At 36.5% G+C, this 72,089-nt stretch overlaps 2 pseudogenes; both read left to right on the top strand.

The window, feature by feature from the left end:
* Window positions 1–30,428: 30,428 nt before the first annotated feature.
* LOC141520091 (large ribosomal subunit protein eL34-like) lies at window positions 30,429–30,780 on the top strand (annotated as a pseudogene).
* A 32,670-nt stretch (window positions 30,781–63,450) lies between these two features.
* Window positions 63,451–64,482, top strand: LOC141520090 (E3 ubiquitin-protein ligase TM129-like; annotated as a pseudogene).
* Window positions 64,483–72,089: the final 7,607 nt, after the last annotated feature.

The raw sequence follows: 72,089 nt of genomic DNA, 5'->3' as shown, positions 1-72,089 counted from the left end.
TTATACAATGGGGGCAGCTAGATGGCGCAGTGGGTAAGAGCACTGGCCTTGGAATCAGCAGTACCTGAGTTCAAATCCGGCCTCAGACACTTAATAATTACCTAGCCCTGTGGCCTTGGGCAAGCCATTTAATCCCATTGCCTTGAAAAATCTAAAAAAAAAAAAGAATTTATACAATGTAGGAGCAAAGGAGAAAGTATATTCAGTCAAAGAAACAGACCATGAACAAACACAGAAAGATGTTAATACAAATAAATGATAGGCAATGAAGAGTTTTTGAAATCATTGTTTTATTTTAAGTAGGGACTAATGTTTTGTGAAGATTTTTCTGGCATTAGCATATAGAATGGATTAGAGGAGGGAGAGATTGGACAAAGCCAGACAAGTTAGGTTAAATATTGCAGTCTGTCCTGTAGTAACACAAACAATATAATTAAAGTAAAAGAAGTCCTTAATGAAATACAATTCATTGATGAAAAAAAAGCCTTTTATGAAAGACTAGGCATGGAAGAGATCTTCTTTAGGATTATAAGCACATGTATGTATAATGTGTACATATATGTATGCATATGTAATTTATTAGCATATTTGTATGGAGAAGTAGCAGCAGCTTTCCCAGTAAAGTATAGGAATAAAGCAAGAATGCTTCCCTCTGATTTGGTGTGGTTCAAGAAATGCTAACTACAGCAGTAATAAGAAGATAAAAATTGAAGATAAATTGAAAAGGATGAGAGAAAATTGATCCCTATATGCAAACATAAGAATTTACTTAGAAAATTTTTCAGCAAATTGGCAAAGCTAGTTCAATAAAGTAAAATTATACAACATTAGCCCTAGAAAACCATAAAACATCCCTAATATAATGCTAATCAAAATGACCCATAAATATGGCAAGAAAGTAGGATTTTCAAGCAAGTAAATAAGTACATTCAGGGAGGGGGAAATCATTGCATTTTAGATTCAGAGGTGAAAAGAGACTTACCTTGTCTACCCTCCTTGTTTTTACATGGAGCAAATGAGAGTTAGAGGATTTGAGTGACTTGCCAAGGGTCATACAAGTATGACAGAGTCAGAATTCAAACCCAGGTTCTCTAATTCCAAAAGTAACTTTCTACAGAATTACATCACCAAATAGACCATTTTGGCTACATAAAATTAAACCACTTCTGCATGAATAAAATCAATGCAACTAGAAAACTCATTAAATTGGGGGCCAGGGAGAAGGGAGAGGAAAACTTTACATGAAATATCTCTGGTGAAAGTCCAAAATATATAATGAATTGATCAAAAAATGTTAGAACAGGAAGCACTTATGAATATATAAGTGGTCAGAGGACAGTACCAAACAGTCTTGAAAAGAAGAAATAGAAACTATAAATCAGTGAATAAAATAATTTCTGATTTTTTAAAAAAATGAAAAACACATGAATAATATGAAAATATATTTAACATGCTTTTGCATGTATAACATATCAGATAGCTTGCTATCTTGGGAAGGGAAGGAGGGAGAAAATTTTACAATAATGAATGTTTAAAAATATCTCTACATGTAATCAGAAAAAATATTAACATTTTAAAAACGAATCAAATTTCTAATAATGAGAAATGCAAATTAAAATAATTGGAGGATTGATGTCATTTCTATCAATTGATTATGATGACAGAAGACAGCAAATACTGGAGCAATCATGGGAAGTCAGGCACATTAATACTTTGTTGGTAAAGGTATAAATTAGTCCATATGTGTAGGAAAATCATTTGTGAATCATTTAGTGAAGTTTCTGTTTCCTTGTAGTAGTATCATACTAGGAATATATTTATCAAGTTGGTCAAAGATAGACAGAAAGGTGCCATATATTCCAACATAGTACAACTCTCCTGGGAGTAACAAAAAAAACTGTAAACAAAAGGGTAATTTATCTTGTTTTCTCTCAGGTTCTTCCCTCTTCTAATCTGAGCCTTCAATTAAGGAACATATTGTAATGGCTATTATTATTGTACCATAATAAATAATCAATATTAGGAATTCAGAAAATGGAAAGATTTGTATGAACATGCAAAGTAAAATAAGAAGAGCCAGAAGAACAGTATAAGCAATGATTAAAATAATATAAGTGAAAATAAGGCAAAAGGCAGTCAAAATCATAGTCACTACATTGACTGATCTTAAACTCAGAAAAGAATAAATATATCTTTTTCTCCTGGTAGAGAGGCAAGGGAGTAGTTGTTATATATTACTAAGCTTGTCTGGTCCTAATGTGGAATGTGAACATCTTGAGAGGTATCCCTAATGGGGCATGTTCATCTGAGGAAGCTCATGGAGGAATTAAACATTTAAAAAAAAATTAGTCAGTACCCAAATAGCTCATCAAAAAGAGGTATTTTGATTTCTCAAAAAAAAGTGACTTGAACCAGACATGAAAATGTGGAATCTTGTGGAAGCTCAAACAATAAGTATTAAGTACCAACTGTGTGCCAGGCATAGTGTAGACTCTAATGATACAGACACACAGGAAACAAAAGTCCTCAATTTTTCCAGTCTTGTGACCTTTGACAATTTGCTAAATCTGTTTTTCTCAGTCAATGGTAAGATAATAACCCAACTAGTCTGTTTAACACATATGTAGATAGGAGCAAATAGAATGTTAAAAATTCTTTAAAAAGAGCAAAAAAAAGCAATTCAAGTACATAAAGAATTATGCCTGTTAATAACAATGCAGGCTTAATTGAGGTGGATAAAAACCTGGATTGGGTAGAATATTTAGAAAGTAATGGTACTGAAAAGCATTACTTTCAAAGAATCAAAATTTTAGTAACTAGGATTGAAAGACTAGGGAGAGGGAGAAGATAAATATTTTAACAGAAGTCAGTTGCTAGGGGAAAAGATTACATTACCAATGGGAGGGCAGGTTTTGGGGGAGAGGAAAGAAGGCAATGCCACCTCTGGGCCCTTATGAGCTTCATTGAGTGTTATCTGGCACGCTTTGAAGCTCTTAATGGTGCAGGAGAACAGGAGATGGCAGATCACTTCCTTATAAGAAGCCATATAAAGTAGTTAAAAAAAATTTAGCAGATACTAACATCATAGCATTTGAGTTACTGTATTTTTGTGGGGTGGAAGGGGAGGAAGGTAGTTTATAGCTCCTAGGAAGAATCACAGAGCTAAGGGAGAAAATGACAAAAAAAAAAAAGGAGAAAAAAGGGAGAAGCTTTTGACTGTAGGGAAATGATTAGCAAATTATTTTGACCAATTTTGTTTTTATCAGACCTAATTTCCTAATTTGTGGGGAGAACTCCTGGTAAAGAATTTCCCTCATCAACATAGCTTTAGTAGTTGTTTTGTGATTTATGTTCTTTGACAGTTGCCTAGGGACACCCAGAGGCAAGATGTTTTTCCATACAACCAGTATGTGTCAGAGGTGGAATTGGAACCCAGGACTTCTGGGCCCCAAGGGCTAGCTCTTATATGCTATATCTTGTTGCCTTTTAAGGAAATGTGGGATGTACATATATGCATATATATTCATATATTTATGTTACATAAGTAATATGGTATATATATATATATATATATATATATATATAATGTATATTTGTTGTATACACATATGCAGGATTTCCATTGGCATATAAGTACTCAGGTATATAATATGATGTGTTATATATTGTGTATAACGTATTTATATGAATATACAGTTAAATGTTCTTAGACCCATGTCTAACCCACCTTAAAAAAAAAGGTTGCAAAATTTATTTCTTTAATGTCACCTCAACTCACTCTACTCCTTATTTCTCACCTTCTCTCTGGACAAAAATAAGACTTTTCCTGGGAGAAAAGCCAAAGACAATATTGGGGTTAATTATGACATTAATATTTAGATCCTCAGTCACCAGATGCTTGCTCTCCACATCCCCCCATCCCCTGCTGAGCAGAGATCCCAAGGCTTTGTCTAGAGACATAGAGTCTATTATCCATCTTTAGGACAAAGTCTTAATTCCAGAGAATATGTCTGCACAGGTGAGACAGATGTCTCTGATTATAGTTGTCATTTAAGTCAAGTGTAACCGGATTGATGACTCACTCTCTCTCTCTCTCTCTCTCTCTCTCTCTCTCTCTCTCTCTCTCTCTCTCCCCTTGCTCTCACTCTCTTTCTTTCTCTGTGCTATGTAGTTAATCCAGGGTCTGGTCTTGTCCATGCCTTAAGCTGCTCAATACTTTTCCATGGATCACTGAAAGTCTTATTTATTACTGCAGAAGAACTGGCTAATAATATCAACTGAGGTGGTTAGATTTCCTTTGGACCTTCCTAGTCACTTTCTGGATGAAGGCTCATCTTTTGATGCATCATAAATGTTCAGAAAGTGGGCCACAACCCAGATCAAAGGAAAAACATAGTATGCTTTGGTTTTTCTCAATCAGCATAAAATACTTAGTACATTTCTTTCTGGGGAAATTCAGCCCAACTCCAGGGGGCTTCATTTTAGAGCTGAAGTTTTCCTTTCCCATGGAGGACTTGATAAGATTCATATTTTCTCTTTCTTCTGTTTTCTTGTTGCTAGTTAATATTTATCTGAAGAAAATGGAAGGTGTGAACTGGGTGGATCCTTTGCCTGACTTATAAGTGAGATAAATTAATGAATAAAATATTTATTAAGTGCTTTCTTTGTGCAAAGCACTGTGGTTAAACACTGGGAATACAAATAGAAAAGACAGTCTCTACATCATGGAGCTCACATTCTAATGGGGGGTAGAAAATACATGGGAAGGTTTCAACTACAAGTCAGATGGAAAGAACACATAGTCCTCAGGGCAAAGCAGAAGGTGGGTCTGTTGTCATTGCAACTAATAAAATATGATGAATTTCTGATTGAACCAGTGATACTGGACATTTTAAGAAGTCCTCTCTCTGCAGGAAGGGAGGAAGGAAGAAAAATTGTAAAGCTCAAGTCTTGCAAAAAAAATGATTGGTAAAAGCTACCATTGTATGTAGTTGGAAAAATAAATAAAATATTTATTTTTTCTTAAAAGTCTCTCTCTCTCTCTCTCTCTCTCTCTCTCTCTCTCTCTCTCTGCTTCTGTCTCTCTTTCTGTATCTCTGTGTCTCTGTCTCTATCTCTGTCTCCTCCCCATTTTTTTGGACTATATTCTCCCCTTTGTCCATATTAATCCATACATGTCCTATTCTCCCATGATAGATTTTAAGTTACTTGAGGACAAGAGTACTGGTTTTACTGTCATGGATGCTGATTACTAAATTATTGTTGAATTGAAGATATATGAAAATGCCTTTAGATGTCTATTAGGTCAATTTATAAATTCTGGGGATTTCTCTTATCTTGACTTGACTTTTGTCCCTATTAAATGTGTGTGTATATATATATATATATATATGTAATATACACTCTTATTTATCGGAACAAGATACAATTCATATGCTAAATATAAAACTAGTCAAAATGTGTTACCTATGAGAACAATAGAACTCATAGAATGCAAGAGGTTCCTAATCATAGACCTGGTTTGCATTTATGAGGTCTTCCAAAGGTCAGTGAGGTAAGAGAACTAATTGGGATTCAGTCCAATAGTCTTTTCCAAAGAGTCCTACAACACCTGGACTTTTCCTATAGTTATGTAGTTCTATTATCTATTGGACAGGTTGATTGAATTGAACTATAGTTCAATTATTTATTGAAAAGGAATTATCTATTGAAACAATACTTCTTTGTTACATGAGAGACATGTCTCTCACCTTAATTCCTTTTTCTCTTTGTGCTACATAAAGTAAATTTTGTGGCATATAGACTCCTTTATAAAGGCAAATATGACTATATTTTATCCATCAGGTCTTATGCCTAGGGGACTCCTTGCACTGATACACCAATCTTTGCTCCTTTTTCCTCACATGGTACAGGCCCAAATAATCACTTTCATGGGAATCAACCCTGTTTTCCATACATTCTTATATTCCAATTTCCTTGAAGTAGGACCTGGCATGAGAGAAATGAAAAATTCATAACTTCAACAAGATCACTGAAGAACTCTGGGAAAAGAGACAATGAATGAGAGAGTGTTCTAATTGACTTCACCACACAATGTTGTCTGTACAAAATTGGGCCTATTCTACTTGCCTTTGACTTAGACTTGTATTGCTTATATATGAACTAAACATAGATGCTAGCCTTTCTCTACTGTCAGTGGGAAGGGACAGAATGAAGTGTAGTAGAAATGGCAAAAAGGATCAAAGAGAACAATTGGAAAATTGGACCTGCACCCTGAGCCTGTAGTCATTGAGAATAGTTTCTTGGGGCTGTTGTTTTATTGCAAGGTCTACTTTTCCCCCTATACTTTTTCCTTTCTTTTTCTGCACTCCAGTGCTCTATAGTTTGTACCACTTTATAGTCTTATTGGGACAATCTGAAAAGATATAGTAGAATTTCTTTCTCAGAATATGAGATCAATTGAACCAGTTTCCCCCCAGACTTTTATATGTCTAATAGGTCTTTAAGGGTTTAAGAATTTAACCTTCACTATTCTTCAACTATTACTATTGCTATTGACAAAGACATAGAAATAGCTACTTCTTTAAAACTGGATTAAGATAGGGATTTCTAAACAGGTCTGTTAATAGTAGATTATAAACTAATCCAATGTTAGCATGAGCTGTGAAAGATCTTCCAAGATTATTTTATAGAAATACTCCTTTTATTTTCCTATGCAAATTCTCCTGTCAAAAGTATTTCTTGGGGGGCACCTAGGTGACACAATGGATAGATCACTGGCCCTGGAGTGGGGAGGACCTTAGTTCAAAAGTATTTCTTGGGAGACATATTGAAAGCAAGCTTTGCTCAAAAAAACCTTGTTTTCATTGGGGTTTCTTTTTATTCTTCCAAACAAAGATCCAGTCTTGTTTTCTAAAAAACTGGGAGGTTCTTTAGAAATTATGCAGGCCAAGTTCTTCATTTACCATTAGTACATTGAGGCCCAAGATGGTTCTGAGAGTTGCAGAATTAGAAGGTTAGACAGGACCTCAGTGCTATCTCATTCTAATTCATACCTTGAAACTAGAAACTAGAAAGTTTCCAACCTACAAGAAGTCATTTAGACTTTCCTGGATCACCAATGAGGAGATCTCCTTTCTACTACTACCTACTCCTACCCTTCAAAGCAGACCATTCTCTTTGAAATAACTCCTTTTTAGGAAAATTTTACTTGAATCAAATCTAAATAATCCATCTTTACAACAGCTCACCCCATTCTAGGTTTTTCCTCTGGAATCAAACCTTTCAGGTGACCACCATCCAGGATACTTAAAGATAACTATCATGTTCCCTGTAAGAAATGATGTTAGATTAGGACTCTAGTCTTACAACTAAAAATCTTGTCCTATCTCAGAGATTATATCAGGGAAGATTGCCACTATCTAAAACAAAAGCCAGAAAATAATAAGTGGGGCCAGAGAGGGAGATAAGGGAGGCCAGGATTCAGAAAAAGGGGAGGAGGAGAGAGAGAGAGAAACATAGAAAAGAAAAAAAGGAAAAGGTCAGAGGGTAAGGAAGAGGTTATCACAACATAAGTGGAAAGTTTGGAGCAGTAGTAAAAATGGTATCAAATAGTCATCATAGAATCACTACTTCCCCCTTTCCCATCCATCTTTATTGCAATATTGTAATATTAAAATTCTTTATCTCTTTTCTTTCCAAATTAAATATACTTATCATTGTCTACCTTTGATCTATGGGAGGGGTTTATTAGGCTGGGGTGGATGAAGTAGATCTCTCTTAGCCTCTCACATTAAATCCTCTTTTTAAGTACCCCATTTAGAGAATGGGGCCTTATGAAGGTTTCTAGAGCCTTTTCCCCATCTTTAATTTGGTGTCAGTCTTTTCAAGAGTCTGAGGATGTCATGTTTTTCTTGAACTTTTCAGTTGTCTTCATGAACCCTTTGGTGTTTTCTTGACAAAGACACTGGAGTGATTTGCCATTTCTTTCTACAGCTCATTTTACAAATGAGGAAACTGAGGGAGTTAAGGAGCTTGCCCAGGTCACACAACTAGTAAATGTTTGAGGCTGGATTTGAACTAGATGAGTCTTCCAGTCTCCAAGCCCCATAGTATATCCATTAAGCCACCTAGGTGCCCTAAGCTTAGTAAGCTCTCCCAAGAATGAATAGATCAGGGAATTCTATTATCAAGCCTATTTAGAACAACAATACCTAAAGGATGTTGTGAAATTCAGATGAGGTAATGATATAAAATAATTCTGCAAGGGGCAGCTAGGTGGCATAGTGGATAAAGCACCAGCCTTGGAGTCAGGAGTACCTGGGTTCAAATCCAGCCTCAGACTCTTAATAATTACCTAGCTGTGTGGCCTTGGACAAGCCACTTAACCCCATTTGCCTTGCAAAAACCTAAAAAAAATAAAAAATAAAATAAAATACTTCTCCATATATTCTAAAAATGTTTATTATCATAAGTATTATTATTGTTGTTGATAACAATATCATTAGCCCCCAGTGACTAGGTCCCCAGTGTTCTGGACTCATTCCCTGAGTCTTCTACTACAATCTTTCTGAGCCCAAACTGTGTTTATAGAGTAATACAATGTACTAGAAAATATTTAGTAACTGAACGTCAAAAGAAAACCAATCCATATACAGAAACACCTTTAAGTTTAATCTGCATTATTAACATCTTAAGGCTACAGAATTAATAAAACAATAAATCAAACTTGATTTGTACCATTACAGAATCTCTGTGATGTAAATGCTCAGATTGAAAATTTAACATGGGCTCTCAACAAGTCATAGACCCTGTTAGAGCACTCTCTAGCACACCCCCCATGAATAGCTATCAATTACAATATGAGAATTTATATATATATATATATATATATATATCTCTATAAGAACAGTCATGTGGCACAAGTATCACAATTCCAGAATTTCATTTGATATAATATTTAAGATCTCTGAGATCAAGAACCATTTCATTGGCGGGTGGGGGTGTCTCTGAAACCTTAATAATTAACATAGTGCTTAGCAAACAGTAGGAAATTAAAAATGAATGTTAAGTGAAGCAATGAATGAATGATGAACAATAGAATGTAACTATATGAGGCTATGGAATGATTCTGTGCCCTCTGAGTGATCCATGTAAAGCCCTCTCATTGCCTTCACTGTTCAAAATACATATTTGAAATATTTGCTATTTCCCCACATATTCCAAGTCATCAAAATGAATGTCTCCTACAAGAAGATACTAATGTTTGAGTGGTGAGTTAATCTGGGAACTAGGATTGATCCATGACCAAAGAAATCACAGAATAATAAATTGGAAAATTTTGACATCAAACAGTTCTCATAGATTAAATCTTAGTGGACTCTGTGTTTCGGTTCCTCCAATAAACTGAGTTTTCAGAGGTACTTTTGGCAAAATTAATGAAAGGTTGTATCCAAATCTATCTTTCCTCTTATCTCAAAAAAGTAATAGGTTTATCAAATAGACTAAAGGAATAACAATAGATAGCAAAGCAATTAGAGCACTGAACATGGAAGGGTATCCAGAAAATAAAAAGAGAAATTAACAGAAACTGAGTAAACAATAAGAGGATTTAATAAAATGACTATGTTTCTATGATGGAAAGTATTACTGCTAATTTTATGAGATCCTCAGAAATTTCTATATGAGGGAGATAATACATAAGAAAGAACTAGAAAACATGAAGCTTATGGATAGAAGACTAGATTCCTAGAAGAGAAAAACAGGAAGATTGGGGGAAAAATTCTTCTAAGAAAGGGATGCTTTAGGTGGATGTTATTCAAACCAAGAAACTGATTGATAGAGAAGAGAAGATGGAAAGATTCTGTTCTCCACTCTTATCAGGAATGTGAAAGAGAAAATTGCATCAATAGTAAACTCAAATACTTCTAAGCTAGATGGCTGCCTGGATGGAGGACCTATGCACCATACTTCAGCAAAAACTGGAGAAGTTAATATTTAGGAGAAAAAACAAGTGTATCTTTAGAACCATACTATCTCCAAAAGGAGTTAAATAGGAAAAATAGAGGACCTAATGTGGGAGGAGGAGGAGGTGACTTAATAAATTATGTCTTAGGATTTTGGAAGAGGAAAGGAGAAAGAATGGGTGGAACTTGATATTTATCATAATTTGGAATATATCTTTGGAGAAGACTGTAAAACATGGAGGATAGAGGCTGCAAATGAATCTTTTTATTTGAAAAGGAGAAAGCAAGTTTTAACACAAGTTTGAACACAACAGTTTGTTGTAGAAATACCTCCAATGACTAGAAGATAGGAATGAGTTGGGAGTTAAAAGGAAGGTTAATACTGGGGAAGGAATAGCTTCAAGCAAAAAAACTTTCTGATCCTGAAAGGATGGAGTAAAAAAGAAAAAATGAAAAGAACTGGAATCTTAATATAGTTACCTATCAATTGAGAATTGGTTAAATTGTAGTACATGAATGCAATATGACATATTGTTGTATTGTAAGAAATGACCAAGGAAATAATTTCAAAGAATCTATGGCAGAGTTAACTAATATATTGAACAGAACTAATAAAATAGTTTATATGTGAACAAGAACAACAGTTAAAGAATATTTTGTGATACAATCAGTACTCAAAAAGAGCAGACAAGAATGGAGTCTGGCAATGGGTTAAGGAAGAAACCAGAAGGAAATGAGAGAAATGGAATCTAGGAAGAAAACTCTGAGACATTCTAGATTCCCTTGATTATTGAATTAGCATAGCATGAAGAATGATTTAACAAACTAAAAAACTTCATTACAAAGACTTATATACAATTAAGAAATCAAAAAATATATATAAAGAGGGAAGAAGAAAATTACCAGTTATCTGAATGGATTCAAGAAGTTCTGGCACAATCAGGAAACAGAAATTTACATACTAGTGACAAAATATAACAGATATGTCGAGGCAGTGAGTGATTGAACCTCTAATTTCTATGCAAAAATCAGAAATTGGAAGGTCTTTATAAGAACCATACTTATTGTTTCTAAGCTTTTCACATTGGCAAAGCACTTTATTTTACCCTTAACCTTCCAGATTTAACCTTGATCCCATCCCATCTTGATCACATCAAATATCTGCTATCCACACATGAGAACACCAGAAATCTCTTCAAAGATAGAGCAATTGCATGTCTCTGTACTTCATAGCATTCACAGGGTGTGAATCTGTAAACATTTATAAGAAAAGTATAAGAAAATAAAGAACAAAGCAATGTATCAGAAGTTCAAGATGTGAAGAAAATTTTACTGCTTCAGAAATGATTGAATAAACCTTCCCAAATTATAGTAACTATATATTGATTTAATCCAAAATCAAAGGTCTTAACTTGTGACTTGTTCATGTGGGTTTGTATACTTATATGCAGATATACAGTATAGATCCAAATACAGTGAAAATCTTGGACAAAGATGTCAAAGTTTCTGCTTGGATCTCCCTGGAACCCACAAAACACCAGAGTATCAGGGTATGGATTAAATGTAAATGGAAAAGATAAAATAAAAATATAACATGATAATATTAGTGTTTGTCTGCGTCAGTTACTATTTGAGTTTGACACTATTACTCTAGGGTAAACAATTTGTTTTTAAACATGCTACCCGCGGAGCCAAGATGGCGACATGAAGGGATCGAGTCTTAGGAGCTCTCTGATAAAAACTCATAAACTAAGGACTCTAACTAAACTTTCGAGAGACAGAACTCACAAAGGGACCCAGTGAGGCAGTTCTCCTACTCAAGGTAACCGGGAAAAGAGCAGAAAGTCTCTGCTCCCCAGGGCGGAGGGGCAGACCCACCAGAGGGGTGGCCCGCCAGAGCCAAAGAACTTCAGCCTCCCGGAGGCAGCCCCAGGGCACTGGGAGCCTCAGCTCACAGCAGCGGGGGAGTCGCCTGAGCTGCACCCCGGGGAGCACTGGCACAAAGTGGGGGAACAGCGGGGGACCTCTGCCAGAGCAAGCACGTGGAGCCCAGCCCTCAGGGCACACAGCCAGCAGCCTGGTCTTTTGGCAGCCTACACCCAGAAACAGAAGCAGGGGGAGCTGGTAAGCAGTAGGCCCCAGGGCATGAGCCCATTGAGCTGAGGGAGGGGAGTGAAGAGACACTGCAGAGCTCTGTCCTCTGCCCCTGCAACAGGACTCTGGGGCTCTGACCACATTCAGATCCTGATTGAAGTCTAGGCCCCCCATAGAACAACAGGGCCCCCCCACCTCGACCTGTGGCAGAGGGGGGCACTTATGGTCATTCACAGACCAGGAGGGAGGACAGATCCTCACACACTGAGACCCTTGTGGGAGTGTCCCAAAAGCTCAGGAAACACCCCCAAAAAACAGGCTTAGGCTGGGAAAATGAACAAACAAAGAAACAAGAGGAAGACCATTGAGAAATATTTTGCAAATGAGCCCAAGAAGGGTCAAAATACTCAGTCTGAAGATGAGGAAGCACAAGCTCCTGCATCTAAAGACTCCAAGAAAAACAGAAATTGGGCTCAGGCTATGATAGAGCTCAAAAAAGACTTTGAGAATCAAATGAGGGAGTTAGAAGAAAAACTGTGAAAAGAAAGGAGAGAGATGCAGGAAAAACATGAAAATGAAGTCAGCAGCTTAGTCAAGGAAATCCAAACAAATGCTGAAGAAAATAGCATGCTAAAAACAGTTTAGTTCAAATGGATAAAACAGTTCAAAAAGTTATTGAGGAGAAGAATGCTTTAAAAAGCAAAATTGGTTAGATGGAAAAAGAGATAAGAAAACTCTCTGAGGAGAACAAATCCTTCAGACAAAGAATAGAATTCAGGGAGATTGATGAATTTACCAGAAATCAGGATTCAATACTTCAAAACCAAAAAAATGAAAAATTAGAAGAAAATGTGAAATATCTCATTGAAAAAACAACTGATATGGAAAACAGACTTAGGAAAGATAATTTGAAAATTATTGTAATACCTGAAAGTCATGATCAGGAAAAGAGCCTTGACATCATTTTCAAAGAATTACTACAGGAAAATTGCCCTGATATTCTAGAAGCAGAGGGCAAAATAGAAATGGAGAGAATCCACCTATCCCCCCCGAGAAAGAGATCCCAAAAAACCAACCCACAGGAATATTATAGCCAAGTTCCAGAACTCCCAAGTCAAAGAGAAAAATATTACAAGCAGCCAGAAGGACACAGTTCAAATATCATGGAGCTGCAGTCAGGATCACACAGGACTTAGCAGCAGCTACATTGGAAGCTCATAGGGCTTGGAATACAATATACCGAAAGGCAAGAGAGCTTAGAATGCAGCCAAGAATGAACTACCCAGCAAGGCTGAATGTCCTCTTCCAGGGAAAAAGATGGACTTTCAATGACCCAGGGGAATTTCAAAGGTTCCTTTTGGAATGGCCAGAGCTGAACAGGTTTGATCTTCAGATGCGGGACTCAGGTGAAGCATGGAGATTGGAGGAGAGGGGGGATATATGAGGGACTTAATGAGGATGAACTGCATGTATAGAAAAATGATACTGATAATATTCATATGAACCATCTCAGTTAATAGAGCAGGTAGAGGGAGCTTTTATAGTTGAAGCACAGGAGAAACCTGAAGTCAAAGGTAATGGAGTCAATAAGAAAATGGAGTCAATAAGAAAAAAAGGGAAATGGAATGGGAGAAAGAAAAAGGAGAGGGGGAATAGTCCAAGCTATTTCACATAATAAGATTTTTTTTTATTACAATGAGCTATTGCAATGATATGGAAGGGGGGAGGCAAGGGGCAATGAGGGAACCTTTGCTCTCATCAGAGATGACTAGGAGAGGAAACAGCAAATATACTCAATGGGGTATAGACATCTGGAGTAAGAAGGAGGGGAGAGCAGGGGGAAGGGGTGGGGATGTGAATAAAGGAGGAGAGGATGGACCATGGGGGGACAGTGGTCAGATATAACACATTTTCTTTTTTTACTTCTTGCAAGGGGCTGGGATAGGATGGCCTGCCCAGGACCATAGGGCCAGGTGGATTCTGGGCCTAAGAGGTGGTATGGAGCCTCAGGGCTTCTTGGCCCCAGGACCAGGGATCTGTCTGCTGCACTACTCAGCGACCCTACAGCAGAGTCAGAGTGAAAGGAGAGAGAAAATATAGTACATGGTAGTGGAGAAATAAGAAAGGAGGGAGTTGCGATCAGTAATGGCAACGTTGGAAAACTATGGAAGTAACTTTTGTGATGGACTTATCATAAAGAATGTGATCCACTCACGATGGATTTGATGGTGTTGGAACAAAGATTGAAACACATTTTTTGTTATTATTATTATTTGGGCGAGGGTGCAGGGCAAGTGGGGCTGGGTGGCCTGCCTGGTGCCACATAGCAGGGTGATCATTGGGTGTCTGGGGCGGGATTCGGACCCGGGTGCTCCTGGCTCAAGGGCCAATGCTCTGTCTGCCACCCAGCCACCCCTACTATTATTACTATTTTATTTTATTTTGGGTCTTTTTTTTTTTGCTTCTTTTTGGTTTTTGCAGGGCAGTGGGGATCGGGTGGCTTGCATGTCACATGGCTGGGTGATTATTGGGTTTATGAGGCTGGATATGGATTCAGGTGCTCGTGGCTCCAGGGCTGGTGCTTCATCCATTGCACCACCTGGCCATACCTACAATTATTACTATTATTTTTTTAATTTTAATTTTTTTCTCCCCCCTTTACTTTTTTGCCCAAGCAAGTCTATCTATATTCATGGGGGGGAGGGGTATTTTGTTTACTTGTAAACAAGTATATTTTATTAATGTAAAGAAAAACATTTGTACAAAATGAGAATAAAAAATAAATTAAAAAAAAAGAAAAAAGAAAAAAAAGAAAAACAGGAAGAGACTTACACAAAATAATGAAGAACAAAATAAACAGAACCAAGAGAAAAAAAAATAAACACACTACCCACACAATAATAAGAATTCACACGAAATGTGACTCAGGCAACCAGTTTTGGCCATCATGGGCTAGCCATAAATTCATTGTCTGGATAGAACGAACTATAGAAACTACTGTAGAACTAAATCCCTTGGTGTATATGGAGGACATCAAGCTACGTATCTTCTCCAAGTAATTTACACTAATCAATTCCTTTATTACTTGAAATCTCTCCAACAATACCAACAGGACATTCAAACTTAATAAATGGAACATTTTTACTGTTCACTAGTAATAAAAATGGGGGTGGTGATAGCAGTTACATAGTATTTGAAGGTTTGTTAATCATTATAGATAAGTTATATCTTCTAAAAAGAGATAAGAGATGATAAGTCTTGAATTTAAATCTGGAGTTTCAGTTGAACAGCTGGTTGAATACCTACAAGTATCTTTGCCCACTTCATGCAAGATACAAACTTAAAGCTATCTAGGAAGAAGTTTTGGCTGTATATATTAAGGAGTCATATTAGCTTTAATGGAATATCTTAAAGCACCTATGGGCTACTAGTCTTGAAGTATGATTTCAGAACTGTCAAATAGACCCTTGGAAAATATCCTAATAAAAACTCATACAATATTAACAACCCAGAGATCACTTTAACAAAATTAGCATTCTCATGCTAAAAAAGAAGGGAATTGATACAATTTCCTAGAGCATAGGGTCAAAAACCTATCAAAATAATTTTAAAATAAGGAGACATAATCAAGAAATAAAAAATGTGACACTGTATTTGTATAATGAAGTGTCAATTGTGGCCCACTGGTCTACAACTCTACAAAAGGGAGACCTGAGGAAGATTAAAATGTAATTTGGAAATATTGAACAAAATATATAATAAAACAGAGATAATACTACATTTTGAACCTGTCAATATGTGGCCCCCAGGAATTCTTATTAGTGTTCCCTAGTTTCTCTTTTCATTTGATACCACCAGTCTAAAGTAACTCAAAATGACTTACCTCCAGCTACTTACAATCCACGCATGGAATCAAAAAGTCTTCCAAGGCTGATATACAAGTGAAGCAAGTTATCAACCCAGAAATATTGAAAAAATGACTTGGTTATGTGGCTTTGCTGCTGAAAACAGAAGGGTTTCTGATGGCAACTAAGGGCCAGATGGTCATTACCAGAAAATTCAGAAGGATAATCATTAAGGAGTTCTTATTTATCAATCGAGATTATATAAAGAAAGGGTAGAAACTCTGTAATACATCATATCTTGCTGTAAAAATTTACTGCCTACTGAAAATTTAGCAAGATGTGATTGTTGGGTAGAACCTTAGTAAAGCAAGCAACAGACATTGTCATGCTAAAAGTATAGAATTCAAAATGCTCTTGAAAACTCTGTATTTAATTGGAAGTAGAGAATCAGCACAGACCAAAATGGTATTTACTACCATCCCTACATAATAAACAATGTTTTAGGTACATGATTTTCATGGAAAAACTATGTCATAGAAGGGAAAGCCTCATGGGTGCATGTGCCAGGGGATATAATCTCAGTGCATTAGAATAACCTGCCCTAAATATAAGACCATACTATCCTAAAGATAGAAAAATGGGACATGGCATGGCATGGCATGGGGGAGGTACAAATGAGTCTCACTGATCAAAATCCAGAGTGCTTCCCAATCTACCCCCACCACCCCTTTCAGGAGTTGGTCGAGGATCTTCATTAGGAAGAAGACCTTTTAGAAAACAAAAAAACCCAATAAAGTAAGCAAAAACAGAGGAAATGAGAACTTTGATTTTGCTTAAAGATGAAAGAAATGAGATAGATTTTCACAATCTCTATTTGGTATGGGGAACATAGGAGTCCATGAATAGGACACCTGATTTCAGAATAGAATAAAAGCGAAAACAAATAAGGGGCAGTAAAGTCAATCAGCACTTGTCTGCCTCTGAACAAAAACACTGAAGATGTTGAGTCACAGCAACAAGTATTCATTAAGCACTTACTATGTGCCTAGCACCATCCTCATAACAAATGGGTGTTGTTGAGAATCAGGGACTAGATAAGGGGAATGGAGGACAAGAAGCTGGATGACTCCATGCTGTCTTTGGGGGAGATCTTTGGGAAGTCGAAAGGCTAGGGTGAGATGTGAATGGCATCAGAAAAACTTGTTACAGAAGACTAAGATCAAATCAATATGGGCAAAATTTATGATCTGAAAATTTCAGGTACTAAATAAAAGAAAAAAAATTTCCCCTTTTTTTCAGTCAAGTATTGAGGGAAAATACAAACCTAATGTAAAAATTACTATCACATGTACATTGTACCTCTGATGACAACTCCCCACACAGGAAATGGTCATCGCCCTTTGGGATAAAGACCAAAGAAAATCTGCCTGGTCCTCTAAAGAAATATTTAGGCGAACTAAAGAAATTTTGGTGTGCACTGTATAGAAAGTAACACTTAAAAACGTATGCCAAAATGATGCTGAATGGTCATTTGCCCTAAGAGATATAACTGGTTTTTAACATAAGAGTTTTAGTAAACTCCATGTCCTAGAGCCCTTTCAAGGAGAGTAACACATGGTCTGGGATTCTCTGGAGGGATCAAGTTTTTTTTTGGTTTTTTCTTTATTGCTTTTGAGTTAGAGAAGAACCTTGAAAGAGCCAAGTCACACACTTGTTGAGTAATAATCAAGCAATAACCTCTAGTAAACTTTGGGAAACATTCTTTGTTGAATGTTCATAAATGTGCTTTGGAAGACAAAGGCAGTTTTTGCTTGCAGGGACTATTCTAAGCCACATTGACTGTTTGGAGACTTTTCTGTAAAGCACTGGGAAAAGTGAGTAAAAAGGACAATGGTTTTGTTTCCCTGAGATTCCAGATGACTGTTCTAGATTGAGGACATGGACAATTTGTTCAAAAATACAACCCTGCTGACTTGGCTTAACACCATATTTTTCAAATGGGGGCTAGGGGTAGGGGGGTATGAGTGGGAGTGGGAGTGGGAGTGGAGATGACAGCCCATGCTCAGCAAGCATTTTCCCATATGGAGGAACTTCTGCTTATGGCACTGTCGTATATCATGTGATGAAAGTGCCTCGAAAAAACTTGTGTGTCATTCAACTTAGATCAATGTATACCATGGAAACAATGTAAAGACTAACAAATTGCCTTCTGTGGGGGAGTGGGGGGAGGGAAGCATGATTAGGGAAAAATTGTAAAACTCAAAATAAAAAAAAGCTTTCTTTAAAAAAAGCAGGTTGTGTGTGTGTGTGTGTGTGTGTGTGTGTGTGTGTGTGTGTGTGTGTGTGTGTGTGTAGAAATTGTGAAACTAATTCCAGTCTGTTAGTCTCATGGTTAGGAGACAATGATCATTGTCTGAGTAGCCAGAACTTTAGGTGCTTTCAAAAGATGCTAGCAAGCAGAGCCTCAGTGATTATTACTCTTAAGGGGCTGCTCACTCTTGGTTTGAGTCCTTTGCTTATGGCATCTGGTAAGAGACAGTGCTCTGAGGGGAGAGAACCTGGGGCATTCGATACAATGAGGCCTCATGAAAATGGGTGAAAACTTCAACATTCATTCTTTTCTGTTTGGGGTGAAGGGATTCAAGGCGCTGATTATGTGAATTTCAGGTCAGGAGAGCAAGGGTACCAATAATCCCAAGATTCTTGAATTTCTGAAGCCAGATCAGCATCTGTTTCCCAGGGAGCATGGAATGACCTTTGTCAGTGCCATTTAGGATACTCTCTATTGGTTCCTGAGATGAAGACTGGTATCCTGAAGTCATAATGTATCTGGCAAGAACTTGATGGAAAAAATATTGTGCAAAGAATGAGCCTACTCTCCCTAGAGGTCAAAATAGTAGAAGAGCATCCCCCCAAAAGAACTATTGGAGGGAAATATTAATGCATTTTTATTACTTATCTTCACAATATAAGTTCTTTGTCAAAGCTAATTGTGGTTAAGTAGTTACTGGCAGCTGACAGTGGTAGGAAACACAACAGGTGCATGCTTAAAGTGATTAGAGATAAGGTACTCCTAGAACCCCAAGAGGGAGATATAATTGCCAGAGTACATTTGATATGTTAAAAATTATAATATTAAGTATGAATGGATTAAACTAATAAAAATGAAAGAAAATTACAGAATGCATAAAATGAAGCAATTTGGCTGTATCTAATAAATGCATTAAAAATGAAAGTGTACAGATTGACATGATGGACTAGAGCAAAATTTACTGTGCATCAAAAAGCAATGCACAACTCCAAAAAATAGAAACTGTAATCATGATCTCAGACTCAACGTGTTGTCTCTTTTATAATTTTTATAATCATTATATAAATCATTATATAAATATAATCATTATATAAAAATACCATAAATAATGAAAATGTGATCGTTAAATATGCAGGCATTTGATGGCATAAAATCTAAATATATAAAGGAAAAACTAATGAAATTACAAAAAAGTCATTTTAGAGTTTATAAATTCTAATTTCAGAGCTGGATAACACTTATAGAGATAAACAAAATGGTAGGAAATCTAAAACTTGAACAGAAGTCTATAAAACCCATTAATTTTCAAAGACTTAAGGCATCTTCTCACTGTGGCATTAAATTCTGGGTGTGGATACACATATGTATCCTCTATCATACCTTTACAAAAATGGATCATATGTCAGACACAAAAAAATAAACAAATGATAAAAGACAGACACATTGTTTACAGTCCACTATGTAATAAACATGATAAAAAAATAAGCAAAAGATAAAGATCTAAATGGAGACTAAGGAACAAATTATAGAGGCAGCAAATAAATATAGGGTATTCTAAAATTCTTATTACAGTTTGATATTATAAGCTTAAAACTATACCAAGTCTTTTGGGACTACTAAAGGTATAAAAGAAAGATAACAATGAATTGATAGACCCAAATTGTAGGTATACAGGTGAAGTGATCGTAAGTGTCTGAGACCAGATTTAAATTCACAAAGAGTCATCCTGATTTCTGGCCTGGCACTACAAACACTGCACCACTTAGCTGCTCATGCCTAGGTATTCTCATCCATAAAATAAAACTAATGATAATTGAATTATTGCTCTTGTTGTCTTTGTTGTAAGGCTCAAATAAGACAAAATAAAGTGAATTATAAACTTTTGAAAACATTATCAGTTGTCATCTACAAATACATGTGATTTTTCTACTTTTGCTGTATATTATTTCATAGAAAAGTTTTCCATAGTTAATTGTATTCTTTATTCTGCTATATTTTAATAGCATTAATAGTATTCTGTTACATTCATATGGCATAATTTTTTAGCCATAACTCCATGATTAGGGCTGGAATTTTAGATTGTATTTGTATGTTTTCAATTACACATGTCATTATGCTAATCTAGAAAATCAGTAACTTTTTTGTTGCTATTGGATCCTTTCCCAATAATAGGAAAATATTGGTCAAAAAAAGGTAGTATTATTTTTGTGATTTTTATTGTTTATTTGATGATTGCTACCCAGAAAGATTTCACATACAATGAAGAATGAGTGTACAAATGTCTCTAAAACTTTACCAATAGTGATTTTTAAATTAAATTTACAATTTTGACAAGTATGAAATGATACCTCTAAAGTTTGTTTTTCTCTTTAATTATTAGTAAGTGAGAATTTTCAAGTTACTATTAACAATTTGTGTTTCTTCTTTTGAAAATTGTTCACTTCCTCTGTTTATACTTCCTCTGTTTTATCACTTCCTCTGTTTATCATTGTTAATTGAAATTTATCACTATGGGTTTTGACAATTATATGTTTTAGGCAGCAAACTTTATCTGCCATATTGATAAAAATAGTCTTTTACTTTTTTGTGTATAAGTTTAAAATTAATGTAATTTATCATGTCCTCAATTGTTTTTCTTTGTAGAAAAAAATTTAGCCTTCTCCAAATTGAGAGTTTAAATGTTATTCTCCTTTCTTTTATCTCTTTTTGAGTGCATGAATTTGGTTGTTTAATTAGATTGAAATTTCTTTGTCCAGTTGTCTTGTATGAAAACCCATTTAGGGTTTTCTTGGCAAAATATTGGAGTGGTTTACCATTTCCTTCTCCAACTTACTTTATAGATGAGGAAACTGAGGCAAACAAGAGTTAAGTGACTTGTCCAAAGTCACATAACTAATAAGTAATTTTTGAGACCAAATTTGAACTCAGAAATATGAGTCTTCCTGACTCTAAACCTTGATATTCTTTGGGGGGTTTTTTGTTTGTTTCTTTGTTTTTGCTTTTTTCAAGGCAATGAAATTAAGTGATTTGTCCAAGGTCACACAGCTAGGTAATTATTGTCTGCAGTCAAATTTGAACTTGGGTCCTCTTAACTCCTGGACAATGCTCTATCCACTGCACCACCCAGCTGGCCCTAGGCCTGTCACTCTTAACCATTGTGCCACCCAGCTGCACTTAAATTTCTTGCCCAGTTAGTATTCATGGCATACATGTTACTAAGATTCCAAATCCTTTTTCTACCAGAGCAATAAATATTTTTGATTTATATTTATGAGGTAATGAATCCAAATTTTTAATATTCTAAAAGTTTGTCATTTAACAAAACTCATATACATTTGGTTGAATGTCTGGCATATCCCATTATACTGTTCTACCCTATTTCCTTATTTTTTGTCCAGTCATTTATAGTTTGTATGGATGGCAACCACTTTGTCATATGCTTTGATGTCTGGTAATACAAAATCCCCTTTATCAAGTCAAACCAACGAAACTTTATTAAATGCCAACTGTGTTCAAGGCATATATACTAAGTATGGGATACAAATAAAGACAATTTCTTCCCTCAAAAAGCTCATTCTAATGGACAAGACAACATGCAAACAATTGTATGTGTATAATACATAGCTATAATATGTAGATATCTATATTATCTATATCTATTATAAAGGTATTGTAAAAGGAAAGGAATTAGCTTTGAAGAGTATACTGGAAAAAAACTTTTTTAAAATTGAGATCTGAAGGAAGCTATGAAATCCAAGAGATAGATGAGAAGAGGAACAATATTCCAGACGTGGGAGACAATCAACTAAAAATCATGGACTTGGAGTCTGAAGTATTGTAGTGTCACAAGCTAGGAGTTAGTAAGGAGGTCAGTGTCATTGAATCATACAGAGCATGGAGGAGAATTAACTCTCAGGACGCATTTTCATTTTTAATATTATGTCTAAGAAGGGGAGGCTAGGTGGCGCAGCGGATAAAGCACCTGCCCTGGAGTCAGGAGTACCTGGGTTTAAATCCAGTCTCAGACACTTAATAATTACCTAGCCATGTGGCCTTGGGCAAGCCACTTAACCCCATTGCCTTGCAAAAACCTTAAAAAAAAAAACAAAAAAAATTATATCTAAGAATAATGAAGATTGGAAAGATCAGGTTGTGAAGGGCTTTAAAAGTCAAAAAAGAGGTTTTATATTTGATCCTGAAGGTCATACATGGACCTCTAGATTTTACTGAATTTTAGGTTAGTGACATTGTCAGATATGCTTTAGGAAGATCAATATGATAGCTGAGGGTGGACTAGAGTAGGGAAGAGACAAAACAAGATGACCAATCAGTAAGCTATTGCATTAGAACAGCGAGGGGGTGAGGGTTTGTATCCTCCTGTGGCATCCGAGCCAAGGAGTATAGAAGACATGTTACAAAGGTAGAAATGAGAGGACTTTACAACTGATTGGAAATAAGGAGTGAGAGTGAGAAGTGAAGAATATATGCTTTTGTGGGTGCCTGGGAGGATCTTGGTACCCTCAACAGTAATAGGAAAGTTGGGGAAAAAAAGGTAGAGTTGGGGTTGGTGGTGAAGATGAGCTCGGTTTGGGGCATTTTGAGCTTAAGATGCCCAGGGATCATCAAATTCAAGATGTCCAATAGGCAACTGGAGATACTAAAACTGGAGGTCAGGAGGGGGGACAGAAAAAGAGAAACATATTCATAGAGAAAATTGGACCCATGATAATTGAAGTTAGCCAAGCTAAATAGATTAAAGGGAGAAGAGAGACAAGGACAGAATTCTGAGCATTATAAGGTATCATAACTTGGATGAGGAGCCAACAAAATCTGAGCTATAGGTAGGTAAAATAAGCAAGAGAGAAGAGTAATCATAAAATAGAGAAGGGACTACTAGGATCAAACAGGGATATCAAGAAGAATACAGACAGAACATCCAATAGATCTGGCATTTAAGAGATAATTTGGAGATAGCCATTTAATTTGAAGAAATTGAAAGTTAGACTTCATACAGTTTAGAAAAAAATGAGAGAGCAGGAGGTAAAGATAAATTATAGGTTTCTCAAGATTATCCATGAAAGGAGAGAGACAATAGCATGCAAGAGCTGACAGAAGAAGGGATGTTAAAAACTGTGGAAACAATGTATAAGCAGTAGAGGAAGCCAGGAGTTAGAAACTGAAAATTAATGAGAGTGGAAATAATAGATGATGAAATATCAAGGTGAAGGAGATCAGGGAAAGAGATCTGACTGAAACAAGACGGAAGGGAGAATAGGGAACACTTCCAGTCTAGCTTTAATTTCTTCAAATGGAGGATGAACAAATGGAATATGAAGCAAGATTGTTGATTGAGTGGGTGGGAAGTAGGTAAGGATATCATGAGAGATTTTAGAGGAATAGAAAGATTTGGGAAAGCTTTGTGGTTAAGTGAGATAGTTAATCAATTAAGGAAATCTTGCCTTATTGTAAGGCATGACTTTAACTGACTAGCTATGGCCAGATAAAAAGCAATCCATTTTGCACATTGCTAAAAGACACCCCTCCCCAAAGGAAAAAAAAACTCATATAAAACATTAATAAAAACGAGTTTCATTTCAGTGTTTTGCTTACAATTTTTCTGACAGTTCCTCTCCATCTCTAAATTTAAAGTCTTGTGGGGGTCTGAGCCTGGAATTTCCCTACTCTACTGTGGTATCATTAAATATTTCATAGACCAGACCTTGGACCCAATTGAGATAATGTAACAAATTTTAATGAATCCAATCAACACACTTTGAAGATTTTCTGTAATTCCTTCAGCAATGTGTGAAGAGGAGTCAAAGCAGAAGATATTTAGAATTATCCCAGATTGATATTAAGTCTTGGCTAGGCATGAGTAGCAATAGTATAAGGAGATGGTGGACTCTTAGGTTAGAGTGAGGAGTTGAACTTATTCACCAAGAGATCAAGAGAAGGGAAGAGAATGTAGCCAGTGAAATTCATTTGTTTTTCTCTTCAGTGAGTGTCAATATTCTTGTTTTACCATATAAATTTCATTAAGATTTTGTCTGTAAAGAAATGCTTTTGGAGATAGAGGGGTGGAGCCAAGATGTTGGTATGAAAGTCTAGGCTTTTGTGTTCCTGGAAACTCATTCACTCCAGAACTCCAAAAGCCATCAAATCCAGGACAGCTTAGAAGATCTCCAGGACAGGTCTGTTCCACTGGGACCGGGGGTTGGAAAAAAGCCACAGCACAGCTGCAGGACAGCCTCAGCTGCAGTACAGCACAGCCTGGCTAGACACCTGGGTTTGTGGAAAATGGAGTGGTTTAATCATCAAGAACAACCGGAAGGGCTGGTGAGAGAACTCTGTCATACCAGAGTGAGTGCCTCTTCAGCCTCAGGGCAGCCTTATGGTAAGAACCTGCGGTGGGAGTTGGCAGCACCACACAGCACATCAGAGCTCTCAGCACATAGACAGTAAGGGGGTTGGGGGAGACTGCAGAAATCTCTCTGCTCTCCCTGGGGTAGGAGGTAGCTGTATGCCAACACTCAGATCCAGGTTGCAGCTTGGTCTTCACACTACCATAGCTGAGCAAGGACCATCCTCACAGCTCAGAGGCAAACAGGAGGGCCCGAAGCCTCTTATAAGACCTTAGAGGAATTAAGATCACTGTGGCTTGCCCCCCACAACCCCCAAAACCTTGGAAGTGCAGTAAATCAGTCATAGGCTGTGGAACAACAGAAAAAGAAGACTCTGACCATAGAAAATGATTTGGTCCCATGGAGGACCACAATACATACTCAGATGATAACAAAATTGAAACTTCTGCACCCCAAACCTCCAAGAGAAATAGAAAAGGGGCTCAGACTATGGATGAGCTCAATAAAGACTTTGAAAAGCAATTAAGGGAGGTAGAGGAAAAATAGGGAGGAGAAATGAGAGTGATGCAGAGAAATCATGAATACCAAGTCAGCAACTTGGTGAAAGAAATACAAAAAAATACTGAAGAAAATAATATATTAAAACAAGTTTAGGCCAAATGGAAAAAAGCAACACAAAAGGCAAATGAGAAGAATGCCTTAAAAAACAGAATTGGCCAACTGGAAAAGGAGATTAAAAAAGCCCTCTGAAGAAAATAACTCCTTCAAATGCAGAATGGAACTAAAGGAAGCAGATGACTTTGCAAGAACCCAGGAAGAAATAAAACTGAATCACAAAAAAAACAAAAATTAGAAGAAAATGTGAAATATCTCAATGGAAAAACAGCTGACCTCAAAAACAGATTCAGGAGGAAATAATTTAAAAATTATTGGACTACCTGAAAGTCCCAACCAGGAAAAGAGCCTAGACTTCATTTTTCATGGAATAAATCAGCAAAATTGCCCTGAAATCTTAGAAGCAGAAGGTAAAATAGAAATTGAGGGAATTCACCAATCACCTCCTGAAAGAGATCCCAAAAGAAAAACTTCCAAGAATATTAAAGCCAAACTCCAGAACTCCCAAGTCAAAGAGAAAATACTAAAAGCTGCCAGAAACAAGCAATTCAACTACTATGGCTCTATAGTCAAGATTATAGAGGATCTGGCAGCATCTACACTGAGGGCTCATAGAGCTTAGAATATGATATTCTGGAAGGCAAAATATCTTGGTTTACAACCAAGAATCAAGAATCAAGCAAAACTGAACATCCTTTTTTAGGGAAAAGATGGACTTTCAATGAAATGGGGTACTTTCAAACTTTTCTATTGAAACAACCAGAACTGAAGAGAAAGTTTGATCTCCAAGTACAGGACTCAGGTGAACCATAAAGGGGATGGATGAGAAGAACTAACTATGAGGAACTTAAAGATGTTGAACTGTTTGTATTTCTGCATGGGAAGAAGATACTGCTAACTCTTATGAACTTTCTTATTCATAAAAGCAGTTAGAATGAGTATATACATATATATATGGACAAGGGACAGGAAGGAGCCAAATATTATGGTATAATATAGTAAAAAGATGGAGTCAATGGGTGATAAAGAAAAATCCTGGGAGGAATAGTAAGGAGAAGAAAAAGAGGTTAAAATAATTCATATAAGAGTCAAGAGGAAGCTTTTACAATGGAGTAGAATAGGGAAGGCGAAGGGAAATGAGTGAACCTTCATTCTCACCAGAAATGGCTCAGAGAGGAAATAACATACAAACTTCATAGGGTATAGAAATCTATCTTATTCTAGAAAAAAATGAGAAGAAAGGTATGGGATAAAGGGTAACAGACGAAGGGAAGGAGGGGAATAGGTGATAGAAGAGAGGAAAATCATGGGAAATGGTACTCAGATATGACACACTTCTGAGCAGGCACAGGCTAAAAGGAGAGAGAGAGAGAGAGAGAGAGAGAGAGAGAGAGAGAGAGAGAGAGAGAGAGAGAATAGAAAAAGTGAGAGTGGAAAATAACAGGGTGGAGGGAAATATAGCTAGTGATAGCAACTGTGGGGAAAATATTGAAACATCTTTGGTGGACTTATGATAAAGAAGGCAACTCAACCCAGAGAAAGAGCCACTGGATTCCGAACACAGGCTGCAGTATATGTTTTCTCTCTCACTATTCTTGAGGTTTCTCTTCCTTTTGGGGGGGAGGGGCTTATGATTACTCTCACAACAATAACAATAGAAAATAACTAAATAGAAAAAAATTTTAAAAACAGATAAAAAGGAAATCCTTTCATATTGCTTTAAATATACAAATAAGTTTTGAAAGTATTTTCACATTTATTATATTAATCATAACTCTTTCATAAATAATAATTCTCTTCTGTTTAGGGCTTCCCTTATTATGATTTTAGAGTTCTTATAACTATGTATAATTCTTCTGTTTTCCTAAGTAAATCCCAAATATTTGATGGTTTCATTATAAATGATGTTTATTTTTTCATTATATATTCATAGTCTTCAATACTTGTAAATAAAAATGCAATTGATTTTTATTGTTTAATCTTGTATCTTTCAAATTTAATGAACTAATATATTAATATAGTAAGAAAAAATAAGAATAAAAATGTTTTTAAAAGGAAGCATACTAAGTTTTTCTCTGCATTCAGAATCCATCCTTTTTTTCCTCTTGATGTGGATGGCATTTTCCTTAACAGGTCTCTCAAGATTGTCCTTGATCACTAAACTGCTAAGAGAAGTTGTCTTGATCATAATTGATCATCTCATAGTGTTGCTGTTCATGTGTACAATGTTTTCCTGGTTCTTCTCACTTCACTTAGCATCAGTTCCTACAAGCCTTCCCAGGCTTTTCTGAAATTCTGCCCCCTCATGATTTCTTATAGAACAATAATGCTTCATCATATAAATATATACCATAGCTTGTTCAGCCTTTCCCCAATTGAGGAGGAACTCCTCACACCAATCTAAGAATCCATCATTTCTTTTTGCTATTGCTACCCATGTCTAGCCAAGGCCCAACTTTGGATCATTCCAAGTATCTTCTGTTTTGACACCTCTTTCACACACTGCTAAAGGAATTACAGAAAATCATCAAAGTGTATTGATTGGGTTCATTAAAATTTATTACATTATCTCAACTCCAGTTTTTTGTCAATACAAAGAGAGCCACTGTAGATTTTTTTGCACAGGGGTGTCCTTTCCCCTTTTTCATGATCTCTTTGGGATGCGGACAAAAGGGGAAACAAAAGGTATGCACAGTTTTACCATCCTTTGAGCATAGTGTCAAATTGCTCTCAAGAATGGTTGGCTCACAACATTTCTGAAGAGCAGTTTGGAATTACACTCAAAGGGCAATAAAAATGTGCATACCCTTTGATCCAGCAATACCTCTACTGGATCTATACCCTGAAGAGATCATGAAAAAGGGTAAAAATATCACTTGTACAAAAATAATCATGATAGCTCTGTTTGTGATGGCAAAAAATTGGAAATTGAGTGAATGTCCATCAATTGGGGAATGGCTGAACAAACTGTAGTATAGGTATGTTATGGAACGCTAGGAACACTATTGTTCTATTAGAAACCAGGAAGGATGTGATTTCAAAGAAGCCTGGAAAGACTTGCTTCAACAGATGCTGAACAAGATGAGCAGAACCTGAAGAACATTGTACACCCTAAAAGCAACATGGGAGTGGTGATCATCTTTAAAGGACTTACTCATTCCATCAGTGCAATAATCAGGGACAATTTTAGGGTATCTGCAATGGAGACTACTATCTGTATCCAGAGAAAGAACTGTGAAGTTTAAACAAAGACCAAAGACTATTACTTTAAATTTCTTTTAAAACAAAAGTTGTGTTATATACTACATAATTTTGCTATCTCTAATATTTAATTTTTTACCTCAAGGATATGATTTTTCTCTCAACATATTCAATTTTCATCAATGTATAGCATGGAAACAATGTAAAGATTATCAGACTGCCTTCTGGGGGGGTATGAGGAAGGAAGGGTGGGGGGAAAATTATAAAATTCAAAACATTACAAAAATGATAGTTAGAAACTATTATTGTATATAATTGGAAAACAAAATATATTTAAAAAAAGAATGCTTGGATAAGTTCACAACTCCACCAACAATGCATTAGTGTCCCAGTTTTCCCACATCCTCTCCAACATTGATCATTTTCCTTTTAGTCAATCTGCTAATTTTGTATTTGTGCTCATATGGTTTCTGGATTTATCTTAGAAGGTAGATTCCCAAGTAATTCCTGTTGTCTACAGTTTCTTTACATGAATGTCTCTTGCTGCTGAGCTTTGTTGGTAATATATGGAAATGCTGAAGATGTTTGTGGGTTTATTTTATATCAAGCAATTTTAGTAAAGTTGCTAATTGTTTCAATTAGTTTTTTTGGTTGATTTTCTAGGGTTTAAGTATAACGTATCATTTACAAAGAATGAGGTTTTTTTCCTTATTACCTATTACAATTGCTTCAATTTCTTTTTCTTTTCTTATTGCTGAAGCTAACATTTCTAATACAATATTATGTAGTACTGGTGATAATGAAAGGCATTCTTGTTTTAACCCTGATCTCATTGGGAAAGCATCTTGTCTCTATTACATATGTTTGCTGATGGTTTTAGATAAATAATATCCATCATTTTTTAAGAAAAACTTCATTTAATTCTACTTCTTTATAGTGTTTTTAATAGGAAGTCAAAGGCGTTTTCAACATCTATTGAAATAATCTTATGATTTGTTCATTTTTATTGATATAGTCAATTATGCTAATTGCTTTCCTAAAAGTGAACCATCTCTGTATACCTGGTATAAATACTACCTGATCATAATGTGTTATCCTAGTGATAACTTGCTGTAATCTCTTTGCTCAAATTTATTTAAAATTATTGCATCAATATTTATTAAGGAGATTGTTCTATAATTTTCTTTGTCTCTTTTATCTCTTCCTTGTTTAGGTATTCTATTGATGTCATAAAAGGAATTTGGCAGCACTCCTTCTACATCTGTCTTTTCAAATACTTTATATAGAATTAGAGTTAATTATTCTTTAAATGTTGGGTAGAATTCACTTGCAAATCCACATGACTCTGAAGATATTTTCCTTAGGTAGTATATTGATGGTTTAATCAATTTTTTTTCTGAAATGGGATTATTATTTTATTTCCTCTTCTGTCAGTCTAGGCAATTTATATTTTTGTGAATATTCATCTATTTCACTTAAATTGTCAAATTTGTTGGCATATTTTTGAGCAAAATAGCTTTGAATTATTCTTTAATTTCTTCTTCATTGGTAGTGATTTTATCTTTTTCATTTTTGATACTGGTAATTTAGTTTTCTTATTTCTTTTATAATTAGATTAATCAAAGGTTTATCTGTTTTATTGTATTTTTCATAAAATCATTATTAGTGTTATTAGTTCAATAGTTTTCAATTTTATTAATTTCTCCTTTGATATTTCAGAATTTCTATTTTGGTGTTTATATGGTTGATTTTTGTTTGTTCTTTTTCCTGCATTTTTAGTTGCATGCACAATTCATGGATCTCTTTTTCTAATTTATTCATTTGAGCATTTAGAGATATTTAATGTCTCCTAATAATTCCTTTGACTGCATTTCATAAATCTGGGTACAATGTCTCATTGTTGTCATTGCCTTGGATGAAGTTATTATTTCTAGATGTGTTGTTTGATTCACTCCTTCTTAGGGCAGTTTTCCATGATAATTTCCTATAAGATATTTCCCAAGCTTCCGGCAGTGAACCTGACAAGAAATTAAAAATGGTTCAGCACCTGACATATCGGTGTAGGTTGTCCTACAATACAGCTTCCAACACAACTCAACTGTCATGAACTCCAGGTAACAGGATTGTTTACCTTTACACCAAGAAAGTTGGAAAAGCACCAAAATCTGCCTGTGGTGTGTGCCCAGGAAGACTTCGAGGAGTTCGAGCAGTAAAACCTAAAATTCTTATGAGGCTATCAAAGACAAAAAAAGCATGTCAGGGATCATGGTGGCTCCATGTGTGCTAAATGTGTCCGTGACAGGATCAAGCATGTTTTCCTGGTTGAGGAGCAGAAAATTGTTGCGAAGATGTTGAAGGCACAAGCATAGAGTCAAAAGAGTAAATAAAAAGGATGGTTTTTGAATAATAAAGAAAATTAAAATGTGGGAAAAAAGATATTTCCCAAGCTCCTGAATCTATTTTCCAGGTCATTTGTTTTTCCTAAGAGGTACTTTACATTTTCTTTTTTTTTCAGGCTTTTGGTTTTGTTGATGGAATATTACTATGGAAAATTTGTGTTTTTAGGGTTTTAATTTCTTCATTTAGCTTTTTTTTAATTTTCTTTTCCAATTGGTTAATTTTACTTTTAGAAGATTTTCTTCCATTTTCTAGTTGGTCAAATTTATTTTCTAGCTGGTCAACTTACTTTTAATATTATTTTTTCTTCAGTCAGTTTTTCAAAATTCTCCTGGAAAATTCTTCATTTCTTCTCTCCGCTTTTTCTTCTTTCTCTCTTCTTTCTCTCTTTAAAATTTTTTTTGAGGTCTTCTAAGATGTCTTTTTGGTTTTGAGACCAGTTCTCCAACCCTTTTGAGGCTTCCCATGTAGACATTTTGTCATTATTTTCCTCTTCTGAGGTCTTTTTTTGTCCCTATCAGAATAGTGGCTGTCAATGGTTAGCGCTTTTTAAAATTATTTTTGCTTATTCTGAAAGTTGTACTGTGATCCTATGGTATAGAGTGTATAGTCTCAAGTTTTTGTTTTTGTTTTTGTTTTTGTTTTTTGCTGGGGGCCTGGAGATCTGGTTCCTGACTTTCTTCTCTGATACTTCCGATGTTCACAGTTTGCTCTAGGACAGCCTGCTCTGAGACAGTTCAACACTGCACCAATATTGGTCCAGTGCTTGAAACCTTGCTCTCTGAGTTGGGGTTGTGACCCTCTTTGCTGGTCTGCTACACTGGGATCCAAGCTGGATTATAAAAGTCTCACACTGTCTCCCCAGAACTCCCCCATACTCTCTTTTTTACCTAGGAGACACAACTTTTCCTGAAGTTCCTCCAAGATATCTTGCTGAAAAGTTGTTTCACAGTTTGTTTGTTTGTTTTTTACCAAAGACTCTGTGGCACCAAGGTGAGTTGGGGGCGGGAGGAGTGTTCCCTAGGGTAGTAGCTGCAGTTTTAAACTTCCTCAGTTCTTAAATTATATTTTGCAAAGTCTCTTCACCTACCCAGTCTCCCTCTTCCCTCTTTTTTTTTTTGAGAATTGGGCACAGTTTGGGTTTTGGTTTAGGTCTTTTTTTGTCTTGCTTTTCAAGATTGACTTAATCTTTTTATAGTCATTTATATAGTGTTCTCTTTTCCTTCACTTTATTTCACTTCATGCAAATATTCCCATGTTTCTCTTATTTTTTCATTCATTCTCATACCTTATACTATATTAATATTTCATTCATCAATACCTTTTATTCAATCACTCCACAATTACTGTATTTCCAATGGTTTATTACAAATAATTCTGCAATGAAATTTCCAGAAAGAATCAAATCTGTCCTAATTCCCTTACTAAGGAAAAAAAGGGCAGGAAATACTAGGTAAAATGCAATAGAAAATATGGGTACTATTCTAACAAGTTAATTGAATGTTAATTTTTAATTTTTTGAATTATATTAAATGTTTTTAGCATTAATTTTTGTAAATTTTCTCCCTTTCACCCTCCCCCACCCTAGATAGTAATTAATCTGATAAATATATTAACAATCATAAGTAAAAAAGTGATATGTATGCTCTATAAATTTGAAATCACAAAGTAATATGTATTCTCTATAAGGCTGAAATAACTTTAGATGTTTTTGTAGAAAAATTTTTGGTTAATGTTATATGAGGTTTGTTGGGAATGTGGTATATAAAAATAAAATATATAAATAATTTAGTGAACTTAAATAAGGAAAGGAAGAGGAAAAAGCTTCCTACTCTCCCTCCAATTTTAGCCCTATACAGTAGAGCAGAGCAAGATCAAGGCTCAGAATTAAGGTATCAATAAACAAGTATTTATTAGAACTTTATGTTATGCCAGGCACTGCTAAATCCTGGAGACACAGAAAAAGGCAAAAATAATTCCTCCCTTCAGGGAGCTTGCAGTCCAATGGGGAAGAAAATATGAAACTAAATAGGTACAGCCATAATTTCTACTTGAGTAGATGAGAGTAGATAGAAGGTCATCTTAGAAGGTTCTAGCAGCAAGAGGTCCAGGAAAGACCTTCAGAAGGTGGCATTTGAATTGAGTCTTGAAGGAATACAAGAAATCATAAAGAGTTAAAGGTGAGGGGCAGCGAGGTGGTACAGTGGATAGAACACCAGCCCTGGAAGCAGGAGGACCTAAGTTCAAATCTTATCTCAGACACTCAGACACACCTAGCTGTATGACCTTGGGCAAGTCACTTAATCCCATTGCCTTAAATAAACATTTTTTTTAAAAAAAGGTAAAGGTGAGAAGAGAAAGTATACAGGTGGCATAGTTAATAGCCAATGCAAAGACACCAAGACCAGAGGTAGAGTTCTATGTACAAAGACAGTCATATAACTGAATCCTTGAGTCCATGGAAGCAAGTCAAGTGTAGGAAGACTAGAGAGGTAGGAGTAAGAAGTTTTTAAATCATGTTAACAAGGCCCCTAGAAGCCATTGAAAATCTCACCTTTTGTTCTTCAATCAGAGCAATCCAGACATTTTGCCCTGGAACAACCTGATAGTAAACCAAAAATCTTATTTTGGGTCCCTAGGACCTTAAGAGGGATCTCTAAGCATCTCTGCATGTATTAGCAGATAATTATTAGTATTTTGAATCCAAGAAGGAAGGAGGGGAAGGAGTTGCTCACCATTCTTGACCAGTGTCACACACTCCTGATTCTTTTGTGCCTGTTGTTTATGTGTGTGTACAATCATTTATATTATGGAAGTTGCATTAGGGCTGATGGAAATGTTTACTGTGCAAAGATATAAGAAGAGTTAAAATGTAATTGGTATTTAATGACAGAATAAATAACCTGAAATGCCTGGCTCAGTTGTTCTTTCTCTTTCCTGAACTAAAATGCAAACACTACAAAATTAGCTATTTTCTTTATATAGAATGAACAGAGAGAAGAGATATCATTAGTTGCAAAGTACTATTACACTGAACTATCCACTGGGACCAAGAAAATAGCATTACTATATACTACTCTAGGAATAGAATTTTATCTATCAGTGAAAATAGGATTTTCTAAGCAATTTGATACCCTTAACACTAGAAATGTTAGCCTTCAATAGCAACATTTGCATTCAAAGTAAGAAACTGATCTTTACAAATAAGCTTTATTTGTTGGATGAGGGGCTTCTTAGATTCCCTGTCAAGGTGTAGTTTTTCTTCCTTCTCTGCTTGACATTGTTGGGGGAGGGGGTACTTTAGAGTAATAAAGCTGACTTACCTGAAATATTCTTACTGAAACTGTAATTCAGATGACCTTCTTGAGTAGAACAAATCAGTAAAATCTGTCTGAAAATACTGATATCAGAAATGGAACCCAGGAAGATAAGGCAACCCTCTGCTGAAGCAGATCCCAAATGCTCAGTACTTAACGGAATTCCCCCTTGAATTTTCCAGCTCTTAGTCATCAAAAGATCCTTATCACAGGATGTACTACAACAGGAAGCTAAAAGGGCTTGAGTCTGATCAAATTCTGGAGCTGTTTTTCAAAAGGTCATCTGCCTCAAACTTGATCTTAATCTCCTCTCTCTCTCTCTCTCTCTCTCTCTCTCTCTCTCTCTCTCTCTCTCTCTCTCTCTCTCTCTCTCTCTCTCTCTCCCCACCCCCTCTCCCTCCCTCCCTGCTTTCCAAACAAAGGTTTCCCTAAGACCAGTCTCCCAAGGGTCTGAACCCCCTGAATGGAAGTAGTCAAAAGGGAAGTTGACTGCCTCAGAAAATAGTGGATTCCCCCTCACTTGAGAACTTGAAGCAAAGACTGGATTACAGTACATTAGGCATGTTAAAAGTATTATTTGAACGAACTAATCTCAGAGAGATCTTTGAATTCTGTAATTTTGTATCTTCACAGAAATCACTTATGGGTCAAGATCAAACTATAGAGGTTTTCTTGTTTTTAAAACATAAAGCTCTTTACTGGTTGAGAAAATGTATCTCTCAAAGCTCTTTCCAAAGAAGGTGTTCTCATGCATAAGTTAATATCATACAAGATTTTATCATACATGTACCCCAGTGGTAAACTTAATTCAACATTACTGGTTTGTCAGCATCAAGTGATGTATAAAACAGGAAAATATGTATTTGCCAAATGAATTCACCATTATGGAGGGTATTGCCATCATGAAGAAGAATGGCAGTGTGATATAGTGGCTAGTGAACAGATCCCTAAGTCAAGAAATTTGGGGTCAAATGCCACCTCTCACAATGCTAACTATGATTCCCAATAAAACACTCAACTGCTTGGTGTCCAAGGCAAATCTCCAAGTCTATAAATTGCAGAATACTTCCTCTTCAGGAGGTCTTAGAACAATGAAATCGCATGTATACATATAGCATAGCTATTTAAATAGTAGATATATAGATAATACCTAAAAGCTTATGAGGTACGTAACTAAATCTTAAACTCATATATATATATATATATGTATATATACATATATATATATATATATATATATATATATATATATATAATTAGATCAGACATTTTTGATGGATAGTGAGCTGGGTCCAGGGTTGAGTAGGAATAATAGATAAGTCTGAAAATAATCTGCTTTCAATGATCTTAAATTATTATTTTACCAATGTTCTCCAAGCAATGTTATGTGAGAACATGAAATGCCATGTTCTCAAAGATAAAAAATTTTCAGTAATCTAAAGGATGATAGAAACACTGATGATGATAGAATTTTTATAGTGTCTTTAAAGTTTGCAGAGTGGTTTATCTATGTCATCTCACTTAATCAGAATAGTAGATATAAACAGTCAAGACATATTAACAGTGATGACTTTCATTTGAGAGGAGGTGTGGAAGACTTCATCAAGAATTCATATAATCAGAAAAGGAGATAAGTTGTTCATGTATTAGGAAAGAAATCCAAACACCAAACTGGTACTCTCTGAAAACTACAATACCAAAACAAGTTGTCCAGTGCATTAGTTCCCCTATGAAAGCTTTAAGAAAGATGATAGCTGAGAAAGACAGGGTAAGCATCCTCTTGTTCCTATAAATCAATTGTTAAGTACATTATTTAGAAACTAAGACATGTTTTCCACTAGAATGGTGCAGTTAAGTTCATAGACGAGCCCACAAAATTTTAATCTAATTTGTATTGTACATAAAACATAATATAATTATTGTAATGTTAGTAATTAAAACAAAAACTATAAAATTCATTTTCAAGTAGGCTTGAATACTGATGTTTTGAGAAAAAGCATGTTCTGTTAGAGAATGAACTGAGAGATAGAGACTTGGAGAACTCTGTAACATACTTCTGGGAACATTCAAAAGTGGTAGTGGCTGATAGCATTGGTTTTTCATCATGGCTAATTTCACTTCAAAAAGTTATGGGTTTTTTTCTCTTTGATACTGATTATCACTTGTACAATTCTTAAATGGTCATCCATGATTAATGTTTATTTTATTTGCCTCCCTGTAAGAAAAAGTCTCCAGAAGTAATCAGTTAAGAGTTGAAATTTAAAAGGAAGAGGGGTTAAAGAGGACATGGGTCTGAATGACAAAGATTGTCTGGGGAGAAATTAATTGAGCTGGGAGTGGTTAAAGAAAAAAATGAGGGGCGGCTAGGTGGTGCAGTGGGTAAAGCACTGGCCCTAAAGTCAGGAGTACCTGGGTTCAAATCCGGTCTCAGACACTTAATAATTACCTAGCTGTGTGGCCTTAGGCAAGCCACTTAACCCCCTTTGCCTTATTAAAAAAAAAAGTGAATGGAAAGCATACAGGAATCATCATACATTCTGTACTCACATATACTTTAAGCAATTTGTAGAACTTGTGGAATTAAAGAGATCATGATTTCAATTCAGTTTTCCTTCATTTCAGTTCAGATTTTTTAAATAGAATTTTCAGTCTCTAGTGGAAAGAGTCTTGTCTCCGAGCTGTAGCTGCCTGATCTATAAAATGAAAGGGCTAGTCTAGATAATTTCAAAGGTCATTTCCAGCTCAAGTCCAATTATTTAGGATAGATGATAGTTAAGCATCATGTGCTAATTGATCATCTGGAAGGACTGAGTCATATGGCAATCCAAAAATATATGTTTTGTCATCAGTGTTAGTAAATGAACAATTGTTTGCTTGTTTTTTTTCCCTTTAACATTTATAGTGTTTCCTGGGATCATGTTTTCTTCCCCTCCTTTTTTTCTTTGCCCCTCATCTTCCTGAGGAAAAAAATGTTCTTTGAAATCTCTGGAGTCCTTCACTGGAGAAAAAAAATATTATTGTAAATTACCTGGACTTCAATCATCCTTTTTTAAGCCTCTGATCTCTGTTTTCCCGAAGATCTTAAGTCTTAAGAAGTTTGAGCAAAGAAGGGAAGGAAATTAAACAGAAAATTAAAAAAAAAAAAGGAAAAACACACACAGTCATCACCAAAGTTCCACATGAGTCACTGTGAACCAAAACAGTTATGAGAGTGATGAACCTAGTCATCTGATTCCATATTCCCTGAAAAGAGTTATTCTAATCAAAATAAGTGCTTGTATATCTATTAAGGTACCCTACTTGGTTTCCTAAATTCAAGAAATGAAACCTAGTTAACCATCTACCTATAAAGATAAGGAAGGCACTGCCACCTACAGTTTTGAAAAAAGGAGCAAGATGATAAATTAGTGCTTACTTGGGGGAGAGTGTCCTATTGACATTTTGTCACTGACTTTAAAAGTTCAAAGTTTGTTTAGTTTATCCCCTTTCAAACAGCTATGTGCCTAAACTTGTCAAGGTCTTTGACTCAAAGGATAAAAACTTCAGATGTGAACAAATTGAACCAGTCAGATTAATGTAATTAGTCAAGCACTAGCATGCATTATTTTGGTGATGGATGACATAAGAGAAACTTGTATGTATGATCATCTGATAGTCTTCCCTTATCCAGTTAAAATAATGAAAATAGCTGGCATTTTTAAAAATCAGTTTACCCAAATTATTTCCTATAATCCTCCTAACAACCTAAAAGGATGGTACAATACACCATTAAATTTTTGCTTTCAAATTAAAAAAAAAATCTGATTCTTAGAAAAAAATCAAGAAATTCACCAGGGGTTACAGAGATACTAAGTATTAGAAAAAGGGCTCAAATCCTAATCTATACTGATTCCAAGCCCTGCACTGTTTTCAAAATACTACAATGCTTTTCACATAGTTTGGGATTTAGTGATCCACTTCTTGTCCCATTCTCTACTCCACTCACAAAATTAGAATTATAGGATATGAAGTTAGAAGAGACATTTAAGGTCATATAATCCATGGGTTTTTAACCTGGGGTCTCTAGATTTTGAGAGTCCATGAATTTGGAACTTTAAATATTTTGATGCCTATATTTCAATATAATTGTTTCCTTTTGAAATCCTATGCATTCTATTATATGCATATTATATTCATATTATATGCATTATATGCACATTCTGAGAAGAAATCCAAACAGGGGGAAAAAATTAAAGATGTAAAGAACCCCTGATCCAGTCCAATCTCATTTTACAGCTTAAAAACTGGGACCCAGAAGAACAATTTTGTCCAAAGTCACATAATTCAAATCGGATTTGATATTTCAAGACTCTGGAGCAACTGAAGTTTCTTCAAAGACTTCTCTAATAAATGCCAAACAAAATCTGTATCTCCTTCCTATTGAGGGCCAGCTTCGATAGGAGTAAGGATGTCCCTGTACCTAAAGTAAGCAAGGATAACCTTGTATTCTTGCTCATTAGCAGTTTGGTTGGCTGACCAATGAATCCTGAACTAAATGTCTGTGGAGCTAGAGGTGTGTGGGAAACTTTCTGATAAGGAAGTCTACAGACTTCAAGGATAAATATCGTAAATTTAATCAAGGAAGTTATGCAACTTGGTTTCACCTGACTTGTCATGTCTAAGATAAGTTTTGTTATAAAAGTCTGGGCATTCAACAATAAAAGTCAAGATATTGTTTTCATGACATTAAGTGTTGGTGTTTACTTGACATGTAAATGTTTGTGAGATATCTCTTCAACCTGGCTCTCAAGTCAATGTTCAGACACACACCTGAGTTGCTGCAGGTGCTACCTGGTACCCAAATAGGGGATGACCTGGAGGGGAAATTAGTCTTGAAAGGAAAGACATGTCTGGACATCCTGCAGGTCACAGAGCATGCTAGAAGGCAGCAGGTATTAGGGATATTTACACATATTTTCACCAGATTTAAAACAGAGAGCATTAATATGGGATGGGGACAGTCCAATGATGGAGGACATTATTTGAGAGAGTTAAAGCAGATAGTTAAAGAAAGGTTTGTTAATAACAATAAAGTAACTGGAAGAATTTATTGAATGTATACAAAACTGTTGTCCTTGGTTTCTAAAATAAGGAATACTGAATACTGAAAAATGGGAGACTGTGGGAAGACAGATGAGTGTACATTTTAGATGGGAAGGTCAGGAAGCATTTCCTATAGGAGTCTTTTCATTGTGGAATATTTTAAAAATCTGTATGACTCTACCTGGAGATGTTCCTTTGGCTCAGAGAATATTAAAAGTTGATGTAGATGTTCAAACTATTCAGCAGGAAGATAAGAGTAAAAAATGAAAGGAGGAAGAATGGAGGCCTTTACCTCCAACACCACCTCCTCCTAACTTTAATAACCCACCTTCTGCTCCTTTATGGTCTAAAGAAGAAAATGTTAACAGAGGTAAGGGGCATGCAAATGTTGTCCAAAATGCTGCTCAAAAAGCAGTGGATAAAGGAGAGGAGATAACTTGGGACATGACAGAATTATTGTTTTTCTTTCCTGTATTTGAGAGACCTGATCCAAAGAATCCAGGGAATGTTTTGAGATATTATGATAATCTAAATTTTAAAAATCTAAGGAATTAAAATCAGCAACAAGCATGTATGGCAATATTAGCCCATATGTTTTAAGTATGATATAAATATTAGCCAGACAAATATTAGCTTCAGAAGATTGGACCATGATAGCAAAAACTGCTCTTACACCAGGAGATTACTTAATATGAAAAACTGAATTTTTTGGGAATTGTACTAGTCAAGCTAAAAGAAATGAAGCAGCAGGGTTAAGAATAACATTTGAAATGCTCACTGGCACTGGTCCATGGGCAGGAGTAAATAAACAAACTGGATATAGCTTACAAGCAGGTCAACAAATATCCATTGTCTCAAAACAGGAATGACTGAAATTGGCTGAAAAGGAAGGAGGCAATACTTCATTTACAAAAATAAAATATAGAGCTAATGAAGATTTTGCACAAATTCTTGCTAGGCTGCAACAGGCATATCAAAGGGGTGTGAGAGATCAGACAACTTGCTTTCCTGTGCCTCATTTAGCTTGACCTTGAAGTTAGCAGAAAGGAATTAAGAAAAAGGACTAGCTAAGAGATCTCTCTTTTGTTTCATGAAGACTTGATAAAATAAAATAAAATAAAATGTTAAAAATGTTTAAAAGGGAATTTATTTGAAGTTATAAAAACAGGGAAAGTGGCAGTGAGTATTCACAGATGTGATAGGTATCTGTTAAATAAACAATCACAAAACAAATGCTATTTGACATAGAGAAAGCTTTGAGGAAGTAAATTCCAGAAAGACAAGAAAATCAGGTCCATTCTAAAGTACATAATTTGATTATTACAGAAAATAATGGGACAATTGATGTTTTAAAAACAGAAGATTCCCCTCCCAGAAAAGATTTAGGGCTGTCCCCTTAAAAAGAAGTTATTTGGTTTACTCTAAGCTAAAAGGGGGCAAGGGATATTCCAGTTAGACAGAGATTTTTGAGTGACTGTTTGCCTTCTGAAAATTTATAGTAGTTATTTATAGATAAAATCAAGAAGTGTTAAATATTAAAACCTTTGGCTTTTTTGGCAAGGCAATAGGGTTAAGTGACTTACCCAAGGTCACACAGCTAGGTAATTATGAAGTGTCTGAGGCTGGATTTAAACTCAGGTCCTCCTGATTCCAGGGCAGGTGCTCTATCTACTGTGCCACCTAACTGCCCACATTAAAATCCTTGAATGGAAAAATGTATTGTGACAAATGGAATGTTCTCTGGATTTTTTCTCTGGTTTCTTGGAGATTTGTCACCTTTGGTGGTATTTGGATTTGTTTTCCAGCTGGAGTAGATAGAGGAATGATAAACAGTAAAGGTAAAGAATTAGTGCATACTACCTTGATATCTCAAAATGTGGGGAATCTCCAATTCTCAGGACAACATTTTGTCAGTGAGGATAGAAAGCTCTTATAAATTAGAGCATTAAGAAGTTATAATAGCACTGAAACAGATAAGAAGAATTTGCAAACTTTTATATTTTGATAAGGAAAACCATTTAAGGTAATTTTGAATATTTTTGGATTTTATAAGATTAAGAAAACTATAAAGAAAATCTTGTAATAATGAAAAGGGATTTTTAGAAACATCTGGTCTAAAGAATCTTTATGTATTGCAAAGTTTTAGAAAGTAAAGGGAATATGCATTAAATTAAAATGTGTTATGTATAATTAGTGAACTTTGTAAAAGAACAGATTCAGAAATTTATTTTGAAAATTTTAAATTGTGTTACAATAACAAACAATGAATGAATTGAAGTGTCCTCCATCACCTTTGCAAAAATCTGTCATAAGAAAATTAGAGAATACTTTGCCAACAGGTTATATCTCTCAAGGTCTTTTTGGCCCAGAGAGTTTATGAAAAGCTGTGTTCTTCCACCTAGTGTTTATTAAAGAGAATATTTATTTGTAAGATCAAAGTAGCTTATTTAATATCTGTTATTTAAGAAGAAATTATATGTGTATCCTATAACACTGGCATTGGCAAAAGGTTTACATTGGATTTTTGACATTATTTATATATACATATATATATAATATACATATATACATATAAAACTAAATTCATAGAAAAACTTTTTTTCTTTTTGAAAATAGGAATGTATTTGAACAAGTGGAAAATAAGCTTATAAAACAGAGATGTGAAAGAAATTTGTGTGTAAGAGATATTTAGTTACAAGGTTAACTTTAAATGAATGAGATGTCAGCATGGAAACCTTATGTTTTATGTAGTTAAGAATTTAATGTTCAGTTTTACAAAAGCAAAATGGTAAACTCAGAAGAAGGGTAGATAAGAGTTTGGGAAGTATATCTTAACTGCAATTATTTCCAATAATATTGAATAAATGTGAAGGCTTTGAAAAATGATTGGGAAATTGAAAATTATGTAACCCATATTTAGGTAACTTACTGATGAGCAAGATGTTTGAAAAGTTATGTGATCTAGTTTTGTCAATATAAGCTATTTTACTGTGATGATGTCAAAGCCTGGAATTAGGGATTGATTGCTTTGTAGAGGTAATGAGGGAAAATATCTGAAGTTATGAACCTCTGGGTTCCCTGAAATTTTTAAACAATGTGATGGAACTTATTCTAGACCTGCAGATCCAAGTACAAATGCAATAATAGAAAAAAAATGACAAACTCTTTATATCAACACAAAAGAATGAATTATATGTCCAATTAATGGTATTAAAAGAACCCCTTAACATTTTTACAGATAATAAATATAATTATCATGTGGTCAGACAAATAGAAACAACCCTTATTAAACATATCACTGATGAAGAATTATATCAACTCTTTAAAGAATTACAGGAAGTTGTAAAAAATAGATACAATCCCTTTTTTATTGAATATATAAATTCCCACACTGAATTGCCTGGGACTATATATGAAGGTAATCATAGGACTGATCGATTAACCCTTCCATTTCTAATAAGTTTAGTAGAAGAGCAAGCTAGGCTATCCGGCAAAAAAAAATTCATCAAAATGCCTCTTTACTAAGGAAAGAATTTAAAATCGCCAGAGAACAAGCTAGGATTATAGTAAAGTTTGGTCAACAATCTGTTCCATATTTACCTACCCCTTCAAATTATCCTAAGAATCCTAGAGGCCAGGCTCCTAATGAGTTGTGGCAGATGGATGTGACTCATTATGCACCTTTTGGAAAAATGAAATTTATTCATGTTACTGTAGATATATTTAGTTCATATACAATGGCAACAGCACAAAGTTCAGAGACTACAAGAGGTGTGGCTGATCATTTATTCCATTGTTTTGATATTGCAGGGATACTAAAATCCATAAAAACAGATAATGGCCCTGGATATACTTCTATGCCATTTAAACAATTCTGCCTATATTACAATATAAAGCATATTACAGGCATTCCCTGTAACCCACTCGTCAAGCTTTAGTAGAAAGGAAACAATGATCTTAAGAGATTTCTGGAAGTACAAAAGAAGGGGGGATTATATAGGGACAAAAGAGGAGAATAAATCTTGCAGTATATGCCATGAATGCTTTAACACTGAATGATAAAAATTAACACCTGCAGAAAGATTTTTTAATAAGGATAAGCAACAGAAGAGAATGGCATGGTTATGTGGAAGGACCCTAAGAATGGACAATGAAAAGGACTTGATTGATTACTAATCTGGGGTCAAGAGTATGCTTCTGTTTTGTCCACAGATGGAGAAACTATCTGGATACCAGAAAGGAACATCAGACTGTGCAGACCAGAAGAATCAAGTAACACAAAAAATCAATAACTTACACTTAAGAAATCAAAAAAGAAAAGATAGGAGAAGGAAGGACAAATCATGAAAAAGGAGAGCACAACATGGACTTACAGGAAAATTTGTGATGCTTACATTAATCATGAACAATTTGGAGACTGTAAAAGGAACCAAACATTCGACTTATGTTCAAAATCCTCCATGAATAACTTACTCTACAATGGGGAGAGAGTATGGCTGAAGTCATAAAAATAGGGGAAGCTGCAAATTATTTGAGATATAACAAAGTTACTACTGGAAATATCAAAGAAGAAATGCCAAGAAAAGAAGTTAGGTATAATTTTTCTGTCTTAAATAGTATGACACCTATATGTTTTTGTAAAAAAGTTTACTGTTGAACCATGTATTAAATTAAGTAAGACTAATCATTCAACTCATCCAAATATTTATAGCATGGGAGTATTTAGGACCTTAGAAATGTTAGGAGTTCCATTTGTAGAAAGTGTTGAAGGTAGTAAAAGATTTCCTACAGAACCTCCTTGTTTAAATTTACCAATTATATACCCAGAAATAGGATTAGCTAATTCAGATATATTGAAGATTATGGCAGCAATAGATGAGATAAGATTTGTACAATGGAATATGACATTGGGCAAAATATCTTATGAAGAAAAGAAATTGTCAATGACTCCATGCACAAGACCAAATATTATTTTCATGATAGGATCTTCCAAAAATCTCAGTATTACTAGAGAAAAAGAGGGGTAAAATGGTAACTGTTGCAATTGCATTATTTGAGCATGTGTAGGTAAAGAAGTGATGAATAAAGATGTTGTTTTTATGATAGACAACCAAAATCTGCTATAATACCCACTAAGATAGAAGGCTAGTATATGTCTTCTGCTAATGAGTTTTTGTTTTTGTTTTTAGGCTATTTCCAAGGCAAATGGGGTTAAATGGCTTGCCCAAGGCCACACAGCTAGTTAATTATTAAGTGTCTGAGACCGGATTTGAACCCAGATACTCCTGGCTCCAGGGCCGGTGCTTTATCCACTACACCACCTAGCTGCCCTTTGCTGATGAGTTTTTAGAAAAGGTTTTTAAAAGAATTAGGCAAAAGAGATATGTCATGTTCTATTAGAAACCAAGAGGGATGGGAATTCAGGGAAGCCTGGAGGGATTTGCATTAACTAATGCTGAGGGAGATGAGCAGAACCAGAGGAGCACTGTACACCCTAACAGCAACATGGGGGCAATGATCAACCTTGATGGACTTGCTCATTCCATCAGTGCAGCAATCAGGAACAATTTGGGACTCTGCAATGGAGGATACCATCTGTATCCAGAGAAAGAACTGTGAAGTTTGAACAAAGTCCAAGGACTATTTCCTTTAATTTAGGAAAAAAAACCTGCTATCTTGTCTGATCTTGCTATCTCTTATATTTTATGTTTCTTCCTGAAGAATATGATTTCTCTCTCATCACACTCAATTTGGATCAATGTACAACATGGAAACAATGTAGAGACTGACAAATCACTTTCTGTGGGGGGGGAAAGTAAGATTGGGGGGAAAATTGTAAAACTCAAAATAAATAAAATCTTTAATAAAAAAAGAGATATGTGAGTTGCATTGTGTTTAGACTATTAAGTGTTATAGCAGCTATTGCACTGCTACATCCACAACTATATCCATATGAGTGATGAATAAAGAAAAAATAGAAACAAAATATATTCAAGAATTGTTAGAAAATGTTTCTAAATGGAGTGGCTAGGTTGTACAGTGGATACAGCACCAGCCCTGGAGTCAGAAAGACCTGAGTTCAAATTCAGCCTGAGACACATAATAATTACCTAGCTGTGTGACCTTGGGCAAGTCACTTAACTCCACTGCCTTGCAAAATAAATAAGTGGATTTTTAGAAAAAAGAAAATGTTACTAGAGCATTAAAGGCTCAGCACAGAATTAATGAAGATCTTTATCATTTGGTTAATGCATTACAAACCCCTGTAATGAACATAGGGGATCATGTGGATGCCAGAGAGATGACACTACAATTGCAATGTAATTATAGATTTTCTGCTATTTGTGTTACTACTTTAATATTTCACTTATTCCTTGGGATAATATAAAAATTATTTGAATGGAATATGGTATAATGATTCTATAACTATGGAAATGAATCAATTTAATAAAATTGTTAATGATATTGCATTGGCACCTAGAATGGAAATGGACTCACATTTTAATAATTTGTTTAATTGTGTTAATAGGTTTCATTCTTTTGATTTTATGAACCTATTAGTGAGCAGGCTTCCTGGTATTTTTGCATTGTTATTGGTATTATGTTTTATTCCCATTTGTCTCAAATGTCTTTTTTTTCTGGGACAATACTTGGGTATCCAACTAAACCTCTTGAAGCTTCAGCATAAGTCTGAGAAGGGGGAATTGTTAAGGGCCAACTTCCATAGGAGTGAGGACACAGATGTCCCTGGACCTAAAGTAACCAAGGATAAGCATGTGTTCTTGCCCATTAACAGTTTGGTTGGCTCATCAATGAACCCTGACCTAAACATCTGTGAAACTAGAGGTGTGTGTGAAACTTTCTGATAAGGAAGTCTACAGACTTCAAGGATAAATATCATAAATTTAATCAGGGAAGTTATGCAGCTGGATTTCATCTAAGTTGTCATGTCCGAGATAAGTTTTGTTATAAAAATCTGGGTATTCAACAATAAAGTCAAGAGATTGTTTCCATGACATTAAGTGTTGGTGCTTTCATGACATCTAACTGTACATGGGATATCTCTTCAACCTGGCTCTCAAATCAGATGCACACCTGAGCTGTTGTAGGGAATACCCTCCCTTCTAAGCATTGGCCTATTCTGACTTTCTCTATGGCCAAGCAGAAAAAGTTGAATCCCCCTCCTACATGACAGCCCTTGAAATACTTGAAAATAGCTTTTATGTCCTTTCCAGACTAAATTTCCCAAGGTCTTTCAATTTTATCCATAGTTTTCTAGATGCTTTCTAGCTGATCAGATTAAAATATATGATTTCAATATGGCACCCTAAACAGAGCTCCTAATGTGGTTTGAGCAAGGAATGAAATAGAAGATTTCTTCTTTCTCCCGGCATGTTATCTATTTTGTTTTCCAGGGTGGTCTAAGGTTACATTAGCTTTCTTACCTGCTTTATCATATTGTTGGTTCATATTAATTTTAAAACTAGATACTCTTCAAAAATTTCAGATCTTCAGATAGAATATGGTCTAGTCTATTCTTCCCCCCATCTCCTCTTTATGGAGCCTTCCCAAACTGGAAACAGGAATTTCATATTGATATTTTGGTTATCTGAACCTCTGTAGCACTTTTAGCCTGAACTAGATAATTTACTTAAAAATGCAAAAAATAAATGACTAATGGATCTGTTGATTTACTAAGGTGATATAGGGGGACTATGAAAAGATTTAAGTTGAAAAGATGGTGATCTTGCTATTCAGGAGTTCCCATGAAAGCAAACACCACATGACCAGGGTGAAAATCACCAAAAGGATAGCACAAACTCTAAAACAAAAGCTGATGAGGGGGACAAAATTGGGGTGCCTAAATTTAAAAAAAAAATCATTAAATCTGATGTCATGCTAAGAAAACCAATCTTCTCATTAAAAAACCTAATAAAATGACTGTGGTTTTTTTTCTGAAATTTAATTCAGGGTATTATGAGAGGATTTGCTTAATTCATTAAAGAAAAAAGAAAATAATAAATTTAAATCCTCCATTTGCTTTATTCCCCTAAATGTGACCATCTAAAACATACCCCTTATTCCTCTATATTGCAACATATGAAAAATCCAAGAGACATAATTTATGAGAAATTAACAATAATTCTATTAATCATGGTTAGTAAATAATAAAAGAATGATTATTTCACTTTTCTCTGATAAACCAAAGATGAATCATGGAGGTCATTCGTGTTTTTTATTCTCTTGGAGAGTGGGTGTTCCCACATATAGCAAGCAATTCTGATTGGTTAATAATTAATGAGAGAATGAATATTATGAGAGGTGGGCCTATTTTAATGAGAGACTAGGAGATGTAACTTAGAATATGTCACTCTTACTCATTTCTACCCAGACCACCCCCAAACTAGATACTCTAGATAAAGGGATGTATTTCCACCTAAGTTTGCCAGAATGGAACAGAATGAACCAGAATTCACCTAGACTGGATTCTTTTTGTAAGATTTTCTAGTTGGGTGTGGTCTCAATTGAGATGGAAAAACATGTTTCCAAGGATTTGGACAATCTCATCTATAAGCAATGCCCTTCAGAGAATAACCTTGCAGAAGTATATTTCTGAATGAGGAAATAGGGAAAACTTTAATCTTAAGCAATAATTGATTATTAATATGAGAGAAACAATATTTTTTCTCAATACTATGGCAGTTGTCAAGCTCCACCCAATCCACTTCAATCACTTGGAATTCAAGGTAAAAGTTTCCAGAGAAAGTTTTAAAGCAGGACAGGGAATTTCCAGCCTCTAATTTTCCAGACTCTATTGATTTGACATTGCTAGGACAACAGCAGGGCTTGAAATTCAATAAATCTGGCAGCTTTTTAGGTGTGAATTAATTAAATGTTTGACTAAATATAACTGAAGAATGATGTTATAAATATCCAAATGACCCTTGGCAGAAAAAAAAAAAGGTTCCTCATCCCTGTTTTAAAGTATTAGAGGCAGATAATACAGTCAATTTAGTGCTAGGTTTGGAGTCAAGAAGACCTGAGTTCAAAATCCAGATTTAGATCCTTACTAGTTGCATGACCTTGGGCAAGTCACCTAACATTGGTCTGTCTCAGTTTCCTCATCTGTAAAATTGGGATAATAATGGCATCAACTTCTCAGGTTTTCTGTGAGATTAAGATGACATGTTTGTAAAACACTTTGCAAACCTTATTGTGATATATAAATGCAAATTATTAATGTTGGAGTTGGAGAAATAGAAAAGAATGTGTTTAGGATCATTCCCAATTCACTTTCCCTTTAATCATGGTTTTAACACTGCCCATCTGCTCCCCTTTCACTTCACCTCACCTCACTTCCCAGTTCCCAACCCCAGCCAGGACCTGGCCCTACTCTGTTGCACAATTATTTAGATTGAGCTTTCAAAAGCTTCATCTGCTGTTCCTTCTATATGAAGATATATAATTGATAGGGAATTCAGAATTTCTCACTTAATTGCACATCAATGTCAAGCCATAATCTTGCTTATTAGATATTTTTCAATTCCTCATGAGTAGCTAGAAGGTAGATTACTCATCTTTTTTTTTATAAAAGTGCTATTTCTCTGTAACTTTAGATACATGATCTCAAAATTCTCATAGCTTTTTGTATTATATATAGCCTAGAATCATGTAGATTAGCATTTTTCACTTTATTTTGTTTTTTCCACAGCAGCAAGCATCAGTCCTGCAGCAGTACAGTGAAGGTGGTGACATTTCTATGTGAAATAACTTTCCTTGTCATTTAACTTGTAGAAAAGGTTTTCCAGTGGGTTGTGTGAGTTGGGGTTTTTTAAGATAAAAGGCACAGTTTGTACATAATGAGTTCTATTCATCTTCATGGTTGGAATATGTACAGTAAAAACAGAGACAAGACCTTTCACTTTCATTGGAGTTAGTTCTTCCTTTTGTGTTTCAAGAGATCACTATGGGGGGGGGGTAAGCTAGGTGGTGCAGTAGATAGAGAGCACTGATGCTGGAGTCAGTAGGACCTGAGTTCAAATCTGATCTCAAATGCTTATTAATTTTTAAGCTGTGAGACTTTGGGCAAGTCACTTAACCCCATTGCCTTGCAAAAATAAAGAAAATTAAAAAAGAGATCACTATAGTCATGCCCTCTAAGACAGAGAGGAAAGAGAGCCCTAGCATTAACCTTTTCCATAATGCTTCTCCTCAAGTCTTACTCATGCAGAAAGGAAGAATTGTCTGTCCCATTGTCAGCAGTGTATGCACCCACCAAGAAGAGGATTCTCAAGATTTTGCAAGAGATCTTACAGTATGCATAGAAATAGAACTTCAACCCAGCTCTTCCTGACTCAGAGACTAGCTCTTTTTTGCCATACCAAAACAGTCTCATGTGAATACACACCCAGCTATAATGGCTAAAGTAACTTTACCCAGTCATAGAGATAATAAAGATATAGTTCCCTGGCAAATAACAATTAGTTTCACCTCCTACCTTTGGGAAAGATTAATATGTAGTTTCTCCTGTTCTGTGTGTTTATCCCAACATATATCCCAAGAACATCATAATGTTCTTAAATGGCCTCATGCCCCCTTGTAGATGATGGGCTTAACCCAGTACAAATATAGGTGGGGAAAAGTCTTCCATTAATTTGAAAAAACAAACAACTGAATGTCTATTGTACATTTGTAGTGGGCAGTGATAGATGATTATGAGATGACCCCTGATATTAAGGTTGGTTAGAGAATGGGGAGTGAGGTAGAGGAAGGGATAATTTTCTTAACAGGTTGTACAGATCAGTTATCACAAAGAAAGCTAAAATCCTTTTCCTCCTCTGAATTCCTATGCTATCATTTGTACTTCCCTAGGGTATTCATCACATATTGGTCTGCCCTATATAGTAGCTATTTGTATACAAATTTCATCACCCTTATCAGATTATCAAGCTCTTTGGGAGCAGGTACCATACACAAGGTGTCCCCAAGGTGTTATATAGCTTAACCTTTAATAGTTCAGTAGGTGAGAAAAAGCATTATTATGCAAAATCTCCAATGTCTCTTTCCTATCAAAATGCATAAATCAGCATTTCTGTTTTATTAAAAATTATTAAACATGAATGTTTTTATCAAAGATAGAACCAGTTGAAAAATCAAGTGACTTCAGTTAATAATTATACTTCTGAGCTGAGTCTCTAAAAATCCTAAATGTATTCAACACACTTAAGTTTTGTCTGTATTAATTTTTCTCTATTATATTTTTAATGTCTCAAAATTAACAAAACAGTAAATTAAGTCCTGATTTGTAGCATTTGTCCATTTCTAGGGTATAGATGCTCAATCTGAAAATTTAACAATCAACTCTCTTCTCTTACTATGGACTTCCTAAAGTAGTCAATTTCACTGAAGCAAACCTGGAATAATGGATATACTGAAGCCCAAAAATATAACTCCCATTCCTACCATTTTCTTCTTCAAGACCCCTCTAGAACAAGAAATAGAATGTTCTGAACCATCTTTTTAAATACAGGCATATCTCAGAGATGCTATAATTTGGTTCCACACCAAACAAATACAGTAATTAAGTGAGTCACATGAATTCTTTGGTTTCCTAATGCATATAAAAATTGTTTACACTATATTATGATCTATTTAGTGTGCAATAGTATTATGTCTAAAAAATGCAAATCTCTTAATTAAAAATAGACTATGCTAAAAAATGCTATCCTCTGAGCCTTCAGTGAATTATAATCTTTTTGTTGGCTACAATGATGATGGTGGCTGATTGATCAGGGTGGTGGTAGGTGAAGGTTAGGGTCGCTGAGGCAATTTTTTAAAACAAGCAACTATGAAGTTTGCCACACGAATAAACTCTTCTTTTCACTTGAAAACTTAGAGGCCATTTTAGGGTTATTAATTGCCCTGATTTCAAAATTCTTATGTCTCAGGGAATAGGGAAGCAGGAGGAGAGAAAGAGAGAGCAAAACATTGCTCTGTGAAACAGTCAGAACACACATTTATTAATTAATTTCACTTTTTATATGAGTCTGGTTTGTGGAGCCCCAAACAATTTCTATAGTAACATCAAAGGTCACTGATCACAGATCACCATAACATATAATAATAATGAAAAAAGTGAGAATTGTGAGAATTACCAAATTGTGACACATTGACATTATATTAGCACCTTATAAGAAAAAGAAAATCAGTAGACTTGCTTGATGCAGGGATACTACAAACCTTCACTTTGTTAAAAAAAAAAATTAACATGTATGAAGTATAATAAAGCAAAGGACAATAAAACAAGATATGCCTGTAAAAATATAAAGCATGATCACCCCCAGCCTTGCCTCCAGTCTGTCAAGATCAGTTAGTAGTACCTTTTCTGATAGAGAAGGAAAGTACTATTATTCTGCCAAGAAGAATTAAATGTTCTGAAGCCTTTGCACATCAGCCCCAGCACCACACACAGACATGAATGGGACTGATTCAGCACATTAAATTAACATAGTGACATACTAGGCTTAATCCTTGAAAATATAGCCATGATTCATGACAACTGGTGCTTTTATTTGTTGACTTCCAAAATCCTGTAAGTAAGAAAAAGTGATTCTAGGGGGGAAAGGGAGGAAGGGAGAGAAGGGAGAGAGAAACAGCTAGGTGGTTCCATTGGTAGATCACTAAGAAGACCTGAAAGTTCAAATTCAGTCTCCTATACCAACCCTGCAACTTTGGGCAAATTACTTAACCTTCATCAGTCTAAGTTTCTCCATCTGAAAATGGGGATTAATAATAGCACCAACCTCCTAGTACTGTGAGAGGATGAAAGCAATATTTGTCAAAGTGCTTATTCAGTGGGACTTGAGTAGATCTTCACCTTAAGGTTCAGAGCAAATGGTTACAGAGGAGAGAATAGGTACAGATTTGGTCAGAGATTCACTATTTCCAACAATAATTTTCCCAAGAACCTATATGGTACAAAGAAAGAACACTGGTTCTAGGGTTCAAGAAACTTACTTGAGACCCTGTCTCTAATGCATCATCATCATCATCATCATCTTCAATCATCACTACTATTTTTATAGCACTTATTATTTGTTAGTGCTGTGATAAGTGATTTAGAATTAGGAGACTGTCTAAATCCCTGAACCTCAATTTTATCATTAAAATGAGGGAGTTGGAGAGGAGAATCTAAATCTATGATATCTTGAAACAGGGTAGTCCTGCTGTTCTCTCCATCTTTACACTAGTTATTGGAGAAGTGGAAAAGGAGCAAGCACAAAAGAAACAGAAGGAGAAAAAAAAAACCTAACTAAACAAACTGAAAGCTTACGGCTATTTGAGATAACTTTGTCTTAGTCAATTATCCCACAAGTGATAAAGACATAATCATACTTGAATAAAAGATAGAGATACCAGACTTGCTTCCTTGAATTGTGTTTTTAAATTTATTATAAAAAAATGATAGTCTGCACATTATGAGCATAAATTCCCTATGAGGAGGGAGACTTGAAAGTATGGTGTTGGGGAGGAAACTAAACAAGCCAGAAGTACTATGCAGTTTGAATTGCTGTGCTAATCAACACTAAATTAATGATATAGTCACAATCATAAGAGTGAAGGACAAAGTTGGCTTCCCTCAATAGGAAAAAAAATAGCAAAAAGGAAGTGAATGATGGTCTCTAGACCTTATAAATATAATTTTCCTCACTTAGAAAAATAGATCAGATGACTTCTTGGGAAAGAAAGGGAGGGAGGAAAGCATGCACCCCATATACATGTGATTTAAAGGACTATTGACCTTCATAAAAGTCACTCCCTAGATTATATTAGCCCCACTCTTGAAACACTGACCAGAGGGACAGCCATTTCTTCCTTGTGGTTTAATTAGTTATCCAAAGGGGTGGCTGGCTGAGAGCCCACACTCTATGCAGATTCCTTCTCTGCTTCGTGGATTCAGTCTGTTAATACCTGGTGTGTTTTTCTACCTTATCCCTGCCCTTGCTCAGGAAGGGTAGATTAAGCCTGGGGCAAGCTGGGGAGGCTCCATTCCCTAGCACGTGCTCTACCTAAAGGTCACAGCCCCTCTTCCAAGCTTGGGGCCCATTCTTGACCTTGCCACTCTCTGCTCTTCACTTAACTCATTCCCAGCATCTTTCCACTCAAGTTAATGAGGTCAGAGCAAGGCAGCCAAGCAACATTCTTGGGGTGGGGGGGAGGAAGGGGAGAGAGGGTGAAGTTAATGAGCCAAGGCCACATATTCTCCACTGGCTAGGTCAAGGCTAGGTTCTTTGTGTTTCCTTGTCTTTTTTCTTTTAAAGTTTTAGTCATTCCATTTGATTTTATAGCAGTTTATATACAGTCATGACATCACCTCCCTATGTCATGATCTTGAAGAAACAAAGGACAAGCAACAATATGAACTAATCTCAGCATTCCCTTGAAACAGCAAAAAGTCATATCTTCTTGGTTCTTAAGCATCAAGACCCTAAACTAGTAATGGGAGACTTAAAGAACTTCAGAGGGAAAAATGGTGTCCTAAGAGTCTAATGATTAAGACCTGTGTAATCTAGGAAAAGTCACTTAATATCTCTGGGCCTCAGTTCATTCAAACTATAAATCTATAATGCTTCTAAAAGTGACAAGAGTCAACAAAGAGGTAATTTCCCCACTCGGAGTTGCTCCTACCAAAGAAATCAGAGGCCTAGCTCTACAACTAAAAAAAAAAAAAAAAAAAGTAAAAGCAGTGTTATTAGTCATGAAGTTATTTGTTCTATAACAAACCATCTTGATCTGAATAAATTTGCTAATTTAGATACAGTGAAATAAATGGTTATGAGCATTATGTGTTTCTACCTTAGCATAGTACAATGAAAATAATAACAATAATCATAATAATTATACTTACTATGTTCCAGGCATTACATTTTACAAATTATTGTCTCATTTGATCCTCACAACAACCCTGGAAGGTAGGTGCTCTTATTATCCCAATTTTACAGATGAAGAAACTGAGGCAAACAAGTTTAAGTAACTTGTCCTAGATTGCACAGTCATTAAGTATCTGAGGTGAGTTTTGAACTCAGATCCCCCTGACTCTAGAACCAGCACTCTATCTACCATAACCTAGATGCTCCTGAATTGGACCCAGAGTTAGGAAATCTGAATTATAGTCCTTGTTTCTTTCTTCATTCATAAAATGGAAATCTATCCTAATAATTTTCCCAGAACGGTGAAAACCAAACAAAATGTTATCTGGGATTTCAACAACCAAGGAATTTGTGAAAGACTGACTCTATCTAAAGTTAAATGACTTGGGCAGCTAGGTGGCACAGTGGATAGAGCACAGGCCCTGGAGTCAGGAGGACCCGAGTTCAAATCTGATCTCAGACATGTAATAATTACCTACCTGTGTGACCTTAGACAAGTCACTTAACCCCTCTGCCTTATTTAAAAAAAAAAAACTAAAGTTAAATGACTTGTCCAGACACATCTAGTTAGAAAATGTCAAAAATAGTTTTTGCTTTCAGATTTTCATGACTGTGAGACCACAGCACTCTATCCACTATACCATAATCAGAATATTAAAGAAATTATGCTCAAAGTCAATGTGTAAAGCTCTTGGAGGGCAGAGGTCCTGATTCTTCTTTCCCCTTGGCAAGTCCCCCTTGATAACTGGTATTTCTCTGTACCATATAGTGGGGGGGGGGCACGGTAATTCTGCTTTCTATAAAGGGGAAAAGGAAATATACCCATTGAGAGTTTGAAAGGAATTAGAAAACTAGAAGTATTGCCTTTTCCCGTGGGTAGTATGTGGTTACTGTTTAATTAAAGAAGACTTCCAGGGGGAAAAAACAATCAATTTACAAATCAAACTGGGCAGAAGGAATCACAATTAAGGTGGTTGATGCATGCTAAATGAGAGGAAAGTGTAACTTCCCAGCAAATGCCTGCCTTCCAAATGCCTCTCCAGTTCTCATTGTTATGTACGGCCTTGAAAGTTCAATGGAGTTGTCAGCCCCTGAGAATTTTGATGAATTGGTATATCTTTTAGGTCATGGGGCAAAGCCACTTGCAAAGGCAATGTCCTTTTATCAACAGGAGAAATGATCAATCTGAAAAAGAATATATAATTCATGACCAGATAAAGCAAGATATTAAATCAAGAGCTGACACCAGTCCTATTTATGACATTGAGTCTCTTAAGTATATTCCCCCACCCCCACCTCCATGTACCCCTTCAAAGGTGTCATCTCTGATCTGAAAATACAAGCTCTGGAGAGTGAGCCTCCATTCCCATCTGGGGAGAAAGTAAAATTGCCTTTTCTTAGGATGGAAAACCAATGGCCCTAAGCCAGCAGTGGGCAAAAAAAGTGAATAAAAATGGAAGTGAAGATGGAAAGAAACACTTTCTTGCTATGAAGAATGCCTGTTCTCATGCACTTAGACATCTATTATCTACTGTATGCTAATATAAATGCTAAGCTGACCTTGGCACTGAAGAGTACACTCTCAGATAACTTTGTCTTCCCTCCTAGAATCAGTATTGAACTTAGGCAGTATACAAAGGATGAAAAGAATTGGGCCATTTCAGCCCTCCTTACCAACTCCTAAGAGCAGCAGTCCTGCAGAGTGAAGAATGGGCAAAGTTCCTTTCTAAGATGTTAGGTTGTTCAATGGGGAGAGCACTGAACCTGGAAGACCCAAAGATAAATTGGACATCAGACTCTTTCTTAGCTATGCAATCCTGAGCAAGTTGCTTAATCACAAATCTCAGTCTCTCCATTTGTAAAATGGGGAATATAATAGTACCTACCTTCCAGGATGGTGGTGTGAAAATAAAAAGAGACAATATTTGTAAAGTGCCATATACATGTTATCAATTAATAGCAATGATAGGGGTGGCTAGGTGGCCCAGTGGATAGAGAACCAGCCCTGGAGTCAGGAGTACCTGAGTTCAAATCCGGCCCAGACACTTAACAATTACCTAGCTGTGTGACCTTGGGCAAGCCACTTAACCCCATTGCCTTGCAAAAAACCTAAAAAAAAATAAAAATAATAATGTTGATGATGATAAGAAGGAGAGGGAGAGAGAAGGAAGAAAGGAGAGAGGAGGGAAGAGAAAAGAAAAGTAGAAAGGGAAGAGAGGAGTAGAGAAGGAGAGAAGAAAGAAGGGAGGAAAGATGAAAGGAAGGGGGAAAACAGATGAAGAGGTTGGGGAGGAGGAGGAAAGAATAATAAAGAGTTATATAAATGCAAGCTATTATTAATAATGATTTATAATAATAACTAACATTTATCAATTTAAGGTTTGCAAAATTCTTTATATATGCATTATCTCACTTTATTATTTTTGCTTCTGCCTTCCATAATCTGGTAAAATCCTGGAGAGTCATATTTTTACCCCTAAAAAAGCATCCTATTGAAATATGTACTTTCCCAATAATTTACCCAAATGAAATAAAAATTAATACCAATAATTGACATGTGATAGATAGAAAACTGACCTCAAGGGTCAGAAAGACTTGGGTTGAAGTTCAACCTTTGGCACTTCTTGGATTTATGATCCCTGGTAAGCCACCTCACTGTTCCCAGGCATATCTAGAAAACTAAATTCTAAGACTGAGGATTGATTGAAGTTTCTTGATTTGACAAATCACAGGAGTATAAAATAAGTTAAAAATGATGCATGCAGAGAGGTCAACTTCTGGTCAAGATGACAGAGAGAAGACAGGCACAGTTCTAAAGTCTCCTGATCTTTCCCCATCTATCATATGAAACAAACCTCTTAAAAGAAATCCACCCACAAAACCCAGAAAGAAAAGCCAGGAGAAAGAACATCTACCTCAGGATTTATCTGCCCCAGCAGCACTGGACAAATTCGGGCAGGTGAGTCTGGGTTCAGAGGGAGGATCAGCCCCGTATCAACCAGATTAACAGCTAAATTGGAGATGGGAGTCTGAGGGCCCTAGAGCGGGACCTGCTGGATCAGAGGTGGGGCTAGACAGCAGTGCTTGAGTCAACTAGAGAGCCCCATTACAGCTCAGACCTCTTCCCTAACAAAAAAAATGCAAACTACTTCTACCTAAGGCCCAGGTGTGTGAGCAGAAGAACCAGCCCAGCTGAGGAATGACCTCAGGCCAGGGTAAAGATCACCACTGGGGAGTGGAGCCAAGATGGCAACAAGAAGGGATCTAGTCTTAGGAGCTCTCTGATAAAACTCATAAGCTAAGGACTCTAACTAAACTTTCGAGAGACAGAACCCACAAAGGGACCCAGCAAGGCAGTTCAACTACTCAAGGTAACCTGGAAAAGAGCAGAAAGGCTCTGCTCCCTGGGGTCAGAGGGGTGGCCCACCAGAGCAAAAGAACTTCAGCCTCCTGGAGGCAGACCCCGTGCGCTGGGAGCCATGGCTCAAAGCAGTGGGGGAGTCTCCTGAGCTGCACCCCGGGAAGCACTGAGCACAAAGTGAGGGAACAGCAGAGGACCTCTGCCAGAGTGAGCACATGGAGCCCAGCCCTCAGGGCACACAGCCAGCAGCTTGGTCTTTCAGCAGCCCAGACCCAGAAACAGAAGCAGGTGGAACCGATAAGCAGGAGCCTCCAGGGCATGAGCCCATTGAGCTGAGGGAGGGGAGTGAAGAGAGACTGCTGAGCTCTGTCCTCTGCCTCTGGAACAGGACTCTGGGGCTCTGACCACATTCAGATCCTGATCGCAGTCTAGGCCCCCCCATAGAACAACAGGGCCCCCCCACCTCGACCTGTGGCAGAGGGGGGCACTTATGGTCATTCACAGACCAGGAGGAAGAACAAAGCCTCACACACTGAGACCCTTGTGGACGTGTCCCAAAAGCTTAGGAAGCACCCCAAAACCAGGCCCAGGCTGGGGAAAATGAGCAAGCAGAGAAATAAGAGGAAGACTATTGAGAAATATTTTGCAAATGAGCCCAAGAAGGATCAAAATACTCAGTCTGAAGATGAGGAAGCACAAGCTCCTGCATCTAAAGACTCAAATAAAAAAAAAAAATTAGGCTCAGGCTATGACAGAGCTCAAAAAAGACTTTGAAAATCAAATGAAGGAGTTGGAAGAAAAACTGGGAAAAGAAAGGAGAGAGATGCAGGAAAAACATAAAAATGAAGTCAGCAGCTTCATCAAGGAAATCCAAAAAAAATGCTGAAGAAATTAGCATGCTAAAAACCAGCTTAGGTCAAATGGATAAAACATTTCAAAAAGTTATTGAGGAGAAGAATGCTTTAAAAAGCAAAATTGGCCAGATGGAAAAAGAGATAAGAAAACTCTCTGAGGAGAACAAATCCTTCAGACAAAGAATAGAATTCAGGGAGATTGATGAATTTACCAGAAATCAGGAATCAATACTTCAAAACCAAAAAAATGAAAAATTAGAAGAAAACGTGAAATATCTCAGTGAAAAAACAACTGATATGGAAAACAGACTTAGGAAAGATAATTTAAAAATTATTGGAATACCTGAAAGTCATGATCAGGAAAAGAGCCTTGACATCATTTTCAAAGAATTACTACAGGAAAATTGCCCTGGTATTCTATAAGCAGAGGGCAAAATAAAAATGGAGAGAATCCACCGATCCCCCCAAGAAAGAGATCCCAAAAAACCAACCCCTAGGAAGATTATAGCCAAGTTCCAGAACTCCCAAGTCAAAGAGAAAATATTACAAGCATCCAGAAGGACATAGTTCAAATATCGTGGAGCTGCAGTGGCTGGGATTGGAAGGCCTGCCCAGGACCATAGGGCCAGGTGGATTCTGGGCCTAAGGGGTGGTATGGGGGCTCAGGGCTTCTTGGCCCCAGGACCAGGGATCTGTCTGCTGTGCCACTCAAAGACCCTACAGCAGAGTCAGAGTGAAAGGAGAGAGAAAATATAGTACATGGTAGTGGAGAAATAAGAAAGGAGGGAGTTGCGATCAGCAATGGCAACATTGGAAAAATATCTAAGTAACTTTTGTGATGGACTTACCATAAAGAATGTGATCCACTCGTGACAGAGTTGTTGGTGTTGGAACAAAGACTGAAGCACATTTTTTGTTATTATTATTTGGGGGAGGGTGCAGGGCAAGTGGGGCTGGGTGGCCTGCCTGGGACCAGATAACAGGGAGATCTTTGGGTGTCTTGGGCCAGATTTGGACCCAGGTGCTCCTGGCTCAAAGGCCAATGCTCTGTCTGCCACCCAGCCACCCCTACTATTTTACATTTTATTTTGGGTCTTTTTTTTTCTTCTTTTTGGTTTTTGCAGGGCAGTGGGGAATCAGGTGGCTTGCATGTCACACAGCTGGGTGATTGTTGGGTTTACGAGGCTGGATATAGGCTCTGGTGCTAGTGGCTCCAGGGCTGGTGCTTCATCCATTGTGCCAACTGGTCGTACCTACAATTATTACTATTATTTTTTTTAATTTTAATTTTTTTCTCTCCCCTTTACTTTTTTTGCCCAAGCAAGTCTATCTATATTCATGGGGGAGGGGTATTTTGTTTATTTGTAAACAAGAATATTTTATTAATGTAAAAAAAATTTGTACAAAATGAGAATAAAAAAATAAATTTAAAAAAAAGATCACCACTGATTGAAGGCAAAAGAATTCAATAGCTCCAGATCCTCCCCTCAAGCAAAGGGAAAAGGCCTCAATCAAGGTCACAGACACTCTAGAGAAAGCAACCAACACCTCCTACTGGCCAGCCAGAGAAACTGCACTCAGTGAGTAAAGCCTTTAGAGATCCCAAGTCCCTGTGAACCAGCCCCTGCCCAACTCAAGGTCTTAGCAAAATGAAGAAGGGTCAGTGGAAAGATGGATCCATAGAAAAATTCTTGGAAGGGAAAGACCCTAACTCAGAAAGACGTAGAACCTCTGAGGAGAATATGATCTGGTTTTCAGCACAGACAGATTTCCTTGAAGAAATAAGGAAGGAGCTTAAAAATTTGGGAGAGACAATTAATACCTTGCAACAAGAAAACAAATCCTTAGATAGTACAATTGGACAAATACAAAAGAAGAATAAATCTCTCAGATCATCAATTGGACAATTACAAAATGAGAATAATTCTCTCAGATCCTCAAATGGGCAAATGCAAAAAAGAAAATAATTCTATCCAAACCTAAATTGGTCAAATGGAAAGCTCTTTCAAAAGTAGAATTGAGCAATTGGAAAAGGAATTACAAAAGGTTAATGAAGAAAACTCCCCCCCCAAAAAAAAAGAATGAAGTCTACAGAAACTAATGACTCCATGAGACAGCAAGAGTCAGTTAAACAAAATCAAAAACTAGAAAAAATAGAAGAAACTGTAAAATACCTAATCAACAAAGCCACTGACCTCGAGAATAGATCAAGGAGGGGCAACCTGAAAATTATAGGACTTCCTGAAAACATTGAAGAGAAAAAAAGCATGGACTTAATATTACAGAATCTAGTGATGGAAAACTGCCCTGATATCATGGAATTGGAGGGCAAAGAAGTTATTGAAAGAGTACATCTATCCCCACCAGTAAAAGATCCTAAAATGAAAACACCAAGGAATGTTATGGCCAAATTCCAGAACTATCAGATAAAAGCAGCCAGAAAGAAACAATTTAAATATCAAGGATCCATAGTAAGGATCATGCAGGACCTGGCTGCATCAACATTAAGGGATGGAAGGGCCTGGAATGAGATATTTCAAAGAGCAAGGGGCCTTGGAATGCAGCCAAGAATCTACTTTCCCACAAAGTTGAGCCTTCTCTTCCAAGGAGAAAGGTGAACATTTAACGAAGTGGAAGAATTCCAAAAATTTCTCATGAAAAGACTAGAGCTAAACAGAAAATCTGGACATCAAACAGGAAGTTCCAGAGACACGTGAAAAGGTTAAAAGGGGGGGGGCAGTAAAAGAAAAAAAATCCTATCCAGTAAGTTGAAACTGACTACATCCCAGCATGGGGGGAAAAGATTCTCATAAATCTTGAGAATTGTAACTCTAATAGAGAAAATATACCTAGCCAGAAATGATGGACATTCATGACCTATCCATGAGATTGCTATCTAATGGGATGTAACTGGCTTTGACCACACTTGGGAGAAATAGTAATAACTCTCAGGAATTTTTGACTCTATTCGATAGAATATACTGAACTAGAAGGGACAGACACTCAGAATTTTCTATGACTTAGATAGAATGATCTAAAAAACATTACCTCCTTAAAAAGGGGGACAGGAAAGAGACGGGAGGAGGGAGGGGATTGAATGGAGTAAATCTCATTACACTAAGAGGTACCAAAAAACTATGGTAATAGAGGGGAAGAAGGAAGCAGATGAGAAACTCCTGAATCTTCTTCTCATCAGACTTGGCTTAAAGTCAACCTACACATACTCAGTTAAGTTATAAAACATCTAACCTTTCAAGTATTAAAAGGGGAAAAGGGGAGGGGGGATGGAGAAAGGGAAGGGGAGTGGGGGAAAAGGGGGAAATAACAAAAGGAAGGGAAGGGAAAAGGGAAAAAGGGAAAGGGGAAAGAAAGGGGAGGGTGTGATATAGGAGGACAAACATATGGAAGGGGGTGGTATTCAGAAACAAAATACTGGGGAATATGGATAAAGGGGGGAAGGGGGAAAAATACAAACAGAGGGAAGATAGCACGGAGGGCAATAAAGGATAGTAATCATAACTTTGAATGTGAATGGGATGAACTGTCCCTTAAAATGTAAGCAAGGGGTGGCTAGGTTGCACAATAGAAACAGCACCATCCCTGGAGTCAGGAGTAGCTGAGTTCAAATCTGGCCTCAGACACTTAATAATTACCTAGCTATGTGGCCTTGGACAAGCCACTTAACCCCATTGCCTTACAAAAACTTAAAAAACACATAAGCAAATAGCAGAGTGGATTAAAAACCAGAATCCTACAACATGTTGCTTAAAAGAAACTCATTTGAAGCAGAGAGATACATATAGAGTAAAGGTAAAAGGTTGGAGCAAAATATATTTTGCTTCAGCTGAAGTAAAAAAAGCAGGGATAGCAATCCTTATCTCAGACAAAGCAGCAGCAAAAATAGCTTTAAAAGAGATAAGGAAGGAAACTTTATCCCCCTAAAAGGTACCACAGACGATAATGTCATTTCAATACTGAATATATATGCACCCAGTGGGACAGCACCCAAATTCTTAGAGGAGAAGCTGAAAGAACTACAGGAAGACATAGAGAGCAAAACTCTACTAGTGGGAGACCTCAACCTCCCACTATCAGATCTAGATAAATCAAATCATAAAATAAACAAGAAAGAAGTTAAGGAGGTAAATAGATTGTTAGAAAAATTAGATATGGTAGACTTATGGAGGAAACTGAACATGGATAGAAAGGAATATACCTTTTTCTCTGCAGTACATGGAACTTATACAAAAATTGACCATGTACTAGGACATAAAACCTAATGATCAACTTCAGAAAGGCAGAAATAGTGAATACATCTTTCTCAGATCACAATGCAATAAAAGTCATATGCAATATTGGGCCAAGGAGATATAGACCCAGAACAAATTGTTTAACTGAATAACCTCATTTTAAAAAATGAGTGGACCAAAAAACAAATTATAGAAAGAATTAACCATTTTATCCTAGAGAATGATAATAATGAAACAACATACCAAAACCTATGGGATTCATTCAAAGCAATTCTCAGGGGATATATTATAGCTCTAAATGCTTACATGAATAAATTGGAGAAAGAGGAAATTAATGAACTAAACATGCAACTAAAAAAAATTAGAGGAAGAACAAATAAGTATTCCTAAATTAAATACCAAAGTAGAAATTCTAAAATTTAAAGGAGAAATCAATAAAATTGAAAGTAAAAAAACTATTGGTATTATAAAAAAAACAATAAAATTGATAAACATCTGGTCAATTTGATTAAAAAAAAGAAAGAAGAAAACCAAATTGCTAGTATCATAAATGAAAAAGTGAACTCACCATCAATGAAGAGGAAATTAAAGTAATAATTCAGAATTATTTTGCCCAACTCTATGCCAATAAATTTGATAATCTACATGAAATGGATGAATATTTACAAAAATATAAGTTGCCCAGGTTAAATGAAGAAGAGATTAAATACCTAAACAGCCCTATCTCAGCAAAAGAAATTAAACAAGCCATCATTGAACTCCCGAAAAAAAGTCTCAAGGGGCCAGCCGCCACTCCTGACTCCCTCGGGCGCCCCGCCGGGCTGGACTGCCTCCTCGAGCTGCCGGACGGCCCCCGGTGGGCCGGCATGGACAGCCCCGAGGTGACCTTCACCCTAGCCTACATCGTGTTCTCCGTCTGCTTCGTCTTCACGCCCAACGAGTTCCACTCAGCGGGGCTGACGGTGCAGAGCCTGCTGTCTGGCTGGCTGGGCATCGAGGACGTGGCCTTCATGCAGTAGCACCTGAGCAGGACCATGGTCACCATGCTGGTCCACTCGCTGCTTCTGCTGGGCTCCAGAAGTCTGGAAGCTATTCCTTCTCCTGTCAGTCTCCTTTCCCAGCATCACCTGCACCGTTGCTTACTACTGGTCCTGAAACAGGTGGGAACACCACCCATTAGCCAGAATGTTGGTGCTCCATGCCCTTCCACAGTCAGGGTGGCGAGCGGTGGCATCCTCCATCAACACTGAGTTCCAACACATCGACAAGTTTGCCACGGGGGCTCCGGGTGCCCAGGTGATTGTGACTGACACATGGGTCATGAAGGTGACCACCTACCGCATCCATGTGGCTCAGCAGCAGGACATCCACCTGACGGTAACTGAGTCACACCAGCACGAGCTCTCACCAGACTCTAATCTGCCTGTGCAGTTCCTTACCATCCAAGTGGCAAGTATCAATCCTCTTGTCAAAACCTTTGACATCCGGTTGAATTCTACAGAATATGGTGAGCTAAGGAAGAAACTCCATGCCCCCATCCACAATGCTGCCAACTTAGTCATCCACCAGAGTCTTGGTGACTTGTTTCTGGAAACATTTACATCCTTGGTGGAGACCAACCCACCTTATTCCATCCCCAGCAGCCAGGAGCTAGAGCCCTGTATTGGTTGCATGCAGACAAGGGCCAACATTAAGCTGGTAAAGAACTGCCAGGAATCGAATGCCGGCGAGTGCCAGCAGTGTTACTGCCGCCCCATGTGGTGTCTGACCTGCATGGGCAAGTGGTTTGCCAGCCGCCAGGACCAGCAGCACCCAGAAAAATGGCTCTCCAACCATGTGCCTTGCCCCACCTGCAGGTCCAAGTTTTGCATCCTGGATGTTTGTATCATCCATTGACCTTCCCTGAGCAAGGATGTGCTTCTTGGGTCAGCTGGGGGGGAGGGACTCCATTAGAGGAACTATTCTCAGGCTCTTTGGATCCAAGGCACCCCCTTCTGTTTGGGTAACTCTGCAAGCCTCCTCAGCATTTCCCCCTCTTAAGCCCCTGGGGCCTGTCCTTTTGCTACTGACACCAGCCCTTCTCCAGAGGCTACTCATTTCCTCCTTGTTCCCAGATAAGAGGAAGGAGAGGCAGGGCAAGGTTTTAAGTTCCAGACTTTCAAAGGAAGATATGATGCCTCAACCCCTCCCTGCCCTCCTTCTCTCTCCACAGTTCATACATAGTGAAGGATTCCAGGGCAATTGCCCCTCATCCTCTGTGAATAGACTAGCAAAGGGCTATTTTTTTTTTTTAGGTAACAAGTCAGACACTGTTCCTGACCAGGACTGAGCTTTCTTTTACTGCAGCTGTTTTTTAAAGTTTATTCTTTATGATTTTTACACAAATATATGCAGTTTTCCCCGACTTTCTTAGCTACATTTTGGACCTGTACCTACCCACACAGATATCTTGGATTAGTCATGGCTTCCAGACTTGTATTTATAATTAGTATCATTTCAGTGCGAAGTTTAAGTCTAGTTTCTGTTTTATCCCTTTCTGCCCTACCCCACCCCTGCACCTCCCTTCTTCTCACCTCTCCCTATCTCTCCCACTCTTATATTTCCTCCCATCCATGTGTTTTGTACTAGATAATCCACTATGGGTCACAGGAAAGAGGGCTGCAGTAGTAAAATACACTTTCCACAGCTTCAATAACTGTCATTTTTAACACAGCCATTTCCTATACACACCTATCTATCCCTTTCCCTGCCAAACTACAAACCTGTAGTTCAGTCCTTTGGGGTGACCCCAGTGTTTCTAGTTGCTTTTCAGGACAACTGTTAGGGACAAGAGCAAGTACCTTAATTCTCTATAATATACAAGTCTATATACCATAAAGGTATTTAATTTCTTTTTTTTCCTTTAAAATATTTTAAAGGACAAGACAAGAATCATCTAAGTAAGATACAAATGCCTACAACTTTGGGACAAAAGCAATCCATTTCGTTCTCTTCCTTTCTTTGCTGAGGATGCAGTATTTCTAGCCATGTTGAATACCTTTGATTCTTGGGTCTGTTTCATAGCATTTACCATGTTGGGCAATTTAAAGAGAATCCCTTAGTATAAAGGGTATGACCTTCTCATTCCAATAAAGGATCAGAATCAAAAAAAAAAAAAAACTCTCAAGGGCCTGATGGATTCACAAGTGAATTCTACCAAACATTTAAGGAACAATTGGTTCCAATTCTATATAAACTCTTTGGAAAAATAGAGAAAGATGGAACTCTGCCTAACTCTTTCTATGAAACCAATATGGTGCTGTTACCTAAACCAGGAAGAGTTAAAACTGAGAAAGAAAATTATAGACCTATTTCCCTGATGAATATAGATGCAAAAATCCTAAATAAAATCATAGCAAAATGATTACAACAAGTTATCATTAGGATAATACATTATGATCAAGTAGGATTTATTCCAGGAATGCAGGGTTGGTTCAATATTAGGAAATCTGTTAGTATACTCAATTATATCAACAACAAACCTATCAGAAATCATATGGTCATATCAATAGATGCTGAAAAAAGCTTTTGACAAAATACAGCATCCATTCCTATTAAAACACTAGAGAGTGTAGGAATAAATGGACTGTTCCTTAAAATAATTAGCAGTATCTATCTGAAACCATCAACAAGCATTATATTCAATGGGGAGAGGCTAGAGGCATTCCCAATAAGATCAGGGGTGAAACAAGGATACCCATTACCACCACTACTATTCAATATTGTATTAGAAATGTTAGTGTCATCAATTAGAGAAGAAAAAGAAATTGAAGGAATTAGAATTGGGAAGGAAGAGACAAAACTCTCACTCTTTGCAGATGACATGATGATCTACCTAGAGAATCCCAAGAAATCATCCAAAAGACTACTGGAAACAATTAGCAATCTTAGCAGATTTGCAGGTTATAAAATAAACCCTCATAAATCCTCAACTTTTCTATATATGTCTAGCAAGATACAGCAGGAAGAGCTAGAAAGAGAAATCCCATTCAAAGTAACCTCAGACAATATAAAATACTTGGGAGTCTATTTGCCAAGACAGATTCAGAATCTTTTTCAAAACAATTATAAAACACTTCTCACACAAATTAAATCAGATTTAAATAACTGGGCACATATCAACTGCTCATGGAGAGGTAGAGCTAATATAATAAAAATGACAATTCTACCAAAACTAAACTATCTGTTTAGTGCCCTACCGATCAAAATTCCAAAAAATTACTTTAATGAGTTGGAAAGAATTTTAGTAAATTCATATGGAGCAATAAAAAGTCAAGAATTGCCAGGGGCTTAATGAAAAAAAGTGCAAAAGAAGGTGGCTTAGCCCTACCTGATTTCAAATTATATTACAAAGTATCAGTCATCAAAACTGTTTGGTATTGGCTAAGAAATAGAGTAGTGGACCAATGAAATAGACTAGGTGTAAATGCAGGAGACGATTATAGTAATCTGCTGTTTGATAAACCCAAAGACTCCAGCCATTAGGATAAAAACTCCCTCTTTGATAAAAACTGCTGGGATAATTGGAAGTTAGTATGGAAGAAACTTAGATTAGACCAACACCTCACACCCTTTACTGAGATAATATACAAATGGTTACAGGACTTAGACATAAAAAAAATACTATAAGCAAATTTGAAGATCAAGGGCTAGTTTACCTGTCAGATCTATGGAAAGCGGAGCAGTTTATGACTAAGGAAGAGTTGGAGAACATCAACAAAAAACAATTAGATGATTTCGATTTCATTAAATTTCATTAAATTAAAAAGCTTTTACACAGATAAAACCAATGTAATCAAGATCAAAAGAAAGTAGTAGTAAATTGGGAAACAGTCTTTACAACTAATGATTCTGACAAAGGACTCATTTCTAAAAATACAGAGAACTGAGTCATATTTTTCAAACAAAAAGCCATTCCCCAATTGATATATGGTCAAAGGATATGCAAAGGCAATTTATAGATGAGGAGATCAAAGCAATCCATAGCCATATGAAAAAGTGCTCTAAATCATTAATTATTAGAGAAATGCAAATTAAAGCTTCTCTGAGGTACCACCTCACACCTCTCAGATTGGCCGATATGACCAGGAAGGATAATGATCATTATTGGAAGGGTTGTGGGAAATCTGGGACACTATTACACTGTTGGTGGAGCTGTGAACTCATCCAACCCTTCTGGAGAGCTATTTGGAACTATGCCCAAAGGGCAACAAAAATGTGCATACCCTTTGACCCAGCATTACCACTACTGGGTCTATACCCTGAAGAGATGATGAAAAAGTGTAAAAACATTACTTGTACAAAAATATTTATAGCAGCCCTGTTTGTGGTGGCAAAGAATTGGAAATCAAGTAAATGTCCTTCAATTGGGGAATGGCTTAGCAAACTGTGGTATATGTATGTCATGGAACACTATTGTTCTATTAGAAACCAGAAGGGATGGGATTTCAGGGAAGCCTGGAGGGATTTACATGAACTGATGCTGAATGAGATGAGCAGAACCAGAAAAACGCTGTACACCCTAACAGCAAAATGGGAGTGATATTCAACCTTGAAGGACTTGCTCACTCCATCAGTGCAACAATCAGGAACAATTTTGGGCTGTCTGCAAAGGAGAGTGCCGTCTGTATCCAGTTAAGGAGATGTGGAGTTTGAACAAAGTTCAAAGACTATTCCCTTTAATTTAGAAAAAATAGATATCTTATTGTCTAATCTTGTTACCTCTTAGACTTCTCGTCTCTTCTTTAAGGATATGATTTCTCTCTCATCACACCCAATTTGGATCAAGGTACAACATGGAAACAAAGTAAAGACTGACAGGTTGCTTTCCGTGGTGGGGGGGGAGTAAGATTGGGGGGAAATTGTAAAACTCAAATAATACCTTTAATAAAAATAAATTTTTAAAAATGATGCATGCAGTGTTTCTAATGCTTGAAAAGTGTTTTAAATACATTAGCTCATTGTAGCTTTATGATGGTGCTATTTTTCCTTCATTCTTTTTTGTTTTTAAGTTTTTGCAAGGCAAATGGAGTTAAGTGACTTGCCCAAGGCCACACAGCTAGGTAAGTATTAAGTGTCTGAGGCTGGATTTGAACTCAGGTACTCCTGACTCCAGGGCTGGTGCTCTATCCACTTTGCCACCTAGCCACCCCCTTCTCCTTCATTCTTGAAGAAGGCCAAGAACTCAGGGTGGTGATACCTTGATAAGCCCATAAATTGGACTGGAGTGAGGGGATGCTGTGCTAAGGCACCAGCCTCACTTTCTCCTCCAGAGCCATCTGAGTCCAGTGACCCTTTATGAATCAGAATGACTAGAGACAGCCCTGGATGCAAGGCAATCAGGATCAAGTGACTTGCCCAAGATCATAAAGCTAGTAAGTGCCAGTTGTCTGAGGTCAAATTTGAACTCAGATCCTCCTGATGCCAGGGCTGGTGCTCTATTCGCTGCACCAACTAACCCTATATAAAAAGCCTACTGCTAATCCAGGTAGATCCCATTTTATAAATGAGGAAGCCAAGCTCAGATAGACACTAAGAGTCTTGCCCATGATTACACAGAACCCAAACAGTTTTTGGACGCTTCTTGGCTCTGCTTCTAACACTCTATCCATTATCCCTTGGTCAGTGAATAATGACTCTGGTTACTATTTAACTAAGGAAGACTTCCAAGGAAGAACAATCAATTTACTAAATTCTGCTGAACAAAAGGAATGTTCATCTCTTTCTAGTTGAAGTGCCTAAAAGATTGCTTCATCTAACTACTAGGCCCAAAGGGCTTAACTTGTCCAAGGGCTCAAATCTAGTTGATTTGAAAACCTGATCTCAAACTCCAGTCTTCCAAGTCACCTAGGTGAAGAATACAGTGATGGACCTAGAGTCTGAATGGACCTGAGGTCTAATCCAGTCTCAGACATTTAGTTTTGTGATCCTAAGCAAGTTACTTAACCTGTTTGCCTCAATTTGCTTATCTGTAAAATGGGAATAAAAATGGTACCTGACTCCCAGGGTTTTTGTAAGTATCTAATGAGATGATATCTGTAAAGTATTTAGATGCTTAATAAATATTTATTTCTTTCCAGATACCAAATTCAGAGCTCTGAGCACCTCATTTATAAAACCCACAAAGTAGACTAGACAAGGTTATTTTTAGCACCAACCATTCAAAGTGCATTCAGTACCAAGAAGACCTTTTTCTTCTGTTCATTATTATTTTGCAGTGTCATTGTTCTTCCCTGGAAGTCTTCCTTAGCTAGATAGTAACCATGGTCATTGCCCATTGATAAAAAGAAGTAGAGGGTAAAGTGACCCGAACTGAAACCGGAAGACTGAACTTTCTTAATAGCCTTTCTTTGGAATTTCCTATGCTGTTGAGAGTCAATCAGTGATGAAAGGTAATGATTCCAGCAGGTCAGCTGCCTCTCTCCTTCTCAGCACTGTGCTTCTCCTTTCTCCATTCCCCATCCTGAGGGCAAAATGAATGGTTGCAGTACTGCTAACAAAAGCGGGGAGTCATACCCAAGTAATTGCCCCAGGTCAAAATTATCCTTCAGTTTCTTCATCTTCACCTATAATGAGAGCTGGAGTAAATATCCATATAATATATTATTTCTAACTTCATGGATATCTATCATATATATGTGGGGGTCTGGAGTCAGGTCAATACATATTTGTTTTCGTTTCAGTTGTGTCTGATTCTTCTTAACCCTATTTGAGATTTCTTGACAAAGATACTGGAATGGTTTGCCATTTCCTTCTCCAGCTCATTTGACAGATGAGGAAATTGAGGCAAACAGGATTAAGTGATTTGCCCAGGGTCACACTACTAGTAAGTGTCAGAAGTCAGATTTGAACTCAGGAAGATGAGTCTTCCTGATTCCAGACCTGGCACTGTATTCATTGCACCCTTCCTCTACAACATTATCCCAAAACAGTCAACAAGACTATGCTTAAAGAGTTTTATTGATAATGAATACTACCTCTTAAGATAGTTGTAACTATTTCCCCTAACATCTTGGTACTAATTGTTGAAGTTTCTCTTATATCAGGTCAAATTTTACCCTATGCAACTCATTACCATTGCTCCCAAATCTGCTTTCTGGAACCAAGTAAAAGCCAGATCCACTCCCACATGACATGTATCCCAGGGTACCATAGGTCCACAAAATCATGTCCCTTCTTTCCAGCCTATCCCTTAAAATTCCAGGAAAAAGGTAGAAGGAAGACCCTGCAGACTGTCATCAACCTTCATTCTCTATTAATCCAATCTCATAGGCAAAATTTATTTTTTGAATTTCTTTATGTTATTTGTTTCACTAACTTGTAGCCAGTCAGTTCTAGGATGATCATATCATAAGTTAACAATGAAGAATGTCTATAACCACACAGGAGCAGGAGGGCAGGAGCATGCCAGGGGATTCTGAAAAACATCTGAAGTGCTCAGTATTTATCTTTCCTTCCTCTGTCCTCACAACTCATTCCCATATATGTTAGGCTATAGTTGTACATTTGTGACAATTGTTTATGTATGTGTATGTATATGCATTTGTGTGTGTTTGTGTACATGTGTTAGAGAATACATTTTCTTTATTTTTGTAAACCCACAGTATACACACACACACACACACACACACACACACCCATCAGTGGTTTTGGTTAGATGAATGAATGAATAGGTAAAAATGCAATGAATTCTTTAGAACACACTACAAATAGTGATCATTAATACTAAAGTCTTATTTTGAAAGTGTCAGGATTCTAGTCCAAGAAGAAACCTCTGGAAGGAATATCACCAAAAGATGATGTAATTTAATACAAAGAATGCTGGATCTGGATTCAGATCCTGACTGCTGTCTACTATCTCTATAATCTTGAGTCAGCTTCCAGGGTCTTATTTTCATCATTTCCAAAATGAAGGAAGTCAACTAAAGAACTTCTGGTGTTAACTTTAAAGCTATGACACCAAGACTGTCTTCCTGCCTCCAATAAATATTTCTTCTAAATTATCTTAGAAAAATGAATATTTAATTTTTACTTCATCCAAGTAAAAATAAACGAGAAAAAATAAAACAGAAGTTCCAATGGCATTTGGAAATAATCCAGATAATTTTGTTAACTTGCCATATTTAATATGCATGTTTTAAAAACCAACAGAGATTTGCACTTTCTTTTTCCATCCTATTTTTTGTTCTTTGTGTACTTAAATGTCTCTGTTTTGCTCATGATTAAACTATTCTTAATCAGTTTTTAATAAAAAGAAAAATACATTGGCAATAATGATGTAAAGGAGAGGAACTTGAAACCTCATCAAATCTGTAGCATCTGCCATCTCCACCAGGGCATTGACAGTCTGGATCTTGCCAGAAGAAATTCCAGAAATCTCAAATGTAAATATACAGCTGCTCTCTTACTACCTTGCCCTTCATAGATACTTAAACTGAGCTATTATTAAACTTTAGGAGGAAAAAAA

This window comes from Macrotis lagotis, chromosome 4 (genome assembly GCF_037893015.1).
Source record: "Macrotis lagotis isolate mMagLag1 chromosome 4, bilby.v1.9.chrom.fasta, whole genome shotgun sequence".
Classification (NCBI taxonomy): domain Eukaryota; kingdom Metazoa; phylum Chordata; class Mammalia; order Peramelemorphia; family Peramelidae; genus Macrotis; species Macrotis lagotis.
Note: the sequence above shows the minus strand (reverse complement) of the source record. Positions and strands in the feature narration are given on the sequence as shown.